The sequence below is a fragment of the Chroicocephalus ridibundus genome, chromosome 15 (genome assembly GCF_963924245.1).
Source record: "Chroicocephalus ridibundus chromosome 15, bChrRid1.1, whole genome shotgun sequence".
NCBI classification, from domain to species: domain Eukaryota; kingdom Metazoa; phylum Chordata; class Aves; order Charadriiformes; family Laridae; genus Chroicocephalus; species Chroicocephalus ridibundus.
Genome location: NC_086298.1, coordinates 10,176,282 through 10,234,762, shown reverse-complemented (window position 1 = coordinate 10,234,762; position 58,481 = coordinate 10,176,282). Strand labels below are relative to the sequence as shown.

The window sequence follows — 58,481 nt, the reverse complement described above, 5'->3', positions numbered from 1 at the left end:
CAGCTCAATGACCTTAGTCTGCAGACAGAATAGTACTGGTTTAGATTGGTCTAAAAAGAATCACACAGTGAAACTCAGGAAACTTCATCTTGGCTTATATCAGATGGTTTTACAGCTGTGAATTTAGATGGAGATAAACATATCTTTGGGGAAGTTTGCACCTTTTTAATATCAAAGAATCCCAGTGGATGTAACTTCCTTTTGTGTGCAGGCTTGTAAATGCTAGCTTGAGTTGCAGGAAGTGTAGAGAGGGGGGATAGATGCAAATTTATAATTAGCAGAATTCCTTTAAAACCAACAATGGTAGTTTACAGTGAGTAGAGGTGAATAAGCAAGCAAGCAACAATGGCTGTCAAAAGCATTTCTATGGTAAACGCAAAAACCTGTAGAGACAGGATAAATCTGGCTGGGGCGCATGCTTTTTCTTTCCAGAAAAATTCTAATATGCATGTATTGTTGTTTGTATTTTAACTTGAAATATAAAGTAAAAAATCCATAGATGTCAAAAAACCTTGACATAACGAACAAGCGAGTTTCCTTGTTCCAAGCACAGATTTATATCTACATCACCTCGGCTCCTCTCAGTCACTGAGCAAGACTGTGCCACCAGGCAGGTCATTTAACCTTTCAAACTTTGTTTAGATCTGGCTAAGCCAGTGAAGCTTCTTCTGTTCCTCCTAGCCCGTCCCCGTGGTTCTTGAGCACTGGTCCAGCACAAAGTGTTCTTGTGGCCACACACTGAACTGAATCAGAGAACTAGTCCGAGGGAAAAGTGACCCGGTGAACGCTCCACACGTGTATCCACAGTGGGTGTTTTTCAGCTAGATCCATTTCTTCCCCAGTTTGTTGGGCAGGTGTCTGCACAGATGCAGGCAGCAGACAAAGAACTCAGGACTGGAAGGGAGGGGACGATGGCAGCACAGCCTTGGCCAGGGCTGCTTTCCTGTGAAACATCCCTGTTTGTGCTGCCGTACGCTAGTTTGTAAAGTGGAGATAACAAAATAACTTCTACCTATCCCTCCTGGGGAAGGAATAAGAATTAATGTCTGAAGATCTTAAATGTATTACTGAGTTGCGAGCAAAGTAGTTTCAATAAGCCTGAAACAGCATGAAGGTAAGTAAGAGAAGGCTTAGCCTTGTTAAAGAAAAAGGGAATAATAGAAATGCACCTGGAGGGTGTGAAGGCTGGCGTGCAAATTGGGGCCACACACAGCCTGTCTGAACCAGGAACATTTCCTTTGGCTTAGGGATTTTCATAAAACATAATTACATGGGTTGGAACAACAAGTCTCCTCAGAACAGCCCAGGGCCATGGAGGAAACTCATGAGGGGACAGGGATGGGTTTCAGCAGGAGCACTTAGCCATTCCTGTTATTTAAAACAACATATTAAGAACAAGGTTCAATATCTTTCTTTGGGGAACAGAACCCTGCATGCATCTGGAAGATTTAACAGGTCTAAATAAAATTGCTGTGCTGCACAGGTTTTTTTCAGGACTTGTAAAGAAATGACAATTTTCAAGGGCTTTTGCAATCCTTCTTTCCACTGAATCTTTCCACTGAAAGGCAACAAAACTCCGCTGTTCAGAGGGTGGGACTCAGTGAGGAACCATTATTTCCTCTCCAAAATAGAAGCACAAAAGGTTATCACAATCTCCAGATAACCTGGAATAGAGACTCACAGCCAGGAACATTATTCATACCTGAAATAAGGAGGACCATCTGAGAGGGTAGAGTTGCTTTGCTGACTGTGGTTGTCTCTTTTAAAACCTCTGGAGAACAGAGAACCCGGGAAAAGCTCTGAGTAACGAGCTTCTCTGAATAATTTAGCTGTGTGCACGAATGCCTGAAATGGCCACAACTGCTGAGCAGAGAGACTCTCTCTGGGGCTCACGTTCACAGCCAGAGCTACGCTGCCCCGGCTCGCCCGCGGTGAGGTGGGTGAGATGCCTCTTGGGCAGTAAAGCTGGATGCATCCCCCTTCCCAGGACCTGGTAGTACCACAGCAAGCGCACTTTTAGCTTGCTTCTCCCACCCCAGGACAAGGCCCTCATGCCCACACCTCTCTTCTTCTAGTACAGCACAAAAACACACGTCAAGCCCTTAACAGTTTTCACAAGTTACATTCCTTTATATTTGGGCGCATGCAGCAGTTGAAGATTTGGCCTTTCCAGCTTTGTGCATATTTATACATCTTCTGTCTCTGTTGTCCCTGAATTTCCTTTTCAATTAATACTTCTCTCGGCCTCGGAAGAGGCAAACAAAGAGGCAGAACTCGTCCACTTCCTTTAGGTTTCAAGCTGGACTGAAAATAAACAGCAAGAGACCCTTAAAACTCCCTCGCCCTCAACCTTGTTGCTTGTTTGATGCAATCAAACCCTGTGGCCTGGCATTGGCCTGCTTGGGAGATGGGGATTTTTTAGGCAAGGCCAGAGAGGACTACCTCAACTTCTTTGTGCTAATGTCATGTATGCCTTGTATCCAAAAAGCCAGCACCTCCTTTTCAGCCAAAATCTTACTCTTTACCTCAGAGCAGAATGACTTTTTGTACAGGGTTCCTGGGAAGGCTTTTGCGTTCAGCAGGTTTCAACCACAAGCAACTGATGCATGTTGTAACAGTGTTCTCCCTCACACCATCCTCCTCCTCTGCCCTGGCATTGCTCACTCTGGACGCGGCTCGCCAAGGGGAGACTGGCCCAGCCTGCCCTGGCACCGCAGCCTCAGCGCTGCTCTGGCCCCAGCGTGGGGTGCTGGGGGGTCTCTGCAGACCCATGCATCTTCCTTCATGCCTGGAATGAAAACTGGGGTGGTCTGCGTTTCAGCTCGGCTTTGCCATGGCCATGAATTCCCTGAGACCCAGCCTGACTAACGAGGAAAGCTGGAGCTGACTGCAATGTCCAAGATGAATGATACTTCATAACCAGCTGGGGGGGGCGTGAACAGCCTTAGCATTATTAATTGCCTCTCATACGTGCCCCCAGGCATCTCAGTGGTGTTTGCAGCAAGCTGGACATGCTCAAGCAACACATGAATTTTGCTTCCTTTCCGTCTCTTGGTAAATTCACATCACTTCTCACTGCCTGGGGGCACAGTCCCTGCCCTCTCACTGTTCCTGCAGGAGAATTTAACAGCCTGCAAGGTGCCTACTTCAAGAGGTCTTCTTAGGACTTCACCCAAAACCCCAAAACTTCCTGGGCTTGGAAGACTGGAATGGCAGTAACAGGGAGCTTTTCTCGAAGGCACTTTATCAAAGCTTTATTGCTCAGGCAAACGCCCCAGAGCTCCCCAGCATGATCAGCCCCTATTTACAATAATACCAATGGGTTTGTTTAACCAACTGCAGTTTCCAATAGTCAACAGACAAAAACCCAATTTCTCCTGCTGGAAGTCTGGGAAAACCTCCTATTAGCATTAACTGAAATAAAAAGTAATCTTCTGTTATATTTGAAACCCCAGGGGGAAAATACACATTTTCACCTTTGAAGGGGGCTTTATTTCCTTTTTCAGTTGTAACTGTTGGTAATGACATCAATTACAACAAGCATGTTTGGGTTTGTTTTTAAAACAGATTGCCAATAGATACACTTTCATTGCGTTGTTCAGTCAAGCATCTGCAAGTGCTTTCCAAGCACCGTGCAACGGGCAGGGTTTATTTCTATTTAACTAACCAACAACTCGGAGAATCAGAAGGAGCAGAAGGAGCGGGTGAAGTGACTCTGTCACCAACCACAGCGCAAGGTCACGGAGGCTCCTGCAGTAGGACCAGACGGCGTCTCCCCTCGTGTCCCCAGACCAGCTCTTTGTGACAGGAAGCACATTCTGGTTATAACCAAAGCTGCAGCCTAACCACACGGGCTCGCGTCTAAACCCATCCATTTCTTAACCAGCAATGAAAGCCAATGCAAAAAACACCACCATTTACAGCTCAACTCTGCTAAGTGTTTATGGCAGGATATACAATTTTTTTTTCTACGTTTTGTTCCACTTGAAGATAAGTCTGTTCTTATCATTCTAACAGAATATTAGGACGATATTATAGCAACATTACACAGCATTTTCTAAAAGCAAAAATTCTCATTTTAGGACTGATAACTGGCACAGAGCACACTCTCTGCTGATTTTTGAGCAAATAACAGAACATAAGGAAAGTTTCAAAGGTCTGAGAAGAGACTAATAGTGAAATTAAATATTTTAGAAACGTAAGTGTGGTGACTCAAGTAATTTCAGCCTCATTAGTCCAGTACTGTTGCCATGCTAATACAGGACACATTTAAAAGGGTCGTGGAATGTCAATCCCTTGCACCGGAAAACTGCTCATCAAACAAGCAATCTTTCTTTTGAGGAGATTATAAATTCAGTTAATAAAGGTAATTCTGCTGACATAATAGATGTCTGCAAAGCAGTTGACTTAATCTTGCGTGACATTCTATTAAAAATAGTACTCAACAAAATCAATGTAGCTTATATTAAATGGATGGAAAATTTGGTAACGTGCATCTAAAAGTAATTATCTGATGGAGGAATTTCTGATGTGTCCAAAGGGATTTGCTCTTGGTACAGTGTTATCCAACATTTTTATCAATGATCTGGAGAATAAGTTTAAAGAGATTACTGGTAAAATTCGTGTTAAAAAATGAAATTTAGAAGAACAGTAGCAATTAATGGGAGAGGTGGGATTGGTTTGTTTGGTAGGGGGGAATGCTTTGGAGCTTGGATTTCGGCACAGCCAAACATCACTGCGTCTGCAGTGCTGATGGCAAGAAGAAGATGAAAATGCACATGTGGAAACGAAGGGGCTGGGAAGAGGCTATGGGGGTGCTGGGAGCTAACAAACGCAGTGTAAGACCACAAAGCAACGCTGTAGCAAAGACCGTGAATAACAGGATGGGTTTTTTGCATCACAGGAGTGATGCAAAATCAGCAGGTCAATTAATTTAGGTTGCTTAAGTGAATTTTAAGGTGTGACTTAATCTTAGGTGACAGTTAACTTTATAGACAAGAAAATTTCTGTGAATAGAAAGCTTTTAGTCTAGTAGAAAGTGGCACATCCAGAACTTGCAGCTAGGCAAATTCAGACTGGAAATAAGATGTGATGTTTAAACATAGGTAATTAAACAGTGGAACAACTAACTTCTTAGGAACCGCATGCACCCTCCATTAGCTGTTATCTGTAAGAATGGTGTTTAAATATGCTGCAGTTCAAACACAAGTTGTGGGTCTGATGCAGCATTCGCTGAGTGAGAGTGTTTGCGTTATGTCAGAACTCTAATTAGACAATCTGCTCTGTTATCTGTAAAACCACTCTTCTTGTTTTACCTATTGATCAGTTTTATCTACTGATATTTGATATTTTCCCTGGGTTGGCAAATCTCAACATTATGGTTGACAGGCAAGTCGTGTTTTTAGTGTAACATGTACTGCAGTATTGATCATACTATGTGATTAACAGCCTGCATTGCCTAAGGGACAAAATGAATATTAACATTTGCTCAGGTTGTCTGTTGAGATCAAATATTTGTGTCCTTTGTTGATTGCAGCCTGAAGGCTGCATTGGCCTCTTGGAAAAGAACAGAGCCCTGATTCTGAATGGAGGGCTTGGGAGTGGCAAAGCACAGTGTTAGTCTACGTTTACGATTCCACCCCCTCACTTTTGCTTGGGAAAGCAAAGGGAATGAAGATAGTGGCTTGGCTTCTCCGAACAGTGTGTCTGCCTCCTGGCTGCTGCTTTTGACTTTCACTTGAGAGCTGCTAAATTATGTTGTCATAGAAACATAAAAGGGGCATCTGGGAATCCTCCCAGTCTGGGCTACGCACAGGACAGCACATTTCACTCATGTTGTATCTAGGTCTCCACAAACTTATTACCTTTCTACCAGACAGCCCAAATAACCAAGTCCAGATTTTCTTAGCAAATTCTTGTGTAGTGGTGGTACTCCGTGCTTATAGGGGCTCAGCCCCTAAATGACCATCATTTCCAGGTGTCCGGCATCTGTTCTTTCTCTCAGTGAAGTAACACTCCCACCAACTTTGCTGCAAGCAAACAGAAATTCCTCAGGCTCAGCTTCTCTACTTACATAAACTGGGACAGCTCTATTTACTGGCACAGGGCTACACCACTTTACATCAGCAGAGAATTTAGCCTTCAAACATATGCTATGTTTATTTTCCATTGGAGATGGGTATGCAGCCAGTATCTATTTTCCTTTGCACTTAGCTTCATATAGATTAATTTTGTCAATAATGAGGCAATATTTTTGCTGGTTTACATTATTATCTGAAGAGACGGGGAAAAAAAAAAAGCCCAGACAAACAAATTCCAGTCACAGTCATAAATGATCTGGGGTTAAATGACTGTGCTGTCTAGCATCCCAGGAGAGACAGCAATGAAACTCTGGCAAATCTGAGGGCAACCTGACTTGACAGAGCGTAACAAGGCAAAAGGCAGTCTGTTGTGTTAGCTTACCCTGCTACTTCTCCATTGACAATATTTTGGATTGGCACTTAGTGGTAAAGCAAATATAATCAAGGGGAAACTGGGTGAATTTACGAGCAGAGGGTCGATGGCCCCAGGGACTGTTCTTAGTAAGTGTGATATATAAAGCTCTTCTGCTCTTGTTACCTCTTCTATTTGCCCATACTGGTGTCCCAACCGGGACTGAGCAGATCAGCTCCGATGCAAGACAGATGTTGTGCATCAGAGATGGGCTGTCACGGTGCGTCTGTACACACCGCAATGTACTAGCCTGCCCGAGAGGTTTTACCGAGGTAATTAGATAAGCTTCTCACTATGTAATTTGCAAATGATGCAGGTCTGGTACTAGCGGCCTGCAAATTGATGAGTGGAGATAAAGAACTGAAAGGTGGCACGAGGGATTTGGAAAGCCACTGAAGGTCCAAGGAAAGCACTACAGAGAGGAAAACATGCAAAAGGGAAGTGGAAGCTCGGGCTGGCAGCATCTGCTGCGTGGGCAGGACTCGACAGCAAAGAAACAGGCGGCAGCAGAGGAAGGACAGGAGTCCTCTGTCCTGGATTTTGATTACAGTATTTGGATTTTGAACATAAACTCTTCTTGAAGGAAAAGGGTGAAATCATGCCATTCTTGGTAGCTGTTTGATGCTTTATTGAAAGGTTGAAGCAGCACAAAGTAACATTTGAAGAAAAAGCTGTGGACCACAGTAAAACACGCTCACAGAGTGTACAGAGCTTTGAGTCTGCTGCCAAGGACACTGTATTCTCCAGCTCAAAAGGAATTTTCTTTCTTATATTTAACCTCACAAATATACCCAGGTGTGTACTAAACTGCATATTTAAATCCAGTCACACTAAGCCCAGGACACATGGTAAGTCAGGAGATTTTGAGCTCCGTTACTAGATATGACAACAAGGCAAGTTACTTAAGCGCATGAGGTTCTGCAGGAGCTAATGACCACACTGGCCCCATGGTGGTTCCATGTAAGTTAGATTTAACCATTGCCCTTAGCTGGGAGCAGGATCAGACAGGCGTGCAGTGTCTGATCCAGGAGAAGATTATGTGGCACTGTCACTCAGGTCTTGGTAATGTATGGTGATGAAGGCAGCACTGCAAAAATAATGTTGTTGCTGTCTCATACCACTCCATATATCACTGTGCTTGAATGTCAATAAATGGGAGAATCCGAAAACAGTAAATCATTCCCCACCATCTGATCCCCTGTTACAGAAGCACCGTTTGTGGCTTATAGCACACTTTGTCTCACTTGTAGGTGTAACAAGCTGGTTTGGGGGGTCTTTAACAGATGCACTCTTTCCCAGCTCCAAACCAGAAGCACAAACCGGGCAGCGTTCCTGAGCTGCGGGCTCTACCATCTGCAGGCTTGTGCAAGCAGGGAACAGACTCTGCTTCTCCTCTCTGAGTTTGTTGGGCACAGGTATGGTGCATCCTTGTGCCTTCTGCTCTGTTTTGGTGCACAGGGAACATATCCCTGCTCGCTGCATGCCTGGTCCAGCCCCAACCAAAACCCGCAAGAATCTTTGCATCAGCTTCTGCGGGTTTTAGGTCAGGCTTTAAGACACCTCATAACTTCATACTGCTGTAATTCTCCCCACCCACCTACCCTGCCTTTTTCATTTTACCATGCACAGAGACAATGTGCAAGGAAATGATGTGCCAATTTACCTGTAGATTGTTGATTTAAATTGCCTAGTCCCAGCTTGGTGCTATAAATCCTCTCATGCAGCTGGAGAGCCCCATTTACTATAGCGGGTTTCCATGGCAATCCTGCACTCTCCCACGTTCAGCTGCATAGTGCAGGCAGCCCCCAACCCTCCCACCCTTCTTCACTTCAGATTCCATTCACACAGTCTCCTATTGATAGGAAAAAAACTCAAATGGACCATGGTGGGCCATGGATAGCGATTTCCTATCTTAACACACTTTCCCCCAATAACTGGATGATATATGTATCTTATACGTATCTTAGCACATAAAGATAACACTCGGCCTTTTCCAGACATCATTTGGCATGCAGAATAGCAGCCAGATATTCTGAAGGTCTGGTTCTTTCCTGACACACATTACTCTTGTTATTTTAGGACATCGATAGGAAAACACAAGCTTAATATTTCCTTGTGTTTCGGGCTGCAATCACTGCATCAAATCCCTCCCTAGGCTTGGGGCAGCTTGATGGTAGCCTCCCACCTGCATTTGAGCAGTTCTCTGTACAGCACTCAGTACAACTCAGTAACTCAGTGTACGGCACAGCCCATGGGAAAAATATCTGCTTATTCCTAACAACATGGGAAACAGCACGAGCTGCTAGGAATAAAAGAAAAAAGAAATGAGATCAGTGGTTCCAGCAAAAATTCTGCAGCCAGGGTCACTCCTCCTTCTGTATCTCTGAGTGTTTTACATGAATATTGCTGTTTTACAACATTACCTGCAGAGGAAGAAATTTGTGTCTTATCTCAGGAACCATTTATCTCAGTCTTATTATGCTGCTGATTTGAGAGATAAGTACCCTTAAGGATTACTTCAATATGTAGTGGTCAACCCTAAGCTCTTTGCACGTTCAAATCAAACCCTGATTTATTAAGTGTCTTCATCTTTGTCCCTTTTAACTTCAGCTTGTGTTTTGTCACAGATTTCAGTGGGTGCGGTACTGGCCCTTGGCTGTCAGACTTCAGATCAGTAGACTTTTTTTTTATCAGCTGTCTCTTCCCACCATATGCTTACTACAAAATTCATGTCACATCCAGCTTGCAATCGAAGTCTAGATTTGTGCTTTGATTGTTTGCTAACTGAGAATTGCTGTGAAAAGTGGTTTACAATGTAAAATTCTTAGTCAGGCACTGTAAAAAACCCAACAAACAAGTACCATTTCCTTTCCTTTTAGCTGGACATATTTCCCAAAAGTGAGGGGACTCCCAACACTCTCACAAAGCACGGCATACAGAGCAAACCATCAAGAGAAAAAAAGCAGTGTGCCCACCAGAGCTGCGAATTATTGCTAATAAGATCCTTGGAGTATATCTGGTGGGCACAAAAATATTGCTGCACCATATGCAGCTGTTTGAAAACACGGAGACTTGGGAGGAATTTCTGGTGTTTGTTCACATACATGTGCACTTCCTGAATTTTGCTAGGTCTTGTGGGTTGTTGGTTTAAGTATTTCCTAAACAGTGACAGTGCACAACAGTGCACAACTGAAGCCTCTGGGAGGTGAGCCTGCAGCCTGAACCATGTCAAACAAACCTCCAGACCCCGAACAGCCTTGAGTGGGGTTGAGCAATTACCAAACCCGCTTGCCTTTGCCTTCCAAAACCACCAGAAAACCACGCTGAAGCTCAGAGTGCCACAGTGTGGCAGAGCTGGGCACTTCTTGTCCCACTTCATCATTGCGCATACAAGTACAACGGTAGCAGAAACTGCTGGTTGGGGAAAAGCAGAGACTCGTATCTGGACAATATGCTCTTCGTGGGATGATCCCACGCGATGGGCTAGCAGCATCTCTCTTGGCAGATTCTTAGCTGCAAGAAATTTTGTAATATCCTTTCCAGAAAAAGCCTAAAATGGCTTTTGTAAAACCTCCACTGGGTATGCCTGTAGTCTAATTTGCTAAAACTCGTAGGAGGCAGCATGAGTACCTCTGTAGGGGAAATTCAATGTTTGAGGGCTGATGCATCATAAATGCCATATGAGTGAAAACACGGGGCCTGATTCTGTCTTAGTTCCATGTGACAGGAGCTGTGGAGTCAGCAGCCCAGAACCGTACGTGACTGGCTCATTTTGCTCACACAGACCTAAAATACAAACCCAAATGGATTCTCTCCTATCTGCCTCGGCTCACACTTGTCTCCCTGATTTGGGAGTTTCACACACTGCAGAAGTGGGATTTGGCCCAACGATAGGTTTCACTTCATCTCTCAGCAGATTTGTGGTCTAACACTCCAAGATGTGCAGGATAACACGCTGGCAATCTGTCACTCTCCTGGCTCTTGTTAGCTCCAACAGCTTGGTGAGAAAAAACGGTGCCAAAATAGATGCCAGTCCGACCTGAGGGACTTGAGAAGCGTTGCCTGAGGCATGCAGCCGAAAGCTCTGCCTGTCACAGCACGTGCATCCCTGCTCCACTTGGCTCCTCCACCAACCCGGCAGGCTGGGACCAGCCCTGGGCTTTCCTCGTTACTGTCGCAGTTTCCCATCTTACCAAATCTTCACTGAAAGTCGCCCTCCCAGTGCTGAGGTCTCACATTACTGTTCTCTCTTCGGTGGACCAGTTCACTCGGCACAGCGGCTGCCTGTGAACCCGAAGACTGCAATTAGGGCTCTTATCATTTGCATACCCTGAATAGCTGTGGCTCCCCTCTTGAACAAGCTCGGCATTCCTAGCACTGAAACCTCTAATCAGGCCAAAACGTTGGCTTGGGGCAGCTTAAAATGGGAACTTGGCGACTCCAGTCTGCAGCTCAGGAATTCCTTGTTTGGTTAGACTTGAAAAGCTGAAATGCTGGGGATATGTGAGCACAGACTGCAGTGACATTTATTAGATTAGCAGTCTGAGGCTGTTTCTTCAAGAGAACTTCGCTAGAGACCACAGGGATCCATGAACATGAAAGGATGTGGTGTCGGTATCTTGCCTCACCATCTGAGTACTTTCCAGTAATAACGGACGCTTACAATACTGACATTGCTGCTGAAAGCAAATCTGTAGAATTATAAAGCATGAACAAATAATTGAGGGCATAAACCAGAAAAAAGCGCCAGATTCAATATAAACCAAAATGCTGGTGAAACAGCACATTAGTCTGCTTTGCAGTGAGGTGGGACCTAGAAGAGGATACAAAGCCTCTTCTCAGGGTACTTACTGAAATTCAACCCATAACAGCGGTAAGTGATGGCCGCTGCTGTAGGGTAACAAGAAATGAGTTTTATCCCTATTTGTTTGTCTTTATCGTATTCACACGCTTTCCATGAATATCTGAGCCAATGGCAACTATAGCCTTGGAACCTGCAGGATTTCAGCATATACGAGAGGATGTTTGTGGGAAGCAAATTTACAGTTCAGAAATGGAAAAATTTCACAGGAAACCAATGTCCAAGGACCATCCAACCAAGGAAGAGAAGGAGCATTGAATGATCAGTCTAAGTCTTGGCCATTACCTGTCGACTGTAGTAGTTTTGGTTGTTAACCACAGATGCAGAAATTAGCTGTGAGTAACTCTGGGGCAAAGTAGCTGCAGAAACAAGGTCTCCCAAAGCAATACAAGGGCAGCATGCAAACAGACGGCAAATTCACCAACTGAGAAATGCCTTAAGGGATGCTTAGCTGTTTGCAGCCCTAGTCTCAGGAGAGTTTAAGAAATGTACTGTCAGGCCTCAGTCCAGGATGTCACTACCCATTGAAGCCCATCAGAAAGATGCTCTGTGAAAAGGCTGAGTATGAAAACGAAGAGGGGCGTGAATCACTGCTATAGCAAGGGTTTTTCTGCTGCTAGCCATTCTGGGTTGTCTTTGACCAAGGTGACAACCGCCATTCTTCTGGGTTGTCCTGGCGGAAACTGGGGCCTGGAGCCTCCCAGCACTGCGAGTGCTTCATCTCCTGTCTGTGAGCTGAGTTTGCCCTCTGCTGTTTGCTGAATAGACTGTTCCCTCTGGTTAATCCGAAATGGGAGGGTAAGAACAGCAAGACCTGAAGAACCAGAATGGTCACCCCCAGATTTTAAGAACTTAAGAACTGTGACACTTAAAAAAAGTGACACCCACAAAGGTGGAAAAGCCTTATCTGAGACTTTAGTGTACACTTACTTTATGTTCTCAAGCTTTTCTTTATAATCACAAAGACCAGAACCCTCCCCCCCCCTTTTTTTTATTCTTCCCTAAATAAAAGCCAATACTTAGAACTCAGAATTTAGCCCCCTGATCTCTTGAGACCAGGGATTTGGGTGTGACAGAGAGTGCTGCTGACAAGAGGATCAAAGGCTGTATGAGCCCACGGAGGAAGGTGCCCTGGGATGACAAGAGGTGCCTGCAATGAGGGGAGGTGCCCTGTGATGAGGACTCAAATAGGTTTGCTTTCTCCCCCTGCTCTGACACCATATTCTCTCTCCATCCCTAAACTGCAGACCTGCTTCCATCTGGCTCCCAGGTTGGTTGCTGCCCTCCACTGCCCTGCCTTCTCTTCTGCAGCCATCCAGCCCCGGGAGCATTCATCGCCAGGATGCCAGACGCCCTGGAAAGGACGCAAGGGCTTGTCAAGAAAGCTGCTGGCTTCTTGCCACATGTTTGCAAACTGAGATCAGCCTTCAGGCTCCTCTTGTTGCTGTTTGTTTTCTCCTCTGTTCCTAACAGCCTCTCCCTGTGCTGTCGCTACTGTCGCCCTGCAAAGAGGGGCTCAAACAAAGGTGTGGCAGCGGTTGATGTCTGGCTGGGCTGGTGGGACTCTGCTGGACATCCTCCTGTGCCTCCCAGCTCTCATGGGCAGGGCAGGAACTGACCTGGTACTTGTTTCAGAGGAACTTCTGCATTCCCAGCTGGTGCCAGGGAGCTGGTGTCTGCGGGTGGCTCAGCCCAGGGAAGGAGCATCGACTGGGATGTTCAATGCTGAGATCTTTCTCACATCTCCCTTTGGAAGTGGCTTCTGGGACTAGCCACTGTAGAAAGACTGCACAGATCATCTCTAGAGCGCTTCTCTAGGTGCTTTTGTACAGCTCCTAGGTGGACACTTTGTTCCATGCGTGGACAAGGCTTCAAAAGGTAAGTGTTAACCAGGCAGTAACAGGGGGGCGTGGGAGGGAGCTGACTTCCTTGACTCTCTGATCATACAGTTGTTGCCTCAAGTGAGCGCGCTGACTCCTGAGCACCCAGGGCAGCTCTTCAGGGTGTATTGACCCAGAGCAGGACATTTACCAACTGTGTCATATCCCTGTCTCTCCCCGAGACTCCCTCACTAGGCTGAGAAAATTAATGATAACAGGTAACATTTGCAAACACCACAGAAATGTGAATTATGAGGGTCTTTATGGGCAATTGTAGATGAGAAAAAAAAGGCATAAAAATGACCTAGGCTGTTCTCAAAGGGCAGCAATGACTATTCCTTTCACATGGTTATTTCAGACGTGGATATCAAGTAAGCAGAGCCCTAGCACAGCTGAAAGATGGATAACAGTTTTGCATCTGGAGAATCAGATCCTCTATCTGGTATGTGGATAATGAGCCTCCATTTTCCTCTGTACAGTCATAGCAAAGACTTGGATAACTTTATTTTAAACCAAGGATTTATCTCCTACTGAAAGACTTTAGTGCTTAGTTTAATCTGGATTGCATGACTTCAGACACAATGGAACAAATATTTTGAAGTTTGGAGAGCGTTGGACAGTTTTGTAACTGTGCTTGTAGCTCCTACAGCAGCACCAAAATTCCCCATTTCATGCTGCTTTCTAACAGAAACCTCTATTGTCTATAGTGAAGACACATGTGAAGAGATGCTAAAACATATCTTTTATCTCTCGCTTCCACAGATGTGGCCTTGGCTTGGAAGAGTCTTCTGAAAGCCAAAGCAGTGGTACGGGCGGTTCAGGGAACACTTGCTGTCACATATCCTTTATCGCTCTGTATCTGTGCATCTGTGTATCTGTTGCTACCTGTGCATCACCTCCATAGAGTTTTCCTTCATGGATATAATGTAAAGTGATTGTTTGTTCTTTCGCAATGAACATATAACCTCTTTAATCATTTGCTAAATGACAAAAAGAGGATAAAGAGAAAAGCAAGGAACCTTACCAAATTTCACAACACTCTTCAAAATTAATGACAAGAACAGCTGAAGGTTTGCCTTGCTTGTGACTGAAGGCCTGAGCAGAATAATAGCTGACACTGAGCTGGGACATCCTCTGAATTCTCCCTGTCTTATTGTCCTCTTCATAGGAAACATAATAATTTTTATAGCAGGCACAGCAGCTGCAATCGTAACAGTGAAATTACTTGCATGAATGCATATTGTCTAAATCATGCAGTGTTGCTCGCGCAGTCAAGGCCTGACACTTGTATCACACTATTTAAGTTACTGTCGGCTGGGGTTACTTCCAGCTTATGCTGTTTTTAAAAACATCAGAGCAGCTCTGGTAAAAACCTGAGGCACACATACATACAAAGTGTAAATAATGGAGAGAGGTGATTTCACCTCTTATCTCCCCAGTCAATTGCATTCTTTCCAACTGTAGGAAATACCACATGGAACATGCTCAGACATGCCAGTATTTACAGAGTAACTAGGAGCTGCAAAATTAATCAGAGACGCAGTGTATGCCAGCAAAAGGCTACCATGGAAAAAAAACATATGTCTCCCTTCAAAAGAAAAATCTGCCTTTTCACAGCTACAAAGGATTGAAAACAAATTTTATCATCAAACGTGGAGTTGTGCCAAATCACAGGCAGCCAGAAGAAAGCTTTGGCATGAAAAAAGCTTTGGTGAGTTCTGAGTTACTGGGAAACTGCTGAGACAGGGGACTGCTTTGGTGCTAGAGGGAAGGGAAGGTGTTAAAAGATGGTGAAAGGTCCTCTTCTATTGAAGAAAGTGTATATTTTCAGCTATCTGCTAATGCTCCCAGAAGAATTTCACAATGCAGGAGTCACACCTTGCTGGAGAAAGTTCAGGCAAAAGCTGCAGCATTAATACCCACCAGCTACAGCGAAGGAAAAGCCACTTGTGCCTGACCTCTGAGGGTTTTTTTTCTAGAGATAACTGAAGTGATGTAAATACAGAATTTTGTTTATTTAATTTTGCACAAAATACATAATATGTTTCAAATCATCTCTAAAAGACAAAGTGGGACAAGAAAAAAGCAGGAAATTGAACGAAATTACACAAGACTCTTAAAAACTAATAAGACTTCACTTGTTTTTATTTCTGTATCTGCTGGGTATTTTGTTTTGAGATGGTTTATTGTCTGGGAACAGTTTAAGCTGCCAGCCTTTAATATTTATGGGTGCTATTTCCTCTATACGCAGTAGGGCTTTGTACCAGGCTCATGGAGATGGCCCACTGCCTGGACCCCGGTCGCGGTAACAAGGATAGCAAGAGAGGTGTGTTGAGTTGATCTGTTAGAAGATTTTTGCATGTAAATCTTTTCTCTTGCTCCCAAGCCATTTGAAAAAGGGAAGGAAAGATGAGATGAATGTTTGTCACTGGGTTTAAATGACACGGGGCACGACGTGACCTGGTGGAGCACATTTTAACGCCATGTACTCAAATAGCTGGGACACAGGGTACTAAAGGTAGCGTGGGTTTCTGTGCAAGCTAGTAACCAAATCCTCAGTCTGCCCCACAGGCCTGGGTGGCATGGAGACAGTGTTCACAGAGATTTTTACACCAAAGGACAAACTCACTTTTCCACCCCAGAACTGCAATGCTGGCAGGCTCGTTACCAAGTGTGAAGGAAATTGTACACAGGTGTCTGAAGAGACAGATTTGGTTGGGGAATAGTCCCCAGTAAAATGAACTGGTTTAATTTAATGGTTAAGGAACCTTTTTGACATTTTGATATTGACATAATTTTGCTACACTGTAGATGGGGAGAGGAACAGAGATGAAACAGCTATGAATGAGAAAAAGAGCAATGAGATTCCTCCAGCCTGCAGGTAAATAACAATCTTAATGTACAGCACTTGGCGGATGAGGAAGCATAGGCACACGTAAAAGGATTTAAAATTCTGGGATGTAGGACTTCAGAAAAAGTTTAGCACCTTACTATTTATTAGAAAAAAAGAAAAAGTCACCAGACAATTTCACCCTCGGAAATGCTGACCAATAAAACAGTGGAACACGCCGATGGCCTGACATCAGTTCTCTGTGTCTGTCTGCCCATGCTTGTAATAACTCTTATCAGACCATGGTTCACTTTGTATTTTCCCAATATTATCTGCATTTACCAAACTCTTGGTAATTGGCAAAACGCTGATCCTGTGGAGACACTGAGATCACCATAGGAGCATGTTCTAGAAATTCAGCTGTCACTCATATTAGCTGTCTATTGAATAATTTAATAATACACTCTACATGTTCAGTCTTGTTTTTCTTGTTCTTAAGAAAGGGAAACTGTGCTGCTCTCTCCCCTGCTTGGTCACAGACCTGTTTCCTTGAGAGCCCATCCAGAATGACCCCTCTCTCCTCCTGGGGCGACTCCTGCTCAGCACCATGCAGCCCTGCCAGGAGGGAGGCTGAGGGTGGTGAAAGCACAGCTGGGACACGATCTCCTGCAAAGAGCCTGTACAGACCAAGATGGGACAATTTCAGGGAGCAGTCAGATTCAAGAGGTCGCGCAGTAGAAAGGGAAAAATCTCCCTGCTGTCTGCATCACCCACCTCGCTCCCCCGCAGGGAGCAGTCTGTTCTCAGCTGTCCCACATGGCAGCCGGAGCAATGCTCCCATGCCCATGGCTGTCCTGCTTCCTACATACCACCTTCCATCAGCCAGCAGGCCCAGTGATCAGAAGCTGGAAGAGTTGTGGAAGAAATCACCCCAAAAGAAGTTAGAACAACTCAAGAAGAGAATCCAGGAGCAGAAGCAAAAGCAGCAAGCGGCCTCTCAGGAGCAGAAGTGCCTGACTTCTGCCTATGCTAAAGAGCCACCACAAAAAAGACCCTTGAAGAGGAAGGTGTGCAAAGTGGCGTCTGCTCCTCCTGCTCCAGCTTACAGAGGTCAGTAGTAGTCTGGCATCTATGGAGAAAGGCTGAAACTAGCAGTGCTGAATAACCAACCCCACAGCTTCCACCTCACACTTTGGTTTATGTTAGGCAGCAACCGTGTTCATGTGATAAATTCATTTACTTCTGCAGCCCTTGGGGGAGCTGTAAACCTCCCTGTGCTATACATATCAGCCTGCTTACTGAGTTCACTCCTCCAGTGAATTTACTCCCCAGCACGCACAAATTTATAAATTTCTTTCCACAAAATAGGAAAGAATTTGCTGCAAATATATTCTTTTCTCCCCTTTCCTCCCTCATTCTTCCTTTTGCCAGATATAAAGCATGAAATGGGAAATAGCAGCACAGTAATTTGGAGAGGCATCACAGGTATTTAACGCAGGAATTCTGTAGTTCAGAGGCATTACAGGGGATTTAACGGTTCATTCAGTGGAACTAGTGTCGATCTGAAAGCAAATATTATTAGACTTCCTTATCCTGCTTTGCTGCTAAATTTGGGGCTGAAGTACCATTCATCTACAGCTGTCACTTTAGTTTAGGGTGATTTAAGATCTCAGGTTGCTGTGAGTAACACATGGACTCGAAGAGCAAGGGCTGCCTACGGCTAGCCTGACTAGCCTGCCCTCTTGGCAGTCTTTTCGGCCAACGGGGGATTACTGAGGGTATATTAGACTAGAGCAGACGAGCTGAAAAGCTGTACATAATAAATCTTATTGCTATAATAGCATTAGCATTAATTCATTGGGCACTATGATCCCTGTCACACACCACCAGCTTCCATGGGCTTAGATTTGCTCCAAATCACCTTTTACAACAATGTATGGAAGTATTTTATGGCGCTCACCTTGGGTCTGTGGGAGCAGACATCCGTGCTGCCGTCTCGCCCTTTCAGCTGAATCAGGCAGCAATTTCTGTCATCACTGCGCAGCGTTACCCCTCCTAATACCCAGGAGCCAAAGCCACAATCCCTGCTGAGCCTCTTCTGAACATGCTCGGGGGGAAGGCTAGTTTAGGTTGGTTTTATCCCAGATCATTTTACATAACTGAGTTAGGGAAATACCAAACAGTTCAACTCGCAGAACAGAGGCAGCCTCTGAGGCTGAGGATTAACAGGTCCAGACACTCGGTTCGGATGCAGCTTGTTCAGTTTGTCTGACTGTACTTTACCATTGAAAAAAGTGTCCCAGCTGCTTTGCCAGATATTACCTCTGTCAGATATCTGCAGCCTGGCCTAGGAAGCCTGCTTCTGCTTTGCTTTTTTTCTCTGGGTTTGGTGACAGCAGTCATGTCTGCAGTTTGATTTTAGCTGCATACTAATTCTTTTATGTATTTTTTTTTTCCCTTCTGATTAAAGACCAAAGAGAGAGAAGCTCAGCACGGAGAATTCAAATGCAAAGCCAGAGGCAGCCTTCACCCAAGTCCTCTGCTCTGGAGAGAACAGTGAAAGATAAATGTAAGGATGAAAATCATGAGAAGTTACACAAATTGATGGACAAAACTACTGGAGGTCAGTGGCATCTGAGCACTCACCTGCCAAAATCTTTAGCTGGTTATTAAAATAATACCAAATCCTAGGATCCGCAGTCAGGGACCAGGGCCTAGTTATACCAAGCAGGAAACAAAGAAAACCATTGAGGGAACAGATAAAAATCAGCATTTGTTCAAGGAGGCGGAAGATGACCACTGCCAGCACAAGGACACAAGGCTTGATGTCTAGGTTAGCTGCTGGTCAATTGTGCTGAGGCCCCCGGATGCGGTGTCAGACTGGCCACCTGATACCACTTTCTGTCACTGAAAAATAAGCCATACGGCCGAGGTGGGAAGAGCTGTCTGTCACTTATTCAGTTCTGTGTTTCCTAATGAATTAAGAGGGCCACCAAAAGGCAGGGATTTCCTGGCCTGCAAAACAGGGACCGAATCAAAGTAGTGAAAAGTCAGATGAATCATCCACAGCCTTACTACAAAGTCAATAGCAGGAACAGGAATCCCAGTCACTAGTTCTCAGTTTACTTTGACTGGTATGTCTAAGTGCAGATTTTCATTCCTGGTGCAATTTTACGCCTTTAACTTTGCATCGGAAATAGTTGCATTCAGGCTTTGTGGGGAGCAAGGCAAGTAGCGGAAGTGCTACGGGCACTGCTCACTCAAAGTGGTTGCATTTTACACTAGCCAAGGTACTAGATATGTAACTTGTGTGAAACAGAAAGAAAAAAATCCAAGCTATCTAATGCTGTGCAGATGAAATTATGACCATAGTGGCATCATGTGCTCTGCTACCTAAGTACTATTTAAAATGCATGAAATATATAATAATTTCCTTCTCCCTCCTTTTTTTTTTTTTTTTTGTTTTAGTGGATTGTTTGAAAAATGGCTTGATCTTCCTCTGAGAGTGGGTCATAATAAGACCATGCCACATGAAGCATTCATCATTGTAACTGCCAGTGTCATGGTGTCTTTATTGGCTATTAGTTTCTGTCAGTGAAAGAGCCAAGGCAGGGCTACAAAGAGATGAATGAGGGGCAGAGGTCAGAGCCAGAGTACTCAGGAATTTGATGAATTATAAATTTGCTGTAGTTAACAAAAAATTAAGTCACAACAGCTATAAAATATTCATCTGTTCATAGGTAGGAAAAAACAGGAGGATATTTAAATCAAAAAATTTCCTTCTAGCAAGTGTTTTCATCAGGAATACAGACTGCTCGTGAACTTTAGCATCATAGTTTCTGTAGTTAATAAACACTGTGTAGATAAAAAAAAGATTTAATTGAAATCAGGCAAGATGGTGAAGTGAAGACTGTTAGATCTACATATTAATTTGTCAGTTGCATTCAGAGAAACTAAGACAGCATAGAAATAAATACATCCTGCATTTTTAATAGTGCTAAACTAGAAAACAAAGTAATACAGCAAGGTGTTTCATTAAAAACACTGATGGATCTCAGCTGTCCCAAGTCCAACAAATTTTGGCAATTCCATCCGTGCTTCCTGCTGTCAAACACCAAAGAGCACAGGTCAAGTGAATAATCCCTTTGAAGGCATCCCAACTAAGTCCACGTGATTGTAAGAAGTGATTTCAGCCCTACAGAGAGTGAAGTTATTCCTTGTCTGAAAAACATAATTTCTCTTATGTCATGACCTAAACCGCACGATTAAGATGAGCCTCCAGAACATCTCAGAGTCTGCTGCAAATTCTGCTGATGTAGGTGGCTGTGACTCCTCCAGTGGCCATGGTACGGAGCCCAGGGCTGTTAGCGGAGGCAATGTTGCCTTACAGCTGTTGTTCACAAAGCAAAGGGGAATCTCAGGACAATCCCATTAACCAGTCAGTCTCTAAAAGTGCTTTGTGTCCAACAGATGATTCTCAGAGATGCTGCACAGTCAGCTCAGCCCACCGACAGGTTTACTGAACAGAAGCTAGAAAAGCTTGACTCGGTCAGTTGACTGAGTACTGAACCACATCTTTGAACTGAGGATGATACTGACTTAAGAGCAAAATCTTTTATTTAAAATAAAAAACTTGAATATTTTTATTGGGAGAGAATTTGGTGGGGAGGATTTCCATGCAAAAACCAAATAAGTACCTGTTTAGTCACCTGCTGCTGGACAACCTGGCCCAGGTTGCCCAGAGAAGTAGTGGATGCCCCATCCCTGGAAGTGGTCAAGACCAGGTTGGACAGGACTTTGAGCGACCTGGTCTACTGGGAGGTATTCCTGCCCATGGCAAGGCGGTTGGAACTAGATGATCTTTAAGGTCCCTTCTAACCTGAACCATTCTATGATTCTGTTTGCAATAAATACATAATTATGCCAGTGCAAGTACTGGCATGCTGTGAATGCAATCTGAAATCATGAAGTAAAACAGTGATAAATATTGTCCATTATGTGACACCACCTATTAAGCAAGAATCATTTGTTTGTGCTGCATACTGTATCATTTATTTTTGCATTATACATTGTCTCTCGTCCTCTGTCGTTCATTGATTCTTCCACACTGCATCCTGCTGATTCTCACCAGTTTAAAAATGAATTACTCTAGTGAGTTTGAAGTAATCACAAGGAAAATCACATTTTTCTTATCCCCTTCCCTCCAGTTCTCAAATCTGCTGGTACCCAGTAAGTACCAGCTGTCTGCAGCTGCCGTCATAGAATAAAGCTCTATGACGCTCTCAGATCAACGTCCCGACCTCCTCTGAGTGTTCTTGAGAACTCTGGGAGTCAATGGCTTCTGGGTAAAGCTTGTAAGAACTGTGTGAACGTGCTACAACTGTTAAATTATATAAATGTTAATGGTAAAGCCTTAGGAAATCACTGAACCTTCATGTGTTGCCCTCAACTGATTCATGAACCAGCTCTCTGTCAGTCGGTGAATAGACACTAGCAGAGTGACAGCCTCCAAAGTTTGAGCCCTTTAAAAATTTTTTGGTATCAAAGTAGCATCAACTTTTTGTTTCAGCCTGCTCTGACTGAAACTTTTTAGATCTCCCCACACCTTGAGTGTGAATCCTGGAAACTGCCATTAAAAAGATTTATGATAGAGTTACAATTTTCTTGCAAAGAAAATGTGAGGGTTTAATTAACAAATCCTTTGTTTCAGGTGCAAAGTTACCTGGTGCTTCTGCATGGAGAGAAGGTCAGAAGTTAGCGAGAAAGTTGCTTGGTCCACTTCCTACTTTTCCAAATCTGAGGAGCACAGCTGAAGAGCAGACCACAGCAAATACCTTTGGTACAGTTGCCTCTCTACTACACTAGTTGTTTTGGCACACAAAGAAAGAGATACAGCATCAGCATCACGTCCTGCACATAGTAGCACACTCTGCTCTTTAGCTGGGTTGGTTTGCCAGACACAGCTTCCCTGGGTCTACCAACAGCTGAAGCTGGCCACTGTGTTCTCATTGTGCGACACTGACAAGCACAAGAGGTTTATGAGATAAAGGGTTTCACTGCCCATATATATTAAATTCTGAAGGGCCACAAACTGCACATCATTTGTACAAATGGCCATTGCAACTTCAAATTTTGCATTTACGGACTTGTCTTCTCCTTAGGGCGTTGCAGATTTTACAACAGACATACAAGCCTTGGCTACACATGCAAATAGGCCTCAGACCTATAATAGGAAGCAGGTTTTGAGATGCAGGATACAGGAATTGATACATCTCTGAAGTAATAACGCCACTGTTTTTTCAAAATGCTTCCCACAGAACCTGGTAGAGGATTTGTAGCAATGCCAGCGATGGAAAACAGCTCCAGAGAAAAGGGAAATGAACCTGTGGGGAAAAGCCCTGAATTCAAAAGCTATGTGGTGCCCCCCAGCAAGCCTATTGAAAGGGGCAGCAGTGCACCAACCAAGGGTACAAAACAAATACTCAGGAACCTGCATTTGCAAAGCCAGTGTCATGATGATCACAGACGTACCAGGCTCGTGAAAGACATTGCAAAAGGAAAGGTAGAAGTTCTGCAGCGATACCCAGGGATGCATTCTCCTTCATCTGGACCTCGGGGCATAACTCCCTCTGCCTTCAGGGGGGAGAAGGCACAATCTTCATTAATGGAAGATGGAGCCGAGCCCAGCCGCTTAGAAAGCTGCAGCAGGGGAAAAAGCACATCTCAGAGACAGAAAGGCTCAAGCAGCCCTGCAAAGAAAGGGTCTGAGAAAGAAAACCTTAAGCACCCTTCAAAGAGGAGGGTAAACATTAAAAAACCTCACCCCTACAGCCCTGAAATTGTTCAGGAATTTATGCAACGAAAGAATGAAGAAAGAAGGAAAAAAAGACTAGAAAAGAAAAAGTCTTTGGTGCAGGCCATGGAGATGAGAAATAAGAGACTGCAAGAAGTATACAGGAAACAGAGAGAAGCTATTGGAAAGAAAACGTGTTCTGACCAGCTGTGCAAGTTCATTGGGGAAACAGCATCTGCAAAAGAAAGTCCGCAGCCTAAACTTGAGCAAGTAAGTCGTAAAGGAGTGGCAGATTGAAACCCCTCCAATCTTGATTAGTACAGCACCATGTAGGAGATGAAACACTTCATACAAATGCTTTGAAATGCCAGGGAGAAAAAGTTTTATCGGGAAGAATAAAGCAATTAACTTCTAATTATGGCAAGAACTGCTGTGCTCATTAGTAAGGCTGGAACCCTTGACTTCAGGGTCAAAAGCCTGGAAATCTTCATTGCTTGAGCTAAAAGAACAGGTTTGTTGTTTTGTGCACGCAGTTTTCCAGTTACACAAACTGATTATTAAGTGGAACAAAAGCCAAATATTACCCTCATGTTGCCTAGCTATTTAGTGCTTACACTAATGGTCCCTTCTGTCTTAGGAGCAAATCAGTGGTGGAATCCTGGAGAGCAGTTTCATGACCTGTGTGGATAAAACACCATGTACTCTATTAAGTAAAGATCACAGAAGCAGGTACGCAGACATAAAAGGCATCATAGAAAGCCTCTTTCTCAGCACACATTGCAGACTTTTCATACTATTCTGTTGTAAACTCTAAAAAAATAAGAGTAATGGTCTACTGTACTGTCCTATCTAACCTTAAAATCAGCCTTACCCCAGTTACAGAATGCGGGAGCATCGGAGAGCGCTTTTGAGCGTGGAAGGACAGCGATGCTCTGGCTCTCCAGATTGAGGCAAACTTTTCAGCCTACTTTTAGGCTTTGTATTTTTAAATAATAATAATTCCTTGCCAGCCCCAGGCTGATTCTTCTCCGCATCTGTCAGCAGTTCATGCTCCATCCTGAATCTATCATTTGACAAATGTATCTATAGACGGGGAAATCTGTTTCTTTTTCTTTTGTGAAGCGCTTTAGCTGAGGATACTGGTCTGTGCAGAAAGCTACTGTTACTTTGTCTTCATAAAGTGACATTTCTCCTTTTTGTTTAAACAGGAATCAACTTCTATACATGGCTCAATCCCCTCAAAAAAGAGCAGCATTACCTTCTCCAGCACCACGGGAATCTGAATGCTGGTTTCTCAGTCCTCTGAAATGTGAAGACCTGAGGGACTGCTCTCCCCCAGCTCTGCGTACGCCTCCTCTGAGCTTTTCCCTTCCTCAGGAACATGCAAAATCTTACTCCAAGGACCTGACTTCTGGTCTTTCTCCATACAGAAGTAAACAGGACCGAGTGAAAGCCATACATAGTCTATCCAAGGAACTTGCAGAAAAGATTGAGATGGCAACTAAAAGACTGAATGCAGCAAGCTGGATTAAAGACTCTGCTGACAAAACATCAACAGAGACAACTTTGGACCTTTACAATGAATTATCCTCTGTCCCAAAGCCTGAGACATCCAAGGATGAGCAAGACAGGACAATGACTATACAAATGCTTCTGGACACCCCAGACCCTGATGTGTTACGTGTGTCATCAGATAGAGAATTTCATAGATGGGGCAGGATTAGCCTTGTGGGTAGCACCAAAGGAGCAACAGCCCCGGAGAGAGAGAAGGAAATACCCGTTCCTTTGCCTGGTGGGAGAGCAATGAGCAAAGAACTACCATGGACTCATAATGCAGGACGGAGGCATCTCAACACTGGGGAAGAGCTGAGCAACACATTGCAAGGTAGATCACATTGACACGATGCAGCAGTGAGGCTCAGATGCCATAGCCCAAGTCTTTCAAAGCTACAAAGCAGTGTTTAAGCCTGATCTCCCCTTGGCTATTGGAAGTGTTATGTCTTGGAAAATCCCTGAGCAGTAGGTCCTCTAGGCTGTATCCGTACTGCTCAGAGGGAGTAGCCGCTGAAGCCTTGAGTGTTTGCAGGCTTGTTCTCTGCACAGCTCACAAGTTTAATGCCAACAAGAGTCACGGGTGCCCTCAGCAAGCAGCAAAGGCAGCCTAGGGACCCTCTGACAGCAGCAAGTACAAGGGCCGCACCACGTGCTGTTCAGTATCTTCAGATTAGTAGGGCAGAACCATGAAATTTCAGCAAATCTCAGATCAGGAGTTTGCCAGAATCTTAGTAGTGACTGACTTCTCTTATATATCTGTTTGATTAGCACTGAAAAGTCTGTCAGTCCCCCTGCGAGAGGAGAGAGAGGACTGAAGTAGAGGCTATCACATTAAGAAGTAATGATCTAACTTAGATAATGATCTAATTACTTTCTTCTCCTCTCATTGCACCTGTGAAACTACATCTCTTCATTTTATCTGTGGCTTTGCCATTGATTTTGGACACATCACTTCACCTTCTGGTGCCTAGGCTTTCCCAGAAGTGAGAAAGGAATTATAAGCCTAACCCCACATACTTAGAAATCTGTGGATAAAAAGAACTATATGGAAGTTAAGTGCTCACACATAAACAGGCAGAGAATAGATGCCAAAGCTTGGGCCGTTTCATTTCTACAAAGAGCATATTTATTAAATGCCTTCATTTGTCTTTTTAAAAGGTTTTCCTGTGAATAAGGGCTCCGAGGTGGACATAAGCCTATTGCATGAAAAGCCAATAACCAGCCCAGCCTCTCCATCTCACAGATTCCTCACTAGAAGGTAAACAAATTTGGATATATTATTCTCTGCTAAATGCACCACACACACACACGTAGTTAAAATAAATAGCACCAATTCAGCATGGAGCCAGACTGCTCTTTACTCCTTAAGCAGCGAATTGCCAAGTAGGCAGATTTTGACACAAGATATACTGAAAGAGGGAACCACCTATTTGTAGAGAGCGGGAAGATCAATAGGAAAGGTTCAGCTGGGGTTTTTTCTGGGCGAGATGGATCTCCCCTGCAGGAGTTTTGCCCTAGATGCAACCCGCCAGCGGCGTGAGGAGACTGGGAGTGGAGGGGGGGGAGGTTCTTTCCGCGTAGCCAAGCCCTGTCCCGCCTGTCCGGGGGAGCTCTGTCTGTCCCCCGCGCTGCGGACCAGGGACAGGCCTCGGGAGCAGGCGGGTCGGGCGGGGGGCAGTGGCGGCGGCGGCGCCGGGACTGTCCGCCAGGTGGCGCCACGAGCCCGCGCCGCTCCGCGCCCGCGGAGCCCCGCGGGCCAGCAACGCGTGTTCGGGAAGGGACCCGGGGCTCTGCCTCCCTCCCCGCCCCGGTAGAATAAACCCCTCGGTATTTTAACATATGGCATTGGCAGAAGAATGAATTGATTATCTTTACGAGTGCCTAGTTGAATCTCCACTGATCTCTTTTTTTGCAGGGGATTAAAGAGTGATTTAATGAACTGAATACTATAAATTCGTTTTTAATAATTGTTTTCACTCACTTTGCTCCAAAAGCGGGTGAAAAATTCTGATTACTGCAGCTCTACTGGTTGTGTGTATGTGGAACAACACCTACTCACAAACATCAAGTTTCCTTGAGCAGGACACATGTCGGAGCATGGTAATGATTATTCAAAATAGGTTTTGAAGGAGGAAGCTGAGAAAAAAGGATTATATTAATGTAGGTTGTTTTCAGTCAGCCTACGTTAATTAAATGTTTAATGTAGATAACAGCCAACAACAGAGAACTCTCTGCGTTTAGCCCGTGTCTTAGAGAGCAAAGACATATTCATGTAACTGCCCCAGGTGGGTCATCTCCGGTGACAGGGAGGACCATGAAGGCACCTGTTAGTTCAGACACAATCACTAACTGCAGACCAGACCCCGCCCCTGTCCAGCCACAGAGAAGGACAAAGCCAGAGTCCCCACAGGGGACACACATCTCTGCAGAGAGGTCTTCCCTGAGAGAGCAAATCCCCTGAGCCCTAGAAGATTAAATATGACCTGGACAGGCATTACCAAGAAAGGACATATGTGCAGCAAACTGGCCACCATGTCCCCAGCTTCCCGTTCAGAGCGAAGGACGAGGTGTCGGTGCTGCGGTCCCTGCCCAGTGGGATGGCGTGGTGCTGCTTCATGGGCAGTTCGCTGGTGCCAGGGACCAAGCTGGCTGTGCCAACCTGCTGCAGTGAGCCTGCAGAGAGCTCTAGCGAGAAGAAGAGCAGTTTTGTTAACTGAAGGCAGGATATAAGGCACAGCATTCATTTTTAAGAAGATTGTTTACAGCTTTACAGTGCAAAGTAAACAAGATGAAAATGAAAATTGGAGAGATAAGTCCAGAAAGCTCAGCTTACCAAAGTTATGAACAGTAATTACCGGAATTACTGAGAGTTAAACCCCTGTTCTTTGTGCGCAACTACCACATTCACAAAGGTTGGGCTGATTTCTTCTCCGAAAGATCAGTTGCAAGTATTCTGGAGCTGTTCTGTCACAGAAGATGGCAAATGTATAAAACATGAGCACTTGGCACTCAGAGTGTGCAGTGAAGAGAGTCAGAGCTGCACATGCACTGCACCTTAGAGAGCGCAGCCCACCAGGCTGAAGAAAACAGCGTTGTCCATTACTCTTGTCGTGATGCGTGCATGGTTATATGCAACTCTAATTCACAGTAATGCAATGTAGGTGCAGAACCCCTGTGGGCCCCGAAGGGAATAGCTCCTCAGCTGTAATGGACAAGCATCAGACAAAGTAGAAATAAGACAGACTGCACCGATCTCCTGAACAATGCAATTACTGAGAAAGCAAAGCTCCTGTGTGTTTCAGCAGTGGAGTCAAACAAAGTCCTCAGAGCATCACAGAAAAAAACCCACCAATAAAATAAATCACAACCCTGTTGCAAGTGCTGTTTCAAAAGATGAGGAGAGCTAATTGCAGATAAAATACGGCTGTATTTAGAGATTAGAAGTGGAAAGCGTTGCTATGTTGTGAACAGCTCCAGACTCATCTCCTTGTGGGCTGAGGGCTCCCTCTGATGCAGCAGTAGTGACAGTAAGGGGACAATATAAAGGAAAGACCATCCCATGTCTAACCCTTTCTTAGCTACTGGTAAAGTAGATAATACAAAGGTTCAGAGTAAAAGCCTGTCTTTGAATTGTCCTCAGCTTTTACTTGCATATGATCTAGATTTGAATTTTGCACCTAGTCCTGAAGCCTGCGCGCTCACTCACGGGAAGCACAAGTTGCTGAGAGTCCTTCCGCACACAGCAGTGGGCAGCACACACCAGTAAGGACAACTTGAGGGTCCCTTGATCTAGCTATTCCTGAAGTTTCCAGTATCAACCGGTTCACGTGCCTGCTGAGGGTACACAGCTACGATCTGATCGGGCAGAAAGCCCATGGTAAAGGAGCACCAGTGTGTTAAGGAGGTGATTGAGGAAAACACTTCCCAGGGTCATAATTTCTCCTGCTCCAGACACATTTGCACTGTGAGTGCATGAACTGCCTATGGGGGAGTGTTAGTGGGGAGTGAAGGCAGCCTGTCTCTTGGTGAGCATACAAAGCTTTACAGCACTCTGGTAACAGGCGGCGATAGTGCTATGTTTTAGCCCTTGGTAAATCCGTGCCCGTAGAGCTCATCACCAATGTAGCTAGAGCAAGGTTAGAAAATACGATAGTAAAAGCAGCTGAATTGGGTCTATGCTCCGACTTCCACTGTTGCTACCAGCGGTAATGAGTTATGAGTCCACGGTTGCCTACAATAGATATTGTCTTCAAGAGTTCATCTAAACAAAGCCACCTGTTAAAAACTGACTGTTTGCCAGCCTCATTCACAAATACAAAACATCCAGCATTACAAAATTAGTGCTCTTGAACATGATCTTATCCACAGCCAGTTTCGACAGCACAGTTCTGTGTTTACATGTTTAATTATAGCTGCAAAAACAGTAACTCATGTTCATGCAAGAAACTCTGCAGGTGCCTCTTTCCATAAGAAATGTTCCCATTTCATGCACGGCTGCTCTGCAGTCCACAGGGGCAGCTGAGGGAGATTTGTTGCTAATGCAAATGATTCGCTGATGGGAATTCTCCAAACTGCCAGAAAATGTGTATGCAATTTCATCCTTATTTTTGATTCAATTATCTATGTAAGTGGCTTTCTATTACATTCCTGAGAGTCAAAAAGATCATAATACTTTTGCGTAAATTCAGTTTTGAAAGTGCATGGGGCAGTCTCACAGGCTTAGGCAGTGCAAGCAGCCGCCAGGCAGAGGTCTGACGTTCAGAGTTGTTAGATCACAGCTCCTGCTGTGGACCTAGTAGTGCCTTCTCTTTAGCCACTGCAAATCCGAAGAACCTCATCTGGGAATTGTGATGGTTTATGCCCACTGCAGAGCTGGTTGTGTCTGGTGGAGAGTGGTTGCTGGGCACCCCTGTTAACCCCAGTATTTTCTGTAGAATCTGCATTGACCTCCACTGGTGTTGGCAGTGGCCTTTCCTGGAAACAGGCAGGGTTGGATTTGGACCGTGGCATCAGTCTTTTCAAACAGAAGTAGGCATTTCTCAAGAGCCAAAGGAAACAGTGGCATTGACTAAAATACTAACACAACACAAATGCAGAGACAATACTCCATGCATTTGCCCAACAAATATTAGAACTGCTTTTTAAGAAGACCCTGTTACCTATTCTCTTTCTCTCTCATCCACCTTTGCTCCAGCTTTCTGAAGACTACATCCAAGACGCGTTAGTGGAAGCTGTACTAATCGTTTTAGCAGTTTCTGGGTCATGAAAAACAAAGAAAAGCTTATTAATGAGAAAAATGAAATGAGATTTCCCTAAGCTGATTGCTGATAAAAAAAATTTCCATGTTCATTTTTCTGTATAAAAAAGAAAACATCTGTCACCGTTTCAATGTGTCTCAGTGTCCCTGCCTGTGTTTCAGCTGAGGCTTGATCAGTAAATGCCCATTTTCACACCTTCCTTCCTAATCTTTTTAGTTAAGCTCAGATAGTTACAGATCAAAACAAAGTAAAACCAGTTATCTGAGATCTTCATCAGGACTGTGGGACCTGGTGCTGACATTGTTTTGAAATATTAAAGTATATATAACAAATCTAGTTGGGCCATAGCCATGTCCCAGAAACGCTGGAACAGAGACCGGTACTTTGTGTTTCTGAAAAGATTTCAGAAAACTTTGCCAGGGATCAGAGCTAGATTGTGCAACCAAGTCCTAACAATGGCACAGATTGTACAATGCAACCCTCATAAATTAAGCTTCAAATGGCAAGGTTGTTGTTTCTATTTTCTACCAGGTTGAAAAATATGCAGCTCTCTCAGAGAAGTATTTAGAGTAGGTAAAGACGAGTGTTTTATCTTTCCTGACAACATCGAGGTACAAGAAAGGGGATTTTGTACATTGGCAGGTATGACTTTTCAGTGAGTCTTTTGTTTCCATTTAACAAAATTGAATAAATGATAGCTTTGTTAAAATGAAATAAGTATTTTTTTGTTCCAAAGATTGTTTATACTCTTGCACAATCTCAAAAACTCTGAGTAATTGTTGTTGTTACCTTGACACAGTCCGCAGAGAGAACTCACAGCTCAGAAGAATCACTACCAGTGTGAGACCATTTTCAAAGTTCAGAACCAAGAGGAAATTGCCAACTGGTCTCCCAGAGAGATCCTGAGGACACCGGACAGCTTCAGGTCACAGCCCTCTGCCACTCTGAGCCCTGGAGCTGAGACTCACCACAGCTTTGAGCAGGACTTTGGTAAGGTGGCATTTCCCAAAACATCAGAGCACGGTGGTTACTCAGTGCCCTCCCAAGGTACTTCTCATGCTATTGCAAAAGAACGAATAGTCCTTCATTGCAAGAGAATCTTTGCTAGTGGTTCTGATTGGGACTGAAAAAAACTTTTAGGGTGAGGGGGAATTTCAAATAGCTGGTTCGTGTTCCAGATTTCAATGGTGGAGAATGAATATATGAAAAATGTCCCCTCAACCTTCATATCCAATTTAACAGATACACCCCACTAAAAAATGCAATAGAAACACTTTGCCTTTTCCATGCAGTGCTGTGCTTGGCTGTCTCACAGGCGTGAATTCACCAGAGTGTCACCTCACAGGTTGCCCCTGTGCTGAGTGACACAGTGACAGCTACAGACAGCCCCCGACAGAACAAACCCCATTCGGGCCAGAGCCATTTTCAGCACCTTTCATCTGAAGGTCTCAAGGAGCTTTGCAATTAATTCTTCATAATTACTACATCAGATAAGTGTGGGATATTATCCTACTCGTACAGCAAGACACATCAAGGCACAGAACATTTACAGGGGGTTAACAAAGGATGCAGGCTGAATGGAGAGATCTGCTGGAGGATCCCGCGGGGCTGGCCAAGGCAAGGGTGGGGTGCCGGGCATAACCGCTTCTGCTCAGAACAAATGTTTGCATAGAAACAAGGGAAAGTTTGTGGTCGAAAGGGTTAAAAGGCAAACAGTAGCATACAGGCCGCCCTGTCTGAAGAGATCTCTGCTTGCTTCCTCCAAACAGTAGCAGATGGTGCATTGTTTTAAGGGCTTTTCCGAGACAAAAGAACAAGATCAGATAACCTTTCCTCAAAGAGGGTACTTACAAAAAGCCTTTGCTCTTATTAAGGATTCTTCATTGTTTTCCCCACAAAATTTTATATGTAACATTGGATTTTGAGGTGGTGGAGAAGCCAACTTTGTTTACTATGCTTCTCCCCATCCCCCAGAGACTAGGAGGGCATCTTACATGATTGGACAGTAAGTCTGTTGTCTGAAGTGTTTACCATAAGTGAAAGACATTGTATTTATTTAATATTAATAACTAAGGGCCCCAATTCTGGAAGGTATCTGGCAAAAAGACCCTGCCATCCACTATTCGCCACATGAACAATAGGAACTGCTGCCTGGTATCTATGCCAGGAGAAACCTTTACCTTCTCTGTGCATTTGCAGGAGCTGACAGCGTTTGAGTGAGCTCAAGCGCCAGGTTTGAGTGTGAGCCAGCAGTTCCACTACGGGCCATGTTGCTGCAGATGAGGCACAGAACTGTCACTCTGGAGACAATGTGGTTTTGAAATATGGGTCACAAGTGGATCTGCTCACCACTCTTATCAGGAAAAGGGTATTCAGACGCAAGGCTGTATTGTCTGCTATGATGCATCGCACCAGCAGTTGATTCTGTTCTCTTTCACAGAACACAGAAGTCACCATGCACACGCAGCATAATGATGTGTAATTACACAACTGCTGCGAAATATAAGTATTTACCTTTAAAAGATAAGTGCATCCCCTAACTGCTAATTATTATGCCAAAGACATGAAAAAATTTCTGTAGTAAACACACTTGGCAAAATGAGAAATTTCATCTTCAAACATAATAAAACACAGTATAAGAGGCAGATATTCATAAAATATTTGTAACTACTGCCTGAAGTAAAACAGTGAACCTGTCCCAAACTGTTGAATTTTCTTTTTAGACACAGAGAGTACAAAATCTGGAATTGCAAATGCTATAAGCACATGCTGTGATGAACAGAAATTGTCTCCACAGGGGTCACTGGGAAGTATTTCACATAGCTCTTATATGGATCCCTAATCATGTTAGGCACAAAGCTTGGTATAACCAAGCGAGCTGATGAGGACCTGCTTTGCACATTCTGCTTCTCTCAGAGGCACCACTACATAAAGTCCTTCCATCGTTCCTGCCAGACCACCAGGTCTTTTCCACAGGGAGCTGAGAAGATGAGCTGTACTTTCCTTGATACTGCAGCACGCCCTCTGAATACAGCTTACAGTACCCAAGTTTCTGTATCATTATTAAATAAGGGAAGTGATCATCCCCCTGTACTCGGCACTGGTGAGGCCCCACCTCGAGTACTGCGTTCAGTTTTGGGCCCCTCGCTACAAGAGGGACATTGAGGTGTTGGAGCGTGTCCAGAGAAGGGCTACAAAGCTGGTGAGGGGCCTGGAGGACAAACCTTATGAAGAACGACTGAGGGAGCTGGGGTTGTTTAGCCTGGAGAAGAGGAGGCTGAGGGGAGACCTTCTCACCCTCTACAACTACCTGAAAGGAGGTTGTAGAGAGATGGGGGCTGACCTCTTCTCCCTGGGGACAAGTGATAGGACGAGGGGAAACGGGTTCAAGTTATGTCAGGGGAGATTTAGATTAGGTATTAGGAAACACTTTTTCACTGAAAGGGTTATTAAACATTGGAATAGGCTGCCCAGGGAGGTGGTGGATTCACCATCCCTGGAGGTGTTTAAAAAAAGGGTAGATGGGGCACTTAGGGACATGGTTTAGAAGTGGCTCTTGTCAGGGTAGGCTAAAGGTTGGACTCGATGATCTTAAAGGTCCCTTCCAACCTCAACAATTCTATGATTCTATGATTCTAAGAAAAGTAGGAGATTTTAAAAAAAAACATTTTGCCTGTGCCCCTTCCTACAGCCTTGCGATTGGACTATGAGCCAGATTGGACTAAATAAGCCAGAAAGCTCTTGTTTCCTTTTAGAATTTGAGAAATAACAAGATTTAAGTTGAAATTAATTGCTAAAAATGTATTTTCTAAATGTTGAAGCTTAAGAACAGCTACTGGTTTAAAGTAGTTGGCATTTAGAAAGCAAATTAAATGCTCTCCATTATTCTTAAAATGCAGAATCTTAACCTGTATTACAAAGAAAAGATATTCATATGTAACATCTTTCCTTAACTGCTGACTGACATATTTTCTCATGTCACTAGAGGGAGCTGCTTTCTTGCTTGTAGCAGAGGGAGAAATGATTAAATTAGTGGAATCAGTGAAGAAGTGTAACAGCATGTTTTCAGCTAATTGCCCTCTGATTGATGGTTCTGAGATAAGACAGCTCTTCGTGTTTTGCTTCAAAATCCTACACTGTCTTTTGTATTTTACAAAGCTTCTGCCTGGTGCAGCTTCAGTGAGCTCCATCATCAGCCTTCAAACATCTCTGAAGGAGTCTGCAGTGACGGCAGCGTTGAAGCATAGCATGCCTCTTGACTCTGTGACAGGCAATACGAGAATCGCTCTTGAGAATTGCTCTCACTTCCTTTGATAGCAGTTTTCTCCCTCTGAACTAGTTTCTTTCCATACCCACAGATGCTATATTTGCACTGCTCATTAGCTGGCTGATAAATCATCCTATAGCCTATAGCACAAGAAGTCAGGACTTTGTTCCTCTCTCTGCTACTGCCCCACGGGGTGCTGTTACTTGTAAAATACCACTGCAAAGCATGTGCACACCTGTGTACATTTCTTGCTCTGTGGAGTGCAGTGTTGCTTTGCCGTTACAGGCTGGGGCTTTGGTATCCATACTGCAAGGGTAGTGGGTGGAGGGAATTGAGTATAACGGATGAGCGGTAGAAGGAACATTCCATGGACAGTCAGGGTTCTGCTTAGGCCCAGATTCAGGCCCAGCTCTCTCTTGCTCTGCTGCTCTGCATGTGACATTCCGCACGTGGAAGGGTCAGCAGCAGGGTGAGGTATTGCCATGTGCTGCAACATCTGGCTGGAAGCTGAACTCTGGCCAACCCTCCGTACTAGAGGATTTAGATATAAACACAAAATATGCAGAGGACAGGAGCAGCGCAGGACACATTAATCCCCTTGTCTAGCAAGCAGCTACTCTTCAATGACAAGTGGGATATCAGTCGTATTTATAGAGGAGAGAAGAAACTGATTCAGCAGGCGCAGAAATACAGATTCTCCAAGGTACTCAAGAATGCGGATGAGCCCATTGATTTTCCTGTTTAAACAAGTGTAGCCTTCAAGTTCAGAGTCTCTTGCTTAGGGATCGCTCTTCTTGCTGAAAAAGGGCTAAACAGCCATCCTCATCGCCTGTACTGCATATCTCAGTTGTGATCAGGAGTTAGCAAACCTCTTTTCTGCATCTCCATTTACCTGTCACCACCACAGCTCAGTTCTTGCATGCTAACAAAGTACTGAAAAGCCTGAGTGGTATTTCACCTGTCCCTTCCCTTACCTGAAGGGCATCTTAAAATAATAAAGCAATTGAGCTAGCACAGTAATTTTGGAGAGAGGAAGGATTGGGTCAATTCCTTCTGGATCTGTTGCTCCATTCCACAGCAGCCATTCAAGACTTTTTACACCCCATCTTCATACACCTCCTGGCAATAACGTAGTCAAAGTTGTGCTTACATCTAAACTTGCAAGTACAAATTTTTGTAATAACTGGTTTGGACTGATTGCTGACATGGGCAGAAAGAGAAAAAGCTGTCCTCGACTAAAGCAGCAGTAAGTGCTTCTGCCTAGCTTCAAGTGATTAGAAAAATGAGACTTTTAGCCCAGCTTTTTTAATTATATGTCACAGAGATTCTACAGGGCTTTACTGAGATTCTGCAAGTGCAGCGGAAAGTGATTTAATAAATAGCACTTTTTTAAAAAGACTGAGTGTATGTACATTGAAGCTATCTGGGTATGCAGTAGAATGCCATTCATCATAACATAAGAGGACATGAAGTTTAGCCAGATGGTATTTTCTTTAAAGCAGGATTTTGCAACACAAGAAATGTATCTGGAAATAGGCACATTTAGGAAAATTATGTTCAAAAGGAGTGAAAACAGATCAGAACAAACTTTTTATTCACTTTGAGATTGGTACCATTGGTCAGGCTTTGAGTAGAACAACAATAACATCATTCAGTTTGAGGCACAAAGTTAAAATACTTCCCAGTTTTCAACTGTATCCTAATAGAATCCCATGCTTCAGAATGGCCCTGGTATTAGTATTAAAAGCTACTCAGACAACATAGCATCAATAAATTTTGATTGTAATTTTTTTTTAATAAAATGACCTTATTTGTTAGTATGTAAGGAGGCATCCTCATCTGACATTTGAAAGTGATGAGCTGTCTGTATACCCGTTGAAGAGCTACTCACTTGTCTTTTTTCTATTACATTCCTTAAAACCAGTAATAAAACTTCCCTGTAGAAACAACACCTCTTTCATCCACAGCATTTTCCTAAATATACCATTTCACAAAATCATCTCTGGTAACGGTAAGTTTTACAGAGTCTGAATCAGTCCTCAAAATTAGAAAGATTGGGGTAAAACTAAAAATCTTTATAAAAGGATGAACTCTTTATTGGGCATGTAATTTCTAGGTAATTCAGTATGGTTTTGCCTTTTGAAACAACCCTCCAGAGCCAGGAGATATGCATTACTGAAATAAAAGATAAGATTTTCTCTTGATCAATCAATCTCTTGATTCTGAAAAGGAGAGGGTTAAGAAAAGCCTCCTATATTAGTACTGTAAGAGGTAAGTGCAATTTTCAATCAAGCTGTTTATAAAAACACAGCAGCATTCTAACAGAAAAATCTGCATCAGGCTTGAAGCATTGACATTTTATTTCACTCACAACCACATAAACACAAAAAGCATCCTGGCATGCCAAGAAGCCCACATCTCTGTTCCTTCCACGTTAAAGTTCCCTCAGTATTTAAAGCAAAAACAAACCTTGTGTGCTGTGGGCTTCTCCTGAGGCATGGGGTAATTTGGATTCAGACAATCTGGACAGGGATACAGATTTTATCTCAAGTTTCCAAGTCAAACCTATTTCTATTTATGACCCACACTTCAATTCATTTATGACTCTGGTTGCTGTGACAGTGCCACAGCATAGAGTAAACACGCAACCTGTTTGCATAAGCTTAGCAATTCATCTGAGAAGCTCAAAGCAGCCAAGAACATATCACTGGTAAACATTACATCACCTCTACTGTAAAAGACAGACAGGAGAGTTACAATAAGGAAGTAGCAGTGAAACAGGTACACCTGGAACAAGAATTGTTTTCCCTACTTAAAAGCGAAAGCTTTTTTTTATGGGCTTGTCTCCCCCATGACAAAAGAGAGAAATCAAGCCTGCACCCCCACACAGGGAGAAGCTACAAGATGGAGGGGGCATGCGCGATGCTGCTAGAGTTCCCAGAGAAGTGACCAAGTGGGGAGGCTTTTCTTGCTTTGTAACTAATGGGTCTGATCCTCTTGGTGCAGCGAAGGAGCAGTGGGGACAAGAGTGGCCATAACCCAGGCTTTGGACTTAGAATGGGAATTGCTCCCCAGTCCTTCTCTTTCCTGGAATAGGACCTTTTGAGTCCTACCTCTTCCTCTCTCCCCAGTACATGTGTGACTTTATGCTAACAGATTTATTGACAAGATGTAAGTAGTAACATTTTCCTTCTTCGGATATGGTAGAAGAAGTAAATGTATGCAGCGAAGTTATTCCAGGAATAAAGGCAGATATCAGATTTGGGAGGCTTCCAAAAACAGGCCCAGAGAGGATTCAAAAGGAAGATGCAGTTAGGAACAATGTACACATCCCCCCTTCCCCTTTTGGCAATCCCCTGTTTAAATCTATGTATTAGGGCTCAGGCATGTTTTGAGAGGTACAACCAGACCTGAAACACAGCAGAGCTGAGAAGCAGATGCCCCGGTACCACATTGAAAATATCATGATGCTGTTAGATAATTTACAAGGTGTACTGACCTCAACAGTGACCCAGCAAGCCAGCTCTGGTGTCAAAACACTTAAATCCCCATGGACTTTGACAGTGTAGAAACACATTTTCAAGGCAGCATCCAACTGGAATCTGAAGGAAATCTGCTTCCACTGCCTCCCTCTGGGAAACTCTGATACTTTCTTCAGCTGGCACCTATTAAATGGAGCACGGATGTTAAAATATTTTTAATTAACAAATGGTGACTGTTACCATCTATTTCCTAAGCTTCTGCAGGTGAAGGAGACTCTAGCTGCACAGAACTGGAAGAGAAACACAAGAGCCATCTAGACAATTTGAGGCAAACCTCCCTACTACTGGCTCACAAACTGAAGGTACAGTAAGCAACTTATGAAACAAGCAAAGAACAATTCCAGTTCTACTATCCCAGGAAAAAAGGTGCTAGCTATCCTGGAATCAGGTGTGTTTAGGCTATAATCAGTTGGCATCAGCTGACTCTGCATTAGGTTTATAAACCCCATGTAGGTGTAAAGGAGAGGTGCCAGACTTAATTTGCTATTTGGAGATGCTGTTCTAGCACTGGCAGGCAAGAATGTGTCGCTGTGCTGCAGCTAAGGCGAGTATTTGTACTGCTTTCCAAAGCAGTCACAGCAGGATGTGAGGCGAGTTGGCTGCATAATACCTGTTCTGCCTCCTCTTGGAGTTTGCTGCCCTTTGCCCCCCAGCTCTGAGAAGTCAGGTGACTTGGTTAAAAATATCACTTACAGCATGTCACTTCCTAATGCAGGTCCATCAGCTCCAGCAGAGGCTTACGGTGCTGAGGGAGAAAGCAAAACTAGAGCTTCAAGAAAGCCAGAGGTGTTTGAGCAACCTGCTTCAACACAATTCAGAGGTAAGTTATCATTTCAGGTCCTGTGCTGTTACTTCTGGATTCAGTAAAATGTTCCTCCGATCCCTACTGGGTTGGTTTTTTTTTCTCACTTAGAGTCTCTTAATCAAAAGGGATTTTTTAACTGACAAAAAAACCTGTAGATCTGGGTAACCTTTTGGAAGTGCCCAGGTGTCTCAGTTAGTGGAATCCCTTAGGTGGTCATTTGGACTGTTGATCTGAAATCACTTAGGTACTGCAGCTTTTGGTATCTATGGCTGGTTTTGCTGTAAAATCAAGAGAAGGGTTTTTAAGTCCTCAACAGATAATTACTGTGATACTTGCTCAGACATGAGAGCCTAGTCAGATGCTAATCTTGACCAAAAAGTATCTTTCCAAAACCAAAAAGTTAGCATGCTGTTTATTTGCGCCTCAGATTCTGAATTCAGCTAGGAACTGAAGGAGCTCGGTGTCTATTTGTTAGAATATGAATTTAGCCCCACATTCATAAACACAAGCTCAGACCCCATGTGCAATTCCAAGCTCTCGTTATGTTGTTGAGAATATTTGCTTTGGAGGATACTTTAGCTCAATTAATGTCTCTCAGTATGTTTGAACAACTCAGACAGAAGTCATCTCTGTATGGTTTTGTTGGGTTTTTTAAGCCCTTGGGATGAATATGGTACCCTGACTCCCATGAAAACAGCTCTAAATAAGCAACAGTTCGTGAGCTGTTACACGATCTTACATCCATATGCCCACACAGTTATTTCACTGTGAGTAGTATCCAGCTCATTAGTTAATCCAACTCTTCAGGAGTTATTGGCATATGAAAAGCATTATCTACAATGAAGGGCTTTCCCAAGAGGATGAGGGAAGAAGGCTTAAAATTCTGCCTTTCAAATAGATCATTCAGGTCTATGGACGATTTCTGTGTTTGCAGGAGTGCAGTCGCTCCAAAGGCAGTTGTTATTTTGTGCCAAAGTTGGACCATGCAGAGCAAATGTGGAGAGGATCCCAATCAGAAGGCGACAATGCAGCTGGCAGGTACAGAAGGCAGTATACAATGAGGCGTTTAGCCAGTGTTTTAGCCTGTGGTTTGACTGTACGAATGACTCGCAGCTCTAGAGCATTTGTGCTGTGCATGGTTTCTAAAACTGATGTTCATTTCAAGTCACTTAAGAAGAGCTAATATGGCTGTCGTGATATCTTTAAGACTATGGCCTCACCATTTTACTCATTCAGATATCTGCTGTGAAGTATCCATCTTTGCAGTACAGGCTTTCTACTCTGATTTATGCACAAACCACAGTATAAACACCTTTAACACCTTTGAATGTTCATGCTTTTTTTTTCCTTTCTTTTTTTTTTTTAAAGGTAGAAGCCCCTTTGAAACCTGTGGGGGAAAACATAATTTTCCTCATTTTGTTTTGCCATCGTATACCTTACTATGAATGGGAAAATTGTATGAGAACATTTTTATGTTCCTTTAAAGTGGCATATATTAAGGACTTGAGGATTGCTTCTAGAATCTTATGGATACAATTACCAGAAATGCGTCTCTGCACAGATAAAACTTTCAATATTGCATAAAAATGAGCATCATGCTAATTTGAAAAAGACTCAGCCTCCACAGAGGACTTCACTATGAAAGCTGGGAATTGAAATAGTACCTCTGACTGCAATAAGAACATATTTCCTTTCTTTCTTACTGTCAGTAATGAAGAAACACATTCACTGAAGCAATCTGCATTGCAGACAGAAAGAGATCACAGTCCAGTGGATTCCAAAACGGTGGGAGAAAGAAAACCTTGGGGAGGAAGGGATTCGTATTGCTCAGGGCTTCAAGAAGGTGAACACTAAGTTAAAGGATTTGGTGGTATTGGGCAAACAACAACACTTTCTAGCATGACGTGAGAAACAGTGCAGCATCCAGGGGCTGGAACGCATATTCACAAATTTCACTAATTTTCTAATTGATTTTGAAAATTTTGACTTAAATACTCAGATTCATTATGCATATTTAAACCATAACAATCTCCCCTTGTACTCCTGACCCTTCTACAGAAAATAATCCTGGCAGTTGAGAGTTATTTAGCCTATTTATAGGCCCTTTCTTTTTACCTGTATATAGGCCCTACCTGTTTACCATGATTTCACTCAAAAGGGGGGGTTAGTGTTTATAACTTGCTCCTGTAAGTGGGTGGCTGTGGGGTGACTTTCCTTAGGCTCCTGCTGAGGGCCTGGCCACCAAGCCTTTGCAAAGGCGCCTTGAATTCAGGAATGGATGCTAACTCATCTATGATGGCAACCACTTTTTGGGGGGTCTTTTTTCCCTTTTATTACAGAGAAATATTTTACTTACAGTGACTTAAAATCTTCTCCTTAGGGTCTCTGCCAGTGGAGCACGGGGAGCCACTGCATGACCATCAGACCTTGAATCTGTTGTCACCTCTGATGAATCTGCCCCACGGGGAGACCCGTGCAGGGGACGACTCTGGAGACAGCAGCGAGGGGGCCAGCTCTGACAGCCAGGTAACACCAGCTCTTCTACCTGTGTCTGGTTTTTGTGGGGTTTTTTTTTTGGCTTTTAGTGCCAATGTCAAACTTGTCACCCACATGGCACTTCAATAAACATGATCCTCTGCTCTGTCCCCAGTGGAGTGAAGTTGGCCGGCACTATGGAGACTCCAGCACCTTCTGCTGCTTCAGCTTGGCCATGGTGGAGCAGTGTCTGAGGGGAGAAGAGCTGCGAGCTCGACACCAGGCTGCCCTCTTCAAGCTCCGCAAAAAAGCTCTCCGGGAGAAAGCCAGGGCCGAGCTGGCCTGGCTGGGCCACCAGAAACGGTGAGGGGGACATGTTGTGGGCAGGAAACCACAGGCGTGCCCTGGCTGGGATGGGTCCCTCAGCAGGAGGTGGAAGTGCAGCTGCCTGCTGAAAGGAAGAAAAACTGTCTCCACTCAGGGGGAAAAGAGCAAATAGAAAATCCTTCTCTTACACAGTAAATGCTGGTAAAGCAGGAGAGGAGTCTCCACAGTTTTCCGCTCCCCAGAGTGTGGTCGAGCTCTCTAGCGCGGTCTCCTTCAGGTGTGGTGCGAGCCCCTCCTCAGCGCTGACTGGGCTGAGGTGCCTTCAGGGACAGCGTGAGCCCTCGGTGCAAGGTGTCCCTCAGCACTGACTGGGCTGGGGCACCATGAGGTACAGTGTGACCCCCCCGGTGCATGGCGTCCCTCGTTGAGTACTGAGTCACTGTGTACCGAGTGCTCAGGGAAGTCCGGCTGCCTTGGGAGAGGTCCAGGTGAGATGTCCTCCAGGTCTAGCAGAACTTTCTGCAGAACCTTCCATAGCTGTTACTGCTTTAGGAGGAGCTTCTATCTGTGGCATATAATAATCTGATAGTGATCCCCATCCTTTTCTGGTCTCCAGCTGTCTGGAAAGCCTGCGAGATAGTGAGGGAGCCTCTGCCATGGCCGCAAAGCAGCACAAAATCCTAACGGAGCTGAAACAGGAGCAGGTAATTCTGCAGCAAGAGGAGCTGGAGTTCATCTTATAAACAGTGGGAGGATGCAATGCCGGGAGGTGGCTGGAGCTGCTGGAGCAAGTGGGGTTTGTTTTTTAAAAAAGTCACTGATGTCATTTTGCATGCATTATTCTGTTTTGCTTCTTTGCTTCCTACATTCAGTGAGGTGGTTTTTGTGCCAAAGCCTGTAAATCTAAGAGAAAAGAAAATACCTTTTTTTTAATTCCTGCTGCTCCACTGTTACTGTGCATTTTTCTTTGTGCCATAACAAGCAGGTCATATAATGTAGGTTTCCACTGATTTATGCAGATTTATCCTTCTGATGTTCAAATACATTAAATTAATCTGACAGCTAATTTTATAGTCTCAGTTCCCTCACTACTGAGAGGAATGCTGGGCTCATAATTAGACTTGGTAATCAGAAATTTTCTGTCCTACTCCTTATGTAGTACAAAGCCTCTCATCTACTTCAAGGAATTCTTGTGCAAACCACAAGTGTCTTGTAGTTTTAAATGACCTAAGATAATTCATTTGCAAAGGTCTCACCTCTGGGAGACACCCCATCTCCCAAGCAGTGAAATATGCACTTACCTGCCACTAGTTTTCACAGGTAACCCCCAGCCAGCGTTAGTGAAAAATAAAATTGCAAAAATTTTTTAAAAAAAAAAAGAGCAACAGAACCCGCACATTGAATTTTCAGCATGTTTTATGAGTAGTATTGCTGTATGTTAAAAAAGACTATACAAAATTTTAAGTAGGTCTCTTTTCTGTTATCTTAACACTTCTAGGCTCCTTTCTTTTTCTGCTTTGTGTAGGCAGAAATCCAGCACTTGCAAAACATCTACAGGGCAGCCCATCAAGAAAGAAAGCTTTTATTAAAGCAGCAAAGAGAAATCTTAATGATGCGTCGTTCAACAGCACAACTTCAGGAAAAGGTGCATAACTTGGCTGGGAAGCCAGAGGTTATTAAGTCACAGTCACTAGATGTCTCCGTGGGGTTTTTTGAGTGGATAATAACTGAAGTCATAGCTGGCACTACAGCTAAGGAACACAGGTGAAACCTTATGTATTACCATTTCATTTCAGCTTACAAGGAGCCCAGCAACTGATGAAGGAATAAGGCTGAAGACAGTGAGACTTATTTCTAGCCCGAAGCTATCCTCCTCCTCAGCAGAGCCTACAGCCCACCCAGAAAGGCCTGATCTGTCGGGAAATAGAGAGAGTTGTGTCCGGCTAAAGAATAAAAAAAGCAAGAAATATGAGGAGTAAGTAAAGCTCTTTTCACAATGATAGCTGAAGATAAGAACCAATCCAGTGGAGAAGATAGAAGCAGTTATGTCCTAGATAATTGTGTGAGTTTTAAATACTCCCAAGAGGGAGTTTTATAACAACAAGTTTCGAAAACATCTGTGTTCAAGCATTTGATGCATCAAGATCACTGCTTATCATTCTGACCAATATTGCCTCACTGTTTATTCATGTGTCCTCCATGTGTCCAACCTACCATCTCATGTCCCAAATGGTAAGTTCCTCAGGGCAGGGACCAGCTTATTGTGAGGTATGTGAACAGCATCAAGTAAATCAAGGTGTCTGGATCCGTAGCTGGAGATCCTTTCCATACCACTTACTAAATTCTTCAGGTAGAATACATTCATGACTTCAATATAACAATAAGAAACGGTGTATTTCTTTCAGATTTTTCCATTGTTTAAACAGGACCCTTATCTGCAGTCACAAATATTAACTTCTTCAATAGAACAAGCTAAATCTGAGCCTTAATCCTGAAATTTAGGGAGTCTGTGTATATGTATATATCTGTCTGTGTCTATATACATACATATAATCATGTAGTACTGTGATTTGGATTTATCATTAGAAGTTGGACAAGTCCGTTTCATGCTGAAAAAAGCCATGTTGATCTGCCATCATAAGCTTATTGCACATGGAAGGGGCTGCACTGTGTAATAAACTATTTAATCCTGCACACAAAACGCGGGGTAATACTTGTTCCTGAGGCAGTTGTGCTTTCTGTAGAATGGCTCCAAGCTCTTGTATTCAGTGTCACAATCCTCTGTGCTTTAAGAAAGCCAATGCTCGCAGGCTTTATATATTAATTTTAAACTCCACGTTTTCCTGCAAGCAGGTAAACATATTTCACCATGATTATCTGCACTATGAAATGTTAAGCAGTATTATCTAAGTCTGCGGGACTGGGGCCTGTCATTGCAATGTTAGGAACAAATGTGGCTTTAACATCAGGCCTAGGCGAGTGAATTTACACAGCATTAATAACCAGGATATTTTTAAATTATGCCACACAGCTACTAACGATAATTCACATTTTCATGATGGCTTTTAACTACAAACTCAAAACACTCTGGAACTATCTATTAATTAAACTTCAAAATACCCATACCGAATGAGTAGAAATGTATTGATTTAATTGGTGAAATTCCCTCCTTTGTCATCCTCTGGCTCTAATCCTATGCATCACTTAACCCCTCAGAGCAGGTTTGTGTTTCACTTAGCATTTAACCACAGCAGGCTTTTGTACGACACGGGGCTTAATTTTATGCTTAAACTGAAGCACAGAGGTGTAATGTAAAATGCCCACAGCCAGAGGTAATTCAGGAGCTCAGTCAAACTGTTCTGAGAGAGCGCTGGCCTCCTGTTCCCCGGGCGCTGTATCCCCAGCATTCCTGTCTGATTCCAGCTGAGCAGTGCAGATGAGGACACAGCAGTATCCACACTACTCAGAACAGTAGTCTTCCAAAGCAAGCTCAGATGAACAAATATCTAGTTTGCTTCAGAAAAAAACCCCAAATGCAGTTAAAGACAAATATGTATCTATATGAATTAAAAAACCCCCTTCTCAATCAGTGTTACCCAGATCTTCAGCCGCCTGGTAAGTCAGGTTTGTGCATTTACTTAAGTTCCCATAGGGAAAAGCTTTCAAATAAATCCCTGCATGGAACTGATCTATAATTCATGGTGTTATTGATTACAAGTCACAGAAATCTTTAAAAGGTTTCTTGGCTGTGCTTTCACTTCTTATTACTGACAAGCCTGCTCATAGGAGAACTGTGAATATTAACGTCAGTCTAGAGCAGACAGGGCCTGGTGGAACTCGCAATGCACCCCATCTCTGGCTGCTGCTTGATGGTGTATAATCTCTTTGCTCTGTAAGAGTGCAGGGTGGTAACTATGCTATCTATCTACCAATGCAGGTATGTTCATATTTTATAATGATCTGCAAGATAGTTAGTAAGCAAGGCTGTAAGGGGATAGAGAGGGTTGGGAAATACTTCTAAACGTGAAAGCAAACTGAAATAATAAATAAATTTAACAATATGTAGAAAAAGCTGCTGGTTTGCAGTTTTGTTAATGGTTATTAAATAATAGAAACAAGGAATACGAAACATAATTATTACAAATGGACAAGCTTTTAGCTAAGAATTGGGACTATATCTTCTGAATTGGGACACTTACTTTGAAATCTGTAACATTAATGGTGTTGAATACTCTATAGGCCATCTTTTTTTCACATAAAAAAAATTAATATGGATTTAGCTTCTAGACACTGTCATATTGTTAGTTTTAATCTATTCAAGAATATGTTTAACTTTTTACATTGTTATTGGAGTAAAAAAACCTACCTACAGACCCAATAAAACCAAATCAAAAAACTTACGTGTAGATTACTGATTTTTTTCTGGTCAGAATAACTTAGGCAACTGTGTATTCTAGATCTTGTACCACTAATGGAAAAGTCTGTGAGTATGAATTGTGTTGCCTTGTGCTTTTGCAGTAAGGAGACTGTTTAGAAAGTTCAAAGTCATCATCGCAATCAGTATTTGATGTCCCACATGTCCATGAAGTTGTGATGCTATATTTAAAGTAAAAAAATTAAAGAAATCTGTTGGAATCTGATAAAGTATCACTGATTGGAAATGGAAGAGGCATACAGGTTCAGATTTTGACCTTAGTTTTGCCTTTTCAGTGCTGATGATTTCTTCAGTCTGCTCTTGTCTATGAAGATTAGAAACCTGATTTACAAAATACAGTATCAAGTGAGAGGGAGGGGAATGGGGAAATAAATACACCATTCAGAGTACTTCTGGCTTTACTAATTTGCTGGTTTATAAACATATGTGCATGGGAGCACTCTGCAGGTACTATCATGCACTACCAGAAGCATTTAATTCATACCTTTATTGACTTCATGTAGATTTGTCATGATTAGCTTGAGAATACAAAACCAACTCCCAGTCATTAATTCCTTGTCTAACTGTTTACAGCCTTTCTACTGAGAACAAGAAAACACTGGTACAGTACCAGAAACAGGTAGAGGATTCCACAGGTTTGGAGCAGACCCTGGATGCGCAAGGTCCTGATGCGTCTGAAACTGTGACCAATAACATCTGTGGTGCCACCAGCCAAACCACAGGCTCGGTCTTTATGATTAAAGATTGCATAAACACAGGTACCCAATAAAGAAGACTTTTGCAGCAAACCATGTTTGTGACCACTTTGTCAAACTGAATGACTTAGGGCAAAAATTGAACTCTCTGCTGTTCTTTGCAGCAGTTCAAATGATCTTTTGGAAGAGGACTGTCAAGCTAATTGGCCCATGGGGGAGAACTTGTGACATTGACCTATTCCTTGGTTACCTCCAGCATGAGTATTTTGTACCAGGATCTGTTCAAGATCAGCAAGAAGAAGGTGTAACAAGGGTGTAAGATGTTTTGTTGAGGTAGTAGCTATGCATAGATGAAGAAAGAGGAAAAGCGTAGAAATTTCTGGAAGTGGGTTTTACAATTGCTACCATGAACTGGATATGTAAGGTGATGATTGAATAAATAAGGTCTTGGTTCTTTTGGCTTCTTTTGATGTGACAAGGAATGTGTAGGGCGAAACTAAGTTACTTAAGCTATAAATATCTTTAAGCCTTTTTGACTGAGCTAAATAAAAGGCTATAGTCAAGTTATTCATGGAAAAAAATGCAGCATCGGAAACGTTGTAACTTAATGTTGTACCTTTCAGAGCTTAATGCTCAGGATCATGTTTTATTATCTCTGGAACATGCAAATTCATCTAGAATGGATGAGCCTATATCCACACCCATTACAAGAGAAGGCAGAAAGTATGCATTTCTGGTAAGGATCACCTCTGGAATTCCATTTCTGCCTACAAGAAATGGTGTCCCAGGTTATATTTGCCTTAAGATAGGGCCAGCATAAGACTCATTTGGTAGTTATGAATATCAAGTAAATATCAGTCTTGTGTGTTGATTATGTATACTTCAGCTAAAGACTAAATTTAAACATGGGCTGGTTTACCACTGTGTTCCTGCCCCTTCCATTTTTTCTATGCTGTTAACTAGTGACAATGTGTTTAAGCCATCTCCCGTGCTGCTCCAGGAGAAACTAAACCTGTCCCTGGAGCAGTAAATTTTTATCTGCCCATAGCAGCTGCAGAGACTAGTCTCTTTCCTATTTCCTAAATCAGTGACACGGCCCCAATGCGGGTATATATATGCACAGGAGTCCATATGCACTTACACATCTTAGCGTGAACAGGTAGATTTAATCTCTGATCTCTTAACTATTTTTTGTGCCGGTCCTTTTCTCTGAAGATATTAACTCTTTCTCTTAAATGTTTACATTCTAGGAATCTGTGCTGAACGAAAAGGCATTCATTTCAAACTCAAAGACAGATCCTAAAGACAATGAAGATATTAATCCATGCGACAGCAAGTTCACAGCGAAAGGCTTAGGGATGCTTTCTACTTTGTGTAACTTATGCCTGGTTCAGGCAGAAAATACTCTTCAAGGAACTGGTAAATCATATTTAATGCTATTATGTCCAATCTGTTTCAACCACTTCAATCAAACTTTAATCCAGACAGAAAGAGAGACAATATTCTCATTTATTACCTAAGTGTCTTGCTCACTATACCCAATATATAAATCACTGCTAGGCAAGATGGGGGAGATCTCTCAAAGGTTTATTATGAGATATGATTATACTGCTTCCTCAGAACAAAATCATAACTTATTCTGCTTGTGTCATTAACAATTTACTCTCTTTTGAGGCATTTTTTAAATAATTTAAGGGTGTTCTTTTTAAAAGGACATAGATCAGTTGAAGATAGACTTCAACAGGACATGCTGGAGTTATTTTTGTTTCCAGGTTTTATCCTCAATTCATATTTCTTGCTTTCAGTAGGATGTATGAAAAATAAAACTGGCTGTTTATATGTGAGCCTGTTATATCATTTATATAGTTCTGGGTATCCATAATCTCTGTATTATAAATATTTACATATTGTGGCAATATTTCATATTTGTGTTATTTTTCTAATGAACTAGCTTTCTGCATTTACTCCTAGATACCATATTGAGGGAGACTATAGATTTGTGTAATTAAGACGGCATAACGGTGGTCTTAATGACAAAAGTTTGGCATAAACTGCATCTTAACTAGATTCTCAAGCATAGCTTTCAGCATGTGGACATCAAATTGTCTGAAGTAAATCCTGTCCCTCAGGCAAAGAGAAGTTTTTCCATGGACTTCAGTGGACCGCAATTTCACCATTACTCTTTTGACTTGATTTTTTTATATTTGGCAAGGAGTTTTGTGCTGTCTCATGACCTAGAGCATCAGTTCATAGGCACTGCCATAAACTCCAGTAGCAAGCCTTAGATTCTTGTAGTCATGGCTACTTTGTGTGACTGAGATAAAGAACGCTGTATTTCCCTTCTGTGCTGAATAATCTGTGTATTTCAGGTGATGCTACATTATCCTTAGAAGACCTAGAGAAAGAGTCCCTGATAGTGGAGAAAGTATACAAAGAGCAGAGAAGTCATAAAACTCTGAGAGAAGAGCAGGAGGTCTGCAGTCCGTTTCAGGCACGTGGCAAGCTTATAATTTGTCATAACTGTGTTTTTCTCACGTTAAATTTCAAGAGAAGAAATCTGCGCTATTTGCTGTCATGGAGATACTGTGCTTGGAACTCAGCTTGCAGGCAGAGAAGCTGAAGTTGTGTTGAGGTTTTCTTACACAGTTAAAATATTTCCCTTAAGTCTGGGTAAGTCCAGTAGCAATTCACTGGTATTCTTTAGGTTTCATGTATATTTAGTGATTCTTGATCACAATCTCTGCAGGCTGGAAAAAGGAAGAAAGATCTTTCTTCTGATGATGAAGATGGGGAAAGATCAGCACTGATTTCAGATGAAGCTACATCAGTGAAAACCCAGTTAAGAAAAGAACGGTCATCAGAAGAACAGAGGTACTGTGTCTGTCAAGGCCAAGACCTTCTGTCCTACTTTCCAATTCTTATTGATGTTTCAAACCTTGTCTAGTTTGTTTGATCCACGTGGTTGTAGAAAGAGCATGCAGACCTGAATGGCCTTACCCTGGTACATGTTGTCTTGTAGAACTTTAAAAAACAAAACAAAACAACCACAAACAAACCAAACAAAAAAGACCAATCCCCCCCCCAACAATGCAAATCCCAACAAAACACAAAAAAACCCTTCTTTTTTATAAAAGGGTTTGACATAATACTAGTCATGTTCATCAAACGTTGTCTGCCAAGTTTTCTTAGGCAATGTAATTCTTTGGAGTCAGTTGAAGGGGTGTTGAAATCGGTTTTGGGGGAAAAGCTTGTCTTCAGAAGGTTTTGGGCTAGACAGACACCATCTGAAGTACGAGTTAAAACAAGGCATATAATTCTGCATTACACTGCCTGTAGGTAGCAAATAGACCCAATGAAATTCAATGGTCTAGTCAACATTCTTGAATGACAGTGCGTACTATACACTTCATAATTCCAGTTTAATCCAATTATGTTGTATTTTCAGGGTTAGCACAGACTCTGAGAAAAAATCAGAAATCACACATATAGATGAAAAAGCATCTTCTGAAATCTCTTTGCCAGAAGGTAAGAAATACCTTTTTCCAGTAGGGTTTCTATGGTTATTTAACATACATCTCGAGTATTATCTCTTCCTGGAGTTAATCCATAGAGGATAATAGCCTACCTCTTCTACCGTGTAGTGAAGCTACTTATTGGGCTAAAATAATAGACACCTTAATGAAAATCCTGTATTCAAACTCTTCTGATCAACTACAATGGACACGATTGTATTTGTTTATTTGCTATGTTACTGAGTTCCTCATCTTTATTTGATAAGTTTATTTATTTTTTAATAATGATATTTCAGATAGTCCTAATCTTGACTGTGTATTTAATGCTATTGTCTTTTGAATGCAATTTACAGCTGAGGATTACTGCATTTGAATCCTAAGTTACCTGCCAGCAACCTCTTTTATAAAATAAAAAGATTTTTCTGAAATGCTGATTTTTAAAATTTTTTTTTTAATGTTCCAGTTAAAGAAGTAAAAGTACCTGTCCCTTATGAGATCCATCAGGTGGATGGTAATCAGTGTTTGAAGCATTTGGACCATATTTGTCATGAGGCTTCTGATGAAGAACTAAATTTAACAGCATTTTCCGAAGGATTAGCTTCCACTGAGTCATCGTCCAAGTCAAACAACTTCTCTCTAAGATGTGAAAGTGCCAAATCAGACTCTTCACTCCCAGAATTTCAGAAAGTGTCTGCAGTTTGGGTTGACATCTCAGGAAGCCTGATGTCAGACTCTGAATTAGAGCTGAAAAATGGAGAGGATACAGATGTCAGTATCTCAGAGGAGTTTGTCTATGACAATGGTGTTGTGTTTCCTGATGTTTCAAAAGAGAGGCTAATAGCAATAAGTAATGGAAAGGAAACATTGCCTAGTTACAAACATGATGAACACGAAGCACCCACAGGTGATAGCACTGAGACTTCATCACACTTCCAGAAATACCCTGGAGATGTTTCAGGTCGTGGCTGCAGTGATAATTTATTTTCTTTTGTTCCATCAGACAAAGCAAATGCCTCCAAAACTAAGTCAGCACATTGTTCCCAGTCTGATAACCCTGCCAAGGGAATGGATGTGCCACATCTGGATGACTCAGAAAACTACAGTAGAAGTAAAACCCCTTCTCGGGAGATCACAAAACAGGGTAAAGATGCAGTTGCCAGCTTTTCGTGCAGTGATGGTATTTATTCACCTAAGATCCATGAACAGCAGAAACCTAGTTCTCCAACTAGCAGCGTGGAAAAGGATGGTGGAATTAACACTTTATTTGTGGATCAAAATAGCAACCTAATGGGGTTTCCACTGACAGGTTCTTTGAAATGTCTAGATTTGGTTACTGACCAGTTTAGTAGCAGTCATCCACCTGAGAAAGCTATTACAAATGATAAATTATTAGCATGTCTATCTTCAAGAAACTTGTCAGTTTCAGGAGCTGAAAATAATCATGTACAGCTTTTGAATGAGAGACTCACATCCACCAAACTTGGTAAGATTGTATCTCTGTCTACGTCCAGGCCAGAAATTTTGAAGGAAGTCCATACAGAAACCAATTCATCAGAGTCTTCACAAAGGATTGCCATGGGAAATCAAAATAACTCCACAACTGAAAGGCAAGCCATAAAGGAAGCGAGGAGTGAACTGTTCTCTTCTGTCTCCTCAAAAATCCAATTGTTTCAAGTAAAGAACTGCTCTTCCAAAGGTGAAGATGATACAATTTTTATCAGTGACGAGGATCTCCCTCCGACTCATGAGGATACCTTGTCAGAAATACTGTCTCCTGTTGACGACGTATTGTCCTATGGAAGTGCTGACTTGCCGTCCTCTAACAAAAAGGATTTGTCATTTCCAAGTGAAGATCTTCCTCCTCCCCCTTTAAGTGCAGATGCAATGAAAAATGATGATCCTAGCTTCAGTATGGATGATTTCCCATCTCCACCAGAACAAATGACAGTCTCAGAGACTAGACAGTGTACGGATGGAGATATATCACTGAAAATGGATGCATTACCCCCATTACCTGATAACACTGTGCCTGAAGAATTTCCCTTGCTCAATCAAGAAATAACTAATGCTTTTTCAACTCAGGATGGTAGTCTCTCAGAACAATCTTTAGTTAAAGATATTTCCAGTGCAAAGGAGGGCTTATTAGAATACCAACAAGGAGAACATGAGACACCTTTGCAGCATTTGGAGTTTCTGCCTGTATCAAATCCTATTTCTTCTGGTCAGACCAGTAAAAGTCCTGACTCCATGATGAAACAATGCAAAACAAACTTAACACTGCCCAAAGCTGAGGAGGACAGTGATGACCCATTAATATCATTTGAAATTGGGGACAGAGTGTTAGTAAAGCAGACCCAACCTGGAACCCTAATGTTCAAAGGACGGACTTGTTTTGATAGTGGCCATTGGGCTGGTGTTGCACTTGACAAAGCTGAAGGTGATCATGCTGGAACTTACAAAGGGGTGAAGTATTTTGAGTGTGCTCAGCACTGTGGTGTCTTTGTCAGGCCTGAGGAGATTTCACACCTGTTGGGGGCTAATGAAAATGCATCCAATTACACTAGGGATGAAGACTCTGACTCCTTCTATGATGATGAATCTTTCAAAGGAGACTGCAAATCCTCTGAAGATGATGAGCAAGGAGGAGGGCTTACAGAGCGGAAAGCAGAAGACACAAACACTGTGGGAGGATCAGAAGTGAAAGAAAACCAGTCTAGGTTACATATTGCCTTGCTGTCTGGAAAAGGGCAAAAGCTTCCACGTTCTGACCAGTGTAAGTGTAATGAATTCCTCCATCAAAATAACTTAATGTGCTTGGGATTGGATAAAGATAAAACAGAACTGACACAAATAAAACAAAGCATACTTGCAGGTGTGCTTCCAATAAGAAGTAAGACCAGTAACACAGATGAGGTAAAACCAAGCAAAAATATTTGTTGCTTGGTAGAGGATCAAAAAATAAATAAACTTGCTGATGATATTGCAAGTGAACTTGCTAAGAAACTTCTGTTTGACACTTTAATTGCATTTTCTGAAAGAGCTCAACACAAATATAAAAGTGCCTTTGAAAAAGACATGATGAATTATGGCAAAAGCCTAAGACAAGAAGACAATCAGAAACTGTTTCTCCTCAAAGAAAATTCAGTTGCTGTCTTATCTGAACAACCAGCAAAGGTTTCTGATGTTTTACTGCGTGATTTAGGTATGCTTAGCATTCATGGTTGTCACACAGTAGCAGAAAGAATTGTAACTAAATTTGTAGATGATGCGGTTAAAGAATATAAGAAGATTAAAAGAAAACAAGGATCAAAAGCAGACAAGATATTTCACTCGTCTTCAGAGACTTCTCCAACCACATTGCCAGTAAGTAAAGTCAAAAAGTTTTTGTCTACTTAAGTGTTGGACCTGAAATTGAGTCTACACAGGCAAGCATTTGTGTTGCCCAGAAGCTCTTTATCGTCCATAAAATTTACATCACGTCAACATTTGGAATCAGATTGCTCACTTAATCTGATCCATTCCTCATTTAAGGAATTATCCTGCAGGCAGTGGATAGCATGGGTATGGGGGGGGCAAAGATGATCCAGGCACAGGGATAAGGACTACAGTTACTCCAAATAAAATAAATGGAACCTTTTTTTCTTGGAACTTGTCAGTTAGTCAAACTGATAAATCTGCACAAACTTCAATTTTTATTAATTTCAGAGCAAACCTGGACAACTGTCAGCTCATCTGCCTAACTCCTTTGCAGCTCCTGGCTGTGGGACCTTCAGCTTTCTTATCCTGTATTAGCTCTGCAGGCAGCTTCTACCAAAGTCAAGACTCAGAGCCGCCAGACTCCCACTTTTCCGTCAGCCCCCTGGGAGACTGGCACCCCAAATGAAATGGAAACTTTTGATGCCTGCTACTTCCAATCCCACGGTGTTTAATTTGTATTTCCCAATGGACTATTTAAGATGTAATATCACAGAAAGTTAAAAAAAAATTTTTTTTGCTTTGGGGGGATGGGGAGAGTAGTCACAATTCAGAACAAAAATATTTCACAATGTTAGAAATTCTCATAGATCTCCAAATTTGGCATTCTTTCTAATTCTGAATTCTGCCAAATACAGTTAAAATAGGTATTTTTTATGACACATAAGTAAGCCTTTCTTTGAGCCCGTGCGTAAGAAGATGGCTTTAAGTATAACCTTAATCAGCTGATAACAATCACAATACCTCTAAAAATTGTGTAAAAATATGGAGTATATCACCTGGCTTTTTTTTTTTTCTCTCTACTAAAGTTCCTTGTAAAAATCCTTGATGCTGGTGTTTTTGGAAGCTCTGAAGACTTTGATCAGCCTAATTCTGACCAACATATGCTGGTGAGACAAAGACAAAAGCAATACTTGTACAAATTAGATCAGTGGCGCTCGGCTCCTTGGAAGAAAACTGCGGAAGTTCCTCTTGTGATACCTCATTACAGTTCATATGTTAAGAAATTGTCTGCATATGCTGTAGAAGAATTATGGACCCCAGAAAACATATATTCAAATTTCAGGAGAATCAGTGTGCCAAAGCACTTTGAATGTAATGATCTCCCAGGCAACGATTTGGAAACAGAAAGCAAGAGGATGTATAATCAGGTATTTTTAACACACTAACTGTTATTAAACTTTTCTGGTGTTCTGTAGGCTGACTCATATTAGCTAGTACTCAATATTATTCTAGCTGCTAACACTAAATATTGCTAAAGGAACACCAAAAGAGGTATTGCAAAATACTGCTTCTGATAATTTACTGCAAAATAATTCTACTAGAATAGATGTCTTTGCTGTGATAGAAGCCTTTTGCTAGAGCTCTTTAATCATAAGACCCTGGACACCTAGCCCAGTGTCTGGTTTGGGCCTGTTCAGAAAAAGCCAAGCTTCTTGGAAAGCTGCAGTCTAAAGAGTCCAACTCTTCTGCCTTGGATGTCCTGCTCAGTTTGGACAGATCTTCATGTTCCTCAGCATCCTGAAACTATTGAGTTTCATGAACCTCTGTCTACACAAGGAGATTAAAGGGTCCCATCAGGGCCTCTTGTATAAGCCATCTGTACTTAGTGAGTGTTCACACATTACTAGGAGTCCAATATCTTCTGCTGTACAGGTTTACATGCTCTTTGGGTCATGGTCATCATGACATCAGCTATAGGAACATCAGTGATGCAGGTGGTGTTAGAAAATTTTGCACTGAGATGCAAACTTCTGCTGTCACCAGTTTAACATCCTTCAGAAGCACTAAGAAAACTCTGGAAAGGGCATCAGCGAGAGATTCACATTATGTTGGTACTGTGGTTTTGTTACAGGTTATATTTGATTTGACCCATGAGTTGCTATGTGCAGAATACCAAGTGGCTACAAATCCAAATATATTTCCATGGATGAAAGAAAATTTGGGATCTTACTGTTCCAGGCATCTTTGCAGAAGAACAGATGTCAATGAGGTCAAGGTACATTCTGGAAATGTAAAGTGTACAATAACAAGAGTCAGTGAAGAGAGCAGATATTGCAATGGCAAAATGAGAAAAATGTGAAATTTGGAAGGATTATGGCAGTGTAACTGAGGTGATTAGAGAAGGAAACAGCATTTTTCTGAAATACTTGCATAAATACAGACTGAGCTAATTAGTCTAAATATTCCAAGTGTGTGGAGCTCTGTAGAGGAATGGGAATTAGGTTTCTGAATTCCGCTGGTTATGACTATCTTGGATGTAACGTGTAAAGTAATCTTACGTTTAAAATGTGTTCGTTGGCCAGTATTGATCAGCTACTTCTAGATCAATTCCCTAAACTTTGGGATGCTTCTAGATTTAAAGCTGGATCTTCGCGCTGGCACCTGTCACGTGCAACATTAGCAGTGACAGAATTTCTATGAGAACAATTCTTTTCAGCCTTTTTTATTTTGTAGATGTTTGTTCAAGGTGAAATTATTAAAATAATGAACCTGGAAAAGAATGACTTAGAAATGAAAAGAAAATTCCTTAATATGACCAAGTATGGAAACTGTAAAAGAGACAGAGTGGACCTTATCCTGGTAAGCAGACTTCCAAATGTTAATTTGTTTACTTTCTCTAGGTTTAAACTAGAAATTTTCATGCTCTTGCGAGAATCATGTTTACTTAAAAAAACTTCAGAACTTTAAATTACTGCCTTCCTTTTCAGTACACTTGCAATGATATTCCAGTATTTCCAGTTATTTTGAGTGGTTTAAATTAAATAAATTAAATTTACAATGCATATATAAAGTTGTTGCATTAGGAACAGTGTCGTAGTACCTTACAGAACAGACCCCGCTCTTATTCTTGAAGTAAATGTTCATATCCATGTTATATTTTAGATTCAGGAGCTCCGCAAAGAAGAATCTCAGTGGACTTGCTATGATGATGATGAATTAACTGTGAAGATGAGAATGACTGAAGACATATTTGATAGCTTGATCCTCGATACAATCAGAGTTCTTAATAAGATTTATCTGAGAAAAGCCTGTGATTAAAAGTTTTCCCTAAAAGGCCCTAACAGAGCAATTTTAATCTCTGATTTTCTTAAGCAAGAGATGCACCATTTAAGAATTTTAACTCTGAACTTGTAACCAATACCTTGGCCTAATTTATATGTTCATGTTTACAATGAATGAAAGGATGCAAGCAGAGACTTAAGTAGATAGAAAAATATTATTAAAAATATTTGCCTTGTGTTTTGTACTTTGGGAATGTTCATTAAGATCAATATTCTTAGACTGATGTTACCCAGAATCCAGAGGGTGGAATTTTATTCTTGTCTCTTGTTTTTTTGGTCAAGATAGCATTTTGTTTGATTATGCCTTTTAAGAGCACAATGTGTTTTAAAATTATATACAAGTCTATACAAACAGAGTTCAAAACAATTTATGTGTAAATTATCTTATTCTTTATTACCATGTTCAGGTTGTGAATCATATTTTGAAAATAATGTTCAGAAAATCGTAGGTGACTGTCTTAAGAACGTAAATGTGCAGACGGAATTAAATCTCATGGAAACTGAGTTGCTGTGGACCTCTGTTGTTTGGAATAAACTCCTCTGACTGGAACAAGTCTAAAACTTTTTCTGATGGGTACAGCAGAGTTACAAAGGTGATTGTGCACCATTTCTCATACACTGCGCACCTGGTTAAAAGTAGCCTGGAGATGGCTTCAGAGATGTGGCACAAGGAATGGTCTTGCCCTGGCAGGATCTAAACCCAGACATTCAGTTTTAATGTCTCTAACTTTATGTAAATGAGAAGAATACTGCTGTAATGCACTTTAAATGGGATACTTTGCTATCAGCAACTCCTGTTTCAGAAAATTAAACATGTGCATGTAATTAGGTTATTTATCATGCCATCCACAGGAGCCCTTTGAATTCTTACAACATCTAAACATAGGGTGCTGAGGGTGTACGTAGCAAAACAGAGGCAATGAATAGTCCTATTGTTTTGTATTGACAAAATTGGAAAAAATCAAGATTTTTAACAAGGAAATAGAAGCATGCCCTGAGCATGCTAATTATTCTCTATGTATACTGCTGGGGTCTTACCTATTTTGCATTAAGAGATGAATGATAAATTTTTACTTGTTAGTTTTTTTAAAAATAAATGCTACGCAAATATTTCTTACTGTAATTCAGAAACTGTTCATTATTTAATAATTGAATGTAAGTAGATCTGATTTATTCAAATCCCATTCATTCAGGGTGTCTTTCAAATAAAATGAAAAGTAAGACAATTAAGTATAAACTATATATAAACTTACATTTGAAATCACAATATCTACCATCTGGTTTTGGTGGGGAAAATAGAAATACATTTTACCTTTATATTTCTAAATACTTATGGCTTAACTGTTTTCATACTGAATTGTTTTCTGAATAAACAAAATAAACCCTATGTATCTCATTTGTATTTATTTTTACTGCAATTCTCATTGATTTCAGATTATATTGTATACACTGCTATTCTCATTAGCAAACGGGAGTAGTTGTTTTGCAGACAGCTCCTGGGCATGTTATAAAGCCCTGTCCTGCTAGCTGCCATATGAACAGAAATAAAAAGGCAACTTCTGCCCTAAGCGCATTAACTGTTGATCTTATCCTGTAAACTATTTTCATGTCCCTTGTGGTACGTTTTCTTAAGTCTCTGACTTTTATCCTCATTGACTAATTAATCCAGATAAGTCATTTGTTCTAAGATTAATGTTTTCTTGCTGTCAGTTTATAGTAGAATTTAACTCATTTTTTTTTTCTCCTGGATTTATAGACAAATAGTTGGATACAATGACGAATCTATATATTGAAGCACTACAGTTTTTCAGTTTATTGTCACTATGGTTTTGCAGAAGCAGCAAGATGCTTGTTGTGCTTGAAATGAAAGCTATTAAAAATATCACTTATATATGTGAATGAATAGAGGAAGGACTCATTTTACGTCATACTGGTGCTGTATGTTGCGCTATATGTTACACTTGAGAAAGATAACGATTATATTTGCAATTAGGTTTGTGAGTGAAGCCTGAACCCTTGCAAGATGCTATATACAGAAGGACACAGCTATAAAGTAAGTACTGCTGATGAGAACAAACTGTGTATACACAGAACATGTCAGACATATTTAATATCCCACACCATTCTGTGTTCAAAACCTTAGATTCTGGCACCCAGATATATTGACCTGTTCAGTCAGTGGCAAGACTTCAATATCGAGATTACTCTCCTTCAAG

The 58,481-nt window shown here is 42.2% G+C and overlaps 1 protein-coding gene across 1 annotated transcript; it reads left to right on the top strand.

The window, feature by feature from the left end:
• The first annotated feature begins 4,697 nt into the window (after window positions 1–4,697).
• Window positions 4,698–57,522, top strand: CCDC187 (coiled-coil domain containing 187). The gene is made up of 33 exons (XM_063353429.1): window positions 4,698–4,838; window positions 5,537–5,615; window positions 13,996–14,039; window positions 14,851–14,944; window positions 16,045–16,114; window positions 16,563–17,173; window positions 18,534–18,686; window positions 21,774–21,902; window positions 22,381–23,126; window positions 23,494–23,585; window positions 24,065–24,741; window positions 25,569–25,668; window positions 30,468–30,658; window positions 37,673–37,779; window positions 38,193–38,297; window positions 39,217–39,320; window positions 39,992–40,125; window positions 40,663–40,808; window positions 40,933–41,120; window positions 41,701–41,788; window positions 42,610–42,729; window positions 42,881–43,059; window positions 46,093–46,277; window positions 46,838–46,950; window positions 47,465–47,633; window positions 48,584–48,705; window positions 48,961–49,085; window positions 49,660–49,739; window positions 50,190–53,089; window positions 54,010–54,351; window positions 55,056–55,199; window positions 55,658–55,783; window positions 56,087–57,522. The coding sequence occupies exons 1-33, from the start codon at window positions 4,698–4,700 to the stop codon at window positions 56,240–56,242; spliced, it is 8,760 nt and encodes a 2,919-aa protein (XP_063209499.1). The 3' UTR covers window positions 56,243–57,522.
• Window positions 57,523–58,481: the final 959 nt, after the last annotated feature.

Excerpts from the sequence above, each read along its gene's own strand:
- CCDC187 (XM_063353429.1), top strand. The coding sequence starts at position 4,698 with ATGCTTTGGAGCTTGGATTTCGGCACAGCCAAACATCACTGCGTCTGC. Across the intron at positions 14,945-16,044 it reads TTGGCATGAAAAAAGCTTTG|ATGGGGAGAGGAACAGAGAT; the intron begins GTGAGTTCTGAG and ends GCTACACTGTAG. Across the intron at positions 53,090-54,009 it reads CTTCTCCAACCACATTGCCA|TTCCTTGTAAAAATCCTTGA; the intron begins GTAAGTAAAGTC and ends TCTCTACTAAAG.